The sequence below is a fragment of the Sabethes cyaneus genome, chromosome 1 (assembly GCF_943734655.1).
Source record: "Sabethes cyaneus chromosome 1, idSabCyanKW18_F2, whole genome shotgun sequence".
Taxonomy (NCBI): domain Eukaryota; kingdom Metazoa; phylum Arthropoda; class Insecta; order Diptera; family Culicidae; genus Sabethes; species Sabethes cyaneus.
The window spans coordinates 29,197,790-29,258,457 of record NC_071353.1 but is presented as its reverse complement, the minus strand read 5'-3'; the positions used below and the strand labels follow the sequence as shown (position 1 = coordinate 29,258,457).

The 60,668-nt window shown below is 40.5% G+C and overlaps 2 protein-coding genes across 2 annotated transcripts; both read right to left on the bottom strand.

Moving 5' to 3' along the window:
* Nucleotides 1–7,511: 7,511 nt before the first annotated feature.
* Nucleotides 7,512–47,333, bottom strand: LOC128745508 (sodium-coupled monocarboxylate transporter 1-like). Its single transcript, XM_053842583.1, has 5 exons — nucleotides 47,058–47,333; nucleotides 44,638–45,435; nucleotides 9,067–9,431; nucleotides 8,698–9,008; nucleotides 7,512–8,638 (listed from the first exon to the last, which is right to left on the bottom strand). Exons 1-5 carry the CDS (start codon nucleotides 47,331–47,333, stop codon nucleotides 7,512–7,514), a joined length of 2,877 nt encoding a protein of 958 aa, XP_053698558.1.
* A 6,446-nt stretch (nucleotides 47,334–53,779) lies between these two features.
* Nucleotides 53,780–56,491, bottom strand: LOC128732952 (serine/threonine-protein kinase greatwall). Its single transcript, XM_053826433.1, has 6 exons — nucleotides 56,220–56,491; nucleotides 56,054–56,164; nucleotides 55,164–55,994; nucleotides 54,940–55,103; nucleotides 54,775–54,876; nucleotides 53,780–54,710 (listed from the first exon to the last, which is right to left on the bottom strand). Exons 1-6 carry the CDS (start codon nucleotides 56,322–56,324, stop codon nucleotides 53,780–53,782), a joined length of 2,244 nt encoding a protein of 747 aa, XP_053682408.1. The 5' UTR covers nucleotides 56,325–56,491.
* Between the last annotated feature and the right edge of the window lie 4,177 nt (nucleotides 56,492–60,668).

The window sequence follows — 60,668 nt, the reverse complement described above, 5'->3', positions numbered from 1 at the left end:
CGCCGCCCACTGGGGGGCTTGCAAAACTCGAGATTGTGACAAAGATCATCCGAGATTCATGATTTATGTACAACACAGGTTAATTTGTGGCAATACGAAGTTTGTCGGGTCAGCTAGTATAAAATAAAAAAGTAATGGTTTGTTCAGTGATTATTCACAAGCTAAAAAAAAATTGAGGACCATTCACCGTCAAGCTTGAGCTATATCGCATCAAGTAGATCAAGTCTCAGCAGCTACAGAAAAGAGCGATTGGGCACAATAGAAAGATTTTGACTGCCGTCCAAATAATAGTTAGATGAAAGTTTGCATCCTTCGGGTCGCAACACGTCGCCATGTAAAGTGCAGTTCCTAATCAGCGATTTTCATCGCTCAGATCTTGAAGAATAAAAGTCTGCAATCCGCGAGTGACCTGTGAACAAACGTCATCACCATAGCTAGTAACAGTTTCGTGCGTAAAAGAAGCAACCGGCCGGTTCGCGGGTTCCAGAAATGTGCTAAATTAAAGGAGCAAGTGTCACAGAAACTTAAATTAAATTAAATCGCACGTGCAGGGCCGTAGACTAGTGATTCTGCTAAATTGTGGTGTAAATGAGGTGTTGATTTTGTTAAGGTTAGTTTGTGAAATTTTTCCTGAACGAAAGCCTTGAATAAACCCGGTCGTTTCGAATCAACAACAGCCGGCGAGCAAGCTGGGGATCCTCTTAGAGGATTCGAAATTTGACAATCCGTAAGGATTTCTGTTCCTCATGTTACTCCAGAATTGCTGCCATCTTGCGTGTTTGTTTAGTCCGCAAAATTTTGACATTTTCACTCCCTTGTTTTTTACGTTCCACGGCTACCGTATTTTAGTTTACAAACACTTAACCGAATCACATTGTAGACAAAACACCAATATTAATACTACTGTTTTTCTGGCCTAGTTAAATATCTGGGATGAATTTATGACAAAAAATCACCTTTCAATGTAGTTATAGCATATTACCGTGTACCCCCGCTGGTACGACCTTTTTTAATCTGAACCCCGGTGATATGAATGCGTTCACATTGAAAACTGATCAAGCGTCATCTCATCCCTGGTTAAAAACAAAAAACTTAATACGTTTCATCTTGCTTAACAGCTTTGACAATAGCTCACACGCAACTTACCTCTGTCCAGTACCCAAAATAGACCCAAATTGTTTTAGTCGGAACTGCTGAACCAATTTCCTTTTCAACAATCCGGACGAAGCAAAATTCGCGCAAATTTGATATTTTTAAAACGTTTGTTTTCGTCAAATCAAAACAACAAGTTCATATGGTGCGCGCCTTGTACGTATGTGAAAATGAACAGAGTAACCAAGTATTGAGATTAAAAATGAACTCACCTGTCTGGACGAGATATTCTTCATATTAGTGGGGGTGGATGACTTGACTGAAACTTGTAGTTGCCGGTAGCGTGTAACCGGCACAGAGGGAAAGTGTCGGAGTCGGATGAGCAGTCAGTTGTGTGAAATAGCGAACGGCAAGATATCACATTGGCGATCTATTTGCCAAATCAAACCTTCGGGATGAATTTAGTCAGAGTGGTGCTATCCTTATCTTAACGAATGGTGTTTGACAGTCGACTTGACGAAGTGTGCTATTCCAGAAAAGGCGACCGCCTGACAGATAAATTTACTGCTAACATTGTCGAGTGAAACGTATGCGGTGACTTGCTGTTTCTTTTGACGTAGGACTACGTCTTACGGCAAGTTTTGAGATAGGGTGTCATTCCAAAAAATCGAAAAATGCGAGCGTCACGAAAAATGATAGGTTTTGAGCGCTAATAGCTCAGCGGTTTTCCGATCGATTTTCAATATTCTTACACCAATCGATTGAAAAATCTTCTAAGAATTGGCCCAAATGAAGAAAAGTATGGATTCTTGATGTTGAACTATTGAAAAATTGAAAAAAGTGAACCTATGTTTTACCAAAACTCTCGCTTCGTGATTGGTTGGAAGATTCTTTACGATGATCTAAACCTATTGACAAATTTGAGTAAAAACTGCCGGCGTGTCGCTACCTGCTGCGATGGTTAGAAAAACGAAAACAAATGTCATGCGGTACAGTACTTAAAAAAAAATTTTCAGTAAATTAACTGGTTTTCGATTGAAAATTTTACTAAATTTTTATCAGGTTTTATAAGAAATTTGCTGTTTTACAAGTTATTTTAAAGACACTTTTAACATAGTGAATTGAAAGAGCATAAATTTGAAGAATACTGTAAAAGTTAGTGTGGCACCTTAACTAATCGAACACAGCAGTGATCCTAAAGCGGTTTTTGTATATTATTGGAATGTTTTTCTACTTTGCAAGATCCTTATGCTTGTTTTGTATCGGTTCAAGTCAAAGTTCTGGAGATTCGAATATCTTTTAGTCTTATCGAACCATGCCCAAGGAACAATTTTTGCTTATTAAACGTTTCACCGACAGCTTTTATTCAGCACATGTTGTATAGCTGCTTTTAAAGTATATCTAAACACCTCTGTTCAATGCTTATACAGTTGGTTTTGGAGAATTTAAACAGCACAGTGCTGAATATGGACGTGGAAGATGCGTTTGTATGACTGTTAATCAACGTATAGTAAAACGTTTATTCAGTACGCATAGAGATGTTTATTGAACTGCTGCTAATGACACTGAAGCTACGTTTATTCCACAGCAGTTCAATATTTAGATAAGCAAAAAGAATAAAATATGCAGGAAGTAGCTACTGTTATTTTATTTTGTGGGTTTCGTTATTTTCATGTTCACTTTTATATTCGTATTTTTATAATTTAATGAGAGACTTAGTAGGAAATCGTTGGTTGACTCAAAATTTATCAAGCCTGCCATTATACTTTTTTCATTCATCCGGATTCGAACTTACATCTTGACGATCGGAAGCCATCGACGAACACATCTGAGATAATCTGACAGATGACAGGCGCCGAGTTTTTAGCCGATGTGGATTTACCAGTTTAAGTTTGTCAAGCGTGGAACAAAAATGGGCTAAAATACATTTAAGCGCTGAAGAGTAGTTTCTTAAATCATGTTTGGCATCTGCTGTACAAGATTGCTTTAGAAGTATTTATCCTGCACGTGTTAAACATTTAATAAACTATTTGTGCTAAAGTATTTCGCTTGTACCACCAGCAATACAAGCAACATAACACACTCACAACGCAAAGTTTTTTTCTCTTGAAGATTGACGACGGTGAGCGGTGCTACTGAGTGAAATTCACTGAAAACTGGAAATCCAGAACTTTCGGCTAGCTGCGAACATTGTGTGCGATTCTTCAGTTAGTTAGCAGTGATGTTATTAGTTAGCAGCAGCAGTGATTAGTTAACAGCAGAAGTGGTTCGTGCCAGTACCGCAGAGGAATAGTACTTTGTACTTTGAATTGTCACCCCGTCATTAGTTTAAGCAGATAGTACTGCTTCCTGAGCTAAACGCTACGTATATTTGTCATCGGATCGGATTTAGTTTTTTTCATCTAAAAAACAAAAAGCAGCAGTTGATGGCACGAGCAGAAGTGGGGTTTTTGCGCACTGGCAGCGGGAGCTGGTCACGCGATTACGGTACGGCGCTACCAGCAGTGGTGGTATCGCCACTATGCCACCCGACCATAACAATTCTGGCGGCTTTAGCCCGACGCAATTCATCTCGCTGAGCAAATCTATTGTGAGTAACTCGCAAAGCGTCAAGCAGAGCTGGTTGCCTTGGACGAGGGATAACGACACGCCGAGGGAGAAGATACATACCGTCCAGAAACAAATAAAAGGATTGCCACGACCAGCAAAGACTTGTCTCTGCTAAAAGTGGTAATGCAATTTTTTTCTATTCTTAATCTGTAAAAAAAAATAAAGTGTACCTAATATAAATTTATTTACATAAATTATAAAGTGTAAAGTATAAAGTGTCATTCAAGTTATTGGTGTTATTGGCTGCCATCAAGCACTATTTATTCCACACCTGCTCTTGGTGGTGCTACTGATACGTTTGTACGACGATTAATCGACACATATTTCACACTTGCTCTCAACAATCCAGCAGATACGTTTGCGCAACTTTCATTCGACCCTTATTCCATCACTATTCCACAGTTGCTCTCAGCAATGCTGCTGATTCGTTTGCGCAACATTTATTCCACTTTTATTCTGCACGTGCTGTCAGCAATGCTGCTGCTACGTTTGCGCCACGTTTATTCCATCCTTATTCCACTACTATTCCACACGTGCTTTCTGTAATACTGCTGAAACGTTTGCACAATGCTTATTCCACTCTTATTCTACTTTTTCTCCACAATTGCTCTTAGCTGATACGGAAGCTTTTAAGCGACCGGTATTCCACACCTGCTCTTAGGTGTGCTGCTGATACGTTTGCACAATGCCTATTCGATTCTCGTTCCACACTTAAATAACAACATGTAGATGTTGATTAGAAGCTAGCAAAAATGTGGGATATAACGTTTAAACAACACGTACTTCAGCAAATTCGCTTATTCAGCACCGGATGCTACCACGCAACTCTTATTCCACACCTGCTCTTTTAACTGCTGCCGTTTTGCTCCTTGGGTGTTGCTCCGGCACTTCATGAAAATATGAATGTTCTCTTTAGTTATCCTGTATCTTGCTTGCAATAGCCTGGTTTATATTAATTTCACAAAAAACAAGTTTTTTACCATTCAAGCACGTGGATTTTTATACTTTAGCGTGATATGTAACCTGTTTGTTATCGCATAAATATACAAAAACATTATTTTCTCGTATATACTGTAAACAAACCACTGACAAAGTATATACCAAAAATAAAGTACTCAATTTTCTTACATTTTGCAATAATAATTTTACTTGTACATTGTTTTACTACATTAAGAAAATTAAAAAAGTGAACTTTTTTCCGATTCTTGAAGCAAACTGTCATTTTTCTCACCGTTCGGCTAGTTCCAAAGACCACCACCGTCAGCGCATAAGTTTCTGTCGAACAGGTCAATACCAATTTGATATCTGTGCTTGGGAAGTAAGTCAAAACAAGTGACCAAGCTCCCTCATTTCAACAAGATTTCTTTACACCGCACTGCGATTAAACCTAGACCATTTTGATGTCCTTGCTTGGGAAGTACGCCAGAAAGAGTGACCGAGTCCCCTCGTGCCAACAGATTTCTTACGAACGCGAATAAACCTAGTCCAATTTGATGTTTGTGTTAGGGAAGTGTGCCAGAAAAAATGACACAACTTCATTGTCCCAACAGATCGCAAATTCTTTACTGCGAGACGACTAAACCTAGACGAATTTGATATCTGTGTTGGAAAAATGTGCTACAGCTGTAGTGTTCGGTTATAATATGACTGTGTATGAATAAGCATGCTTGCCGTTTCATTAGAAGTGTAGTGAAAAGATGCGCTGTTGATAAAATAGGATTGCATTCGTAAAATCCCTTCAACGTGGGGAACCATGGGTAATAAAAACAATCTTTAATTTCTGTAAGGTAGCAGGAAAGCAATAGTTTGTGTTCTTGATTTTGTTAAATTGTTTCCAAATGCATATAGAAATAATGTTACTACTTTGATAAATGTTACATTGGTGACAAAAACATTGCGCCCATCGCATTGCACTGGTTTAATGATAAAATATGCGGTAAGAAAAATGGAAAATATATGTTGTAGCGCTAATATATTGGCAATTCGGGTGAAATTTTGAATGGATTTACTACGGTTGACGTTTATTTTACGAAGTTGTTTACACTAATATTCTTTTAGGCTAGGCTTGTTTTACGCATTTGTAATGAGTATAGAATCATTACATAAGTAGCGTTAGTAAATATGAACATTAGCCTTTAAGTATACAACCAGTGCTCTAACCAATAGAAATAACTATCAACTGCCGATTGATGGTTATGGGTGGAAATTCTTTCGGGTAGGGGATTATAGTCATACATGGATAGGACAGAAAATTAGGAATTAGAATCGGTGTTTCAAGAAACCGGAAACACCATCTAGGGAAAGAGAAAAGAAACTTGGACTAAGAAAACTTTTAGGCTACATGAGTCTGAGAAATTTTAAAGCAGGTCTTTCCTACTTAGATCGTCGAGAAGTGAAATTCGAAGTGATTTGTAGCGAAACGCGAGCCGGTAAATTAAATTAAAAGTATGAAATGTGATATAAGTTTTTCTTCGAATTAAAATTATTAAATTTTCTAGAATTCGCTGTGAATAATTTATTTAAAAAAGTCGTGAGTCGTGTGTGATAAAATTAAGCAGTCGCGAGTAAGTTGATTAGAGTTTATTTTTAGAAAAAGAATTAACAATTAAATTAGTCTTACCGACAGAAGTTAAGCCGTGAGTCGTGATAATTGTGGGCCAGGAAAAAGGTAAAGGTTAGGATCGATTGAATTTTATTGGTGTGTGCTAATGAAATTCTTAGTTTGCATCGACCACGTTGGCGGTCCCTTTGATTGGGAAGCCACCATTTTGAACGCGTCATTCTTCGATGGACGAATAAGGTCAGATCGGTGAACTAGGCGGATCCCCTGGGTGCATCGATCGTCTCGAGGTTGCGTACCTCTATCGGTGCATTTAGAATGCATTTGTCGTCGATTTGGTATCTCGATCTCGTAAGCACCACTCACCATTAAGGTGGTTGCCGGATTTACGAGTTGGTCTCCGTAAGGAAAGAATCCAAACGCCAGTGCGATCCGCTCGGTTCACGCAGATTGCAGTCCAGATCCTAGACCGGCGGGAAGAGAAAATTGCTATCTTCACGTCACGCGGCTGCCATCGCCGCTTGCGTTGATTTGTTGGCCACCGCCGCATACTTTGCATGCCATTGCTGCTAGCGTCGTCGTCTATTCGCGGAGATACCGTTAGGGCCATCCCAATAGCAGTCTATCCCAATAGCAACAGAATTCATAAGGTAGCTTTATGGCGGCCCGCGTGCCTCAAGGAACATTTTTTGTTGTATAGCAGCTTATCAAGCACTTGTTTAATTGGTTTTAGCTATACAACAGTTTAATAGGCTACTAGTAAACAAAAATGTTTGTTGGTGCGCTACTATGGATCAGATATTCACATTCTGATAAATCCTTCCGAAATGTTAAGAATACATCATGCCCACACATCATGTTTTCGAAGATTTCGAGGCAACTTACGATAAAGTTGAAGGAGAACAGTTATGGCAGATTGTGCAGTAATAATTTCTGTTGAACTGACGTGGCTGATTAAAGCTTCGTTGTACTGAGTGCACGTTTCTGATATACTTTCGTACTCCTTTAGATGCTGCATGATATTTATTTTGGCTTTTCAGTGTTCGATCCTGCGAACGGGCATCAAAAAGAGACACGCTTTTCAACAAGGGTAACCAAGATAGCCTAGGGTAAATACGAAAGAATTGTGCAATTATAATCATATACTAGTTTTATTTCGGTTTACTGTTTCTTTACAAGTCAGTCTAAAAGTAAGTAGCTATATTTACAAAATTTCGTTGTATAATTACTAATACTAAACAGAATAAAATCAACTTTTAGCGGTGATCCTCTCCGCTGTAACACTGTTTATCGTTTCAGGGTGATGTTCAATCTTCTTATTCAGATCAAATGACCCAAAGCGTTTACTACCGAATGGAGATCGGGAGTGGAGCCACCGCACAGCCGGATGTAGCATCTTCGTATTGTAAGCATCAAGTTTACTCCACGTTGCTAAGCTAAATACTATCCCTACGGAGACTGTTAAAATAGTACCAAACACACTGTAGTACATATAGGATACGGAATATATTCGGTATAGTAAGGATTCCTCGAAGGATGCAGACGCTGGCCCAAGCTCAGCATTAAACAAATAAGATGAAATATTGTATTCGAGCCGAAATTGTGTACCACAACCGTCTATGGAGGTTGGAAGCAACGAATCATTGACTTCCACGTATAATAAGCGACCCGTAAAAATCCAGATTGTTATGGCATGTGAAAGAACCATTCCTAGTGCAGCGCCTTTCCAATTGGCGAATGGCACAAACATTGCGAGTATAAACACTCCTAATAGGGGTCCGGACGTAGCGGAAAGTACTAAAATCGATGATTCTATAACTCCTGATAATAGACCGACGAGGAATCCAATTCCCATTATAATTATTGCGTAAACTGAACCAACTACTTTAATCACAGTCAATTGAAAGCTATCACTTTTCCCTTTTAGCGCTGGAACGATTGAGAGGAAATCCTCCCACGTTACAATGGCAAGCGAGTTGAGGCTAGATATGTTAAAAGTAAGTGCTCCATTGAATAGGGTTCCCACGAATAAGCCCCATACTCCTGGCACATTTGCAAAATAGTCCACTATGAAGTATGGCAAGATTTGATCCATCTTTTCGGTATAACCTGCTTTCCACGGATCGCAGGTATAGTATAGAGCATATATTCCTATTCCCACTAGCCATGGTAAGGAGAACAGAATCGCTACTAGCGGGATGTTCACCAGCATGGTTCTCCTGATCTTGCAGAGCGTTGGCATGCTTAAGTAACGTTGTACGAAGTTTTGCTGACAACCCAGCAAACTAAGCGATGTGAATAATTCGCTCAGCCAGGCTGACGTTGTTGTCACTCTTAAGTGTAAATCTGCTGCAAAATTAAACAGGTTGATGCGACCTAAAATTACAAAAAAGGTTATCAATATTTTAGTGATTGAAAATTATGATTGATCGAACCATTTTCGGCGGCAATTTCAAACATTCGTCCAAAGCTTCCAGTTGCTACAGTACAGTAAATAACGATTCCCACCAACATGGCTGTCATGCTTAGACTCTGAATCACGTCTGCGGCAACTGCGGCTTTCATGCCACCGAGGGCATTGAAGAAAATACTGATAACAGTAATGCACACCAGCGAAACCCAGTAGGGAACTCCAATGATGGTGTTTAATGCCACCGTCGGTGTATAAATGGTAATTCCTAGACTGAAGAGCGAGCGCATGATGTACGTTCCCGAAGCTAAACACCGAACCAGCCGGCTATTAAACCTTGAATTTTCCAATGTTAATTGGTTTTAGTAAATACCTACTTACTTAGAATTCTTACCTCAACTCCAAATACTGATACACGGAAGTGATACCCAGATCGAAGTATACCGGAATAAAGACCAGACACACAATAGGATATGCCGTAATCATTCCATACAATGTCTCCCACATTGCGGTGCCATGGTAGAAGAACTCACTCGGATAGCCCAAAACCGAGATGACACCAAGCGTACCGCGGGTGATGGACAGCATCATAGCTAGCATGGAAATACGTCCCGCCCCAAATGCGTAGTCCTCTTTCGTTTTCACCTTGCGGCTGCATAGTCGCTTGCGAATTGGGATCAGTGCCGAGATCACTACGAAGGCGACGAACACCAGATAATTCCACAGGTTGTCAACGGTCGGTTCATCTAGCTGGCGTTGCTGGAATGAAAGAAATTTGGAATATACAAATCGATTGGTATGACTGTACAGATACATGAATGTCGACTTAGAAATGCGATAAAAAAAACGATATATAGTGCAAAATATGTCTACAGTCTGACAGTCGGACGTCAGTATGGTATTCTTGCGTAAGAGTTATGATTGATGAGTTGCTTAAAGTATTTCTGGTTCGATCCACTTTGTGTAGTTGGTTTGGTTGAACCAAAAACTCGTACATAAACCCCTGTGCAGGACTACAATAGGTCATTTATACATTATTGATTGCCCGATCCCACTTGGGGCTCCTTTGTCACTCTCCCATAAAAACAGCTTCCATAATGTAAGAAACAAAATCCTTTTTTTTTCATTTGAGCATGTTTACTCCCTTTGTCAGTTCCTCTCACGTTGTCCACAAACCACTTGTAAATCTGTCTTCTTCTCGGTAATCCCTATGAATCGACACAAAGCCTTTTTTACGTTTTTGAACCTCCTCCTTTTTAATGGCCACCCTATTCCCCCTTTCAGAAATAAAACTACTTGTACAATTGCTATCGTTCCAAACGTAAGAGAAACGCACCGCTTTACCCATTTAAACCTTTCGCTCCCCTTGTAAGAGACCGTCTCCCTCTTTTTTGTCAACCCCCCGGTGCTGATTCTCTTTAGCCAAAAAACATGTGTTTGACAAACGACGTTTGATGAAAAACAGTACAGAAGTTCCGGGGTTATGGCGGAACATACATTCATACTCACGTTCCTCGTCTCCCAACATGTCAGTTCCCCCTTCTGTCACATAGCTAATTATGCATCGGTTTGCTCAATGAAAATTACTATAATGGAAACGAAACAAAATTTTATTTACCATATATTCCTCCTCGGTGGAACCCCATCTTTTCTCAAAGTCAGTTGCACAACTGTTATGTTATGGTTTAACTGCAAGGGAAACACAACCCCTTTTACTTTTTTAGATCTATCAACCCCTTGCAAGGGATTCCCCCCTATTGTCAACTTCCCGGTGCTGATTCCCTAATGTCAAGGAACATGTGTACCAAATTTGATTAAGAACTTTCCAGATGTTTCAGAGTTATGACCTCCCAGTAAACCACAAATCGAATCGTATATAAATGTATAAAAAATTATGCTAAATATCGAAATCGTACACAAAACTTATTAAAACGCACCCTAGTTTATATTCAATCGTACAAAATGATGACAACTGATTTACATACGATTTTCATCACAGAATTGTTTAGCATTATGGACCTAATCATGTAGAGTCGGATCTCGTCGTTTACATATACTTATGAATGCGAAATGTTCACAAATAATCTGCAAATAATCGCCTCCAAAATAGCATGCATATGCTGGTTTCGTGCATCGAATACGATGTTGTAAAAATCCAAACGTGATCGAAAAGGCACTTTAATTGAAGGAAGTATGGCTAAAAATGGCTAAGCAAGTCGGTTCTCATATTACCCAAAACTTGATGAAAGGGGAGAAGGCCTCGCCTAGGAGCTCTTGTGTTAGGAGAAGAGGTTTAATAAAGCAGTGATGTCAAAGCGTAATAACGCTGTACCTAGTAGCACTTCATTTCCAGAAAGTTTGAATAGAATCAGACTTAAGAAGAAGAAAAATACAACCTGTTTGGTTTGTCCATTGTTTTCGAATACAATTTTTAAAGCGAATATGAATCAATATTTCTGGCTTTGGAACAGAAACTAGCCAGACCCTATCTCTACGAAGTAGTAGCTCTACGAATAACCCCAGTAGAATATTGGTCATACACGCAAAAAAATCTTCACGTCAAGTTTGCGTGAAAACATAAGTAATTCTCATCTGCCGCACTTTTCATGTGACGTTCACGTGAATTATTGGTAACTTGCACTCATACAAATCGGTTAATGTGCGATTCCAATGAATTTTATCTACTTTCCCATTAACTAGCATCTGAAATTCATGTAAGTTGCTGGAAGTTTACATTATTTTTCACGTGGATGCAACGTGTTGATTTTTTAGAGTGTATGCTAATACAGTGGACCCCCGTTCATTTGAACGATTCCTTATGCAAACTAACGAGGTTAGTTTTTATTTTGAACAACTGGCAACCCTAAATATGTTGAAACTTATATAAACTGGTCGCCCTGCTGTTTATTATTGTTTTGGTGGTTTGTTTTAGTTCACAGTTGCAAGCAGCGAATATTTCATTCTCCGACCGGATTTCTATCATAATCGTTGGGAAAACAGAATGTAAAACAGATTAAACACGCTAGGTCAGTACCAAAAAATCGTGTTTATGTGCATTGTTGCATAAGCAAATGTTGTCATATTGAGAATGACATTTGAACAACTTTTAATTTGCACGTCGTGCAAACCAGCGGGGTTCAAATTAAAAAGTGTTCAGATTAAAAACGGTCAAACGAACGGGGGTCCACGGTAGTGACGTGGGCTCTTTCGAGCTTCCGAGCGTCTGTTCTCCATGTTGGGAGCGGCAACTGATCAAAACGGCATCTGATCTCCATGATAGAGACAGCTAATCAGCAGCCTCGTGCCAGTGTGGGACTCTAAATACTGCTGTGCATGATAGGGGGCCGTAGCCCTTTCAAGCAGTCATCATAAAAAAAATAATATAGGTCGAACTCTTCCGAGTTTCAAATGTCAGAGACCAACAAAACCAGCAGTGTACGACGCCTACAGTTCGTCGAATAAATCGCGTGAACTCGGAGGCGCCATCGCTGGATGAAATTGTAGCAGCCATCAAGAGTATGAAATCCAATAGAGCGCCAGGGATAGATCGTATTTCAGCCAAAATGCTCAAAGCTGACCCATCTTTGTCAGCCCAGATGATGCATCAGCTTTTCAGCAATATTTGGGAAACCGCAACTTTTCCGGTGGACTGGATGCAGGGCATATTGGTCAAAGACCCTAAGAAAGGAGACCTAACGGAATGCGGTAACTGGCGTGGCATCACGTTGCTCTGTATTACTCTCAAAGTACTCTGTAGGGTAATCCTCAACCGGATCCAGGAGAAGATCGACGTTAATCTCCGGCGGCAGCAAGCTGAATTCCGTGCTGGTCGATCATGTGTAGACCATATCACAACGCTCCGCATTATATTGGAGCAGATCAACGAATTCCAGGACTCTCTTCTGCTGGTGTTCGTTGACTTCGAAAAGGCGTTCGACCGACTCAATCACGAAAACATCTGGGGCGCACTTAGGCGTAGAGGAGTTCCAGATAAGCTAGTCCATCTCATCGAGGCTCAGTACGAGGCGTTCTCGTGCAAGTTTTTGCACGACAGCGTCTTGTCCGACCCCATAAGGGTTACTGCTGGCGTGAGACAGTGCTGCATTTTATCACCGCTTCTGTTTCTCATCGTTATGGATGAGATATTAGTTGGAGCAATTGACAGTAGACCAAATCGAGGATTACCTTGGAATCCTCTAACGATGGAGCAGCTAAATGACCTCGACCTAGCCGACGACATTGTCTTGCTCGCACAACGCCGAAACGACATGCAGAGCAAGTTAGATGACCTCTCCGAGAGCTCCCAAGCAGCAGGTCTCACAGTCAATGTATTCATGCGAACGTATTCAATGTATTGTATTCATTGTATTCAACGTCAATGTATTCATGCGAAAACTAAGTCTATGGTAGTGAACACTGACAATGCCACCAACTTCACAGTAGCGGGACAACAAGTTGAGCAGGTAGACGCCTTTCAATATCTTGGTAGCCAAACAACGCCTGATGGTGGTACCAAGACTGATATAGCCACACGGATCAGGAAGGCCAGGGGTGCCTTTGCGGGTGTCTGCGAAACATTTGGCGCTCAAACCAGATCACTCTACGTGCCTGCGAAACGTGGTGCGTCGCAGTGGAAACAACGTAAAAAGTGCTGGTATTCAATAACCGATGCCTGCGATATATCATTCGTGCCTGGTGGCCTAACAACTGGATATCCAACGAGGAAATCCATCGTCGATGTCATCAACGGCCGATAGCAATAGAAATTCGTGAACGTAGGTGGAAGTGGATCGGACACACCTTGAGGAAAGGAGCGAACGAGGTTTGCAGAGAAGCACTCGACTGGAATCCACAAGGACAGCGTAGAAGAGGCAGACCCAGAGGCTCATGGCGACGGAGCTTAGCCAACGGCATCCGGGCTGTAGACGAGAACCTGTCCTGGCGACAGGTAAAAGCCATGGCGGGTAACCGTCAGCAGTGGAGATCTCTGATTTCATCCCTTTGTTCTGCCGGACCGGCGGACATGGACACATTAATAGGTAAGTAAATGTATATTTATTCTTGACAGATACGTATTTCACCTACGACTGCAGGATTCCTCAGTTTCTGTTTTCAAACTAACTGTTTTCGGAGTTAGTTCGAAAACAGACACTGAGGAAGCCTGACGGCGAAATACTTAATAAATATACATAGAAAAATTAAATTCGGCAAGTTTTCTTTTTATTTAATTCCACGTTAAAAGACTACCAGCTGGACCGTGTGAACTATCGTACGATAACCGTACTCAATGCCATCTATCAACTGCCAGTGATTCATCAACCCATCGACTGATCATCGACTTCAAAGCTGTATAAGATGCCATCGACCGCAAACAGCTATGGAAAATCCATGGCTTTGGCTTTCCAGAGCAACTGATTACGTTGTACAGTATGCAGTGCTGTGTGCGAATTTCGGATAGATTGTTAAGCTCATTAGAATCCAACAGGTAACTTCGTCAAGGTAATGGTATAATGTCTAAGATGATGAGCACGATCTTTGACAGATCTAGTCAAATCGTTTTCAGTACAGTACAAATTAATTGCAAAGCTAAGTTTTTCATGTTTCTATTAATAAGCACATTTTTGCATCCCTTGCCGAGACTACGATAGCCTGATAAAATAGCCAGAAATCTAAACTACTAAAACTAAATCCCATACCATCCCATGTGGATATGTACCTTGAAGTTTTTTTTCGTAAAGATTGAGCTTATAATTCAATTTATGCAGAAGTTATGCATGAACATGCATTTATATTGAAAGTTAAAATACTTAAGAAAAACGGCGTCCAGCACGCACCCGTCGCGATGCGGCGGCACTACGTGCAAAGATAAAACAGATGCACGTGATTTTTGAAACATGAATGCATGGTTGATGTTAATGATGCACCCCTTTAGCAAGAAGACTGCCACCTCTGTTATTTTGCTATATAAACATCAAGCGTCACCATCGGCGGCACTTCTTTTAATGAAGGTGGTAATCTTTTCATCATTCATTAGTGTTGGTAATTTTTGTTTGTTTGATTAGGTTGGTGTGATGATATGAATAGTAGTGCACTCACTCACACCATCAGTGTCTTCGGAACATTGGCACTTGGCAGAGCTATCAGTCTTCTTGTTAATGGAGTCTTTGGTGTTATTCAGCAATATGCCAATTCAGCTTTTAATTGTAGCGGCTAATAGTTGAGGCTACTGATAGTTGAGGAAATTAAAACAGCGGGTGTACAGCTATCGGCTGATAATTTATTGTTGGCATTTGCTCAACTTTATGCGAAAAAATTCAATCATTACAAAAGTTCAATTATTACAGAAGAAACAGAATAAGAATTTGTAATCTTTCGCTTCAAGTTTTCCTTTTAATGTTGCTGCACACTAAGGTAAAATATAATGAAAAATAAAAATATTTCCTCTTCTCCATGTTGTAAGAAATGCTGCAACTTGTAGCATTAGTATTACTTTTTTTTTTTGTTCTACCGTATTTTGTGATCGCGGTGCAACTGATTCTGGTTGACATGCATAACTTCCCCATTAAACGAAGGCTGTAATCTTACTCAAACAATGAACAAATGTTTACTAATTTTTTTATGGCAGGTCGGCGTACAGTTATCACATTTTAATATTTTTCATATCTTAAAATTAATCGTCATCTGCAAAAATGGTGCTTGGATACCTGTTACAAACTTACTAATATCGAAATTTAATTTACCCAAGTTTTTTCAAATAGAGAGATATTTTAATAATTAATTACCTATTCAAATCAATGTAAAGTTTCAAGCTTTTTATATCGAAAATTAATGTTTAAAAATGCTTCCTCAAGCAAATTCCTTGTGTTGGAACATACTTTGGCAGAGCTGATTAATTGTTATTGCTTGGAGCAATCTTTGGAAGACTTACAAAATTTACTTGAAAAATAAACAACATAGCCTCAATCGATTTGCTGATAGGAAATTGAATGAATGTCATTGTCTGTTGGATGTTATCCGGTTCAGACCGTTTACCATCAAACCCGGAGGAAACAGAGCTCAAACTGTCTTGATAAAACAAAATCAGCTCCCAGCTTAGCTTGAATGGTGCCGAGAAAAACAGAAACTAGAAACATATACAAAACGTTCACTGATTCCGATGAAAGTTTATGTCACGTTACAAACATTCTGTTTTCTGTTGTAACTAACCGCTCACTAACCCAGTTTTTGAATGCATCATGTCGACTTCGAGCTAATGGGGAAATGTTACTTTAGTTGCACTTATCACTCACGTCTTTTGATATTGTTTAGCTCTTCTAAGAAGAGAATCTATCGTGTTTTCTGCCAAATTTTGTTTTGATCCATTGCAAAACTGACATCATTAGAAGAATATGGTCATATGTTGATATGCGCAATACCCTGGAAAAAACTTCGACAAGGCCTCTTTTAGTGTCAATTGTCACCGATAAAAGTGATTTAGCGATCGGCAGGAACATGCGAGCCATCCGGTACATTGATAAGTAAATACCATCATTCCGGGTGGGCTGACCACGCGACGGTAAGCCGAATGAACATTATTATTGGACAAAGGTGGACATCACAGGCAATCTGGTGCACGAACTCATTTAACTCATTCTCCCATCGGGCGGCGGTGTCATGTTCAACCACGGGCACATCCAAATGATAAGCTACACGTGCTCAAACGACACCATAGCGTCATAATAGCGTCGTCGGTGCCTGAGGTCTTGCCGAGCCGCGCAATTCCGCTATCAAACGGGCGAAACTGCCAACCTTTGCTAAACAGATCAACGACACAGCGCCAATGCCTCCGAAGTTGCCGACGTCAAAAAACATGCTGTGACTAATGTTCCAAATGTACCAACAATCCCCAACCGAATTCAGTAGCTTCAAAATTACCAGCATTTTTCACCCAAAGCCGGCAACGTTTCTTCCTCTCCTGGATTTTGTTTTCTTCCTCTTCAATCAAATGTATCAACACAGAATCACAGCTCATTAAAATCACAGTTTTTCTCAAACTACAAACTGCCAGCCCGCCCGTAGCAGAGGAATGCACGTCTGTCGATCGGCCCACTGCAACCCCGGCAATGACCGCGCGCGCGTTCTGATGATAACTGATAACGCTCAAACATATGTCGGATAGGGGTAAGACCCCATGGAAAACACTTCCTCAAACAATGCCCCCAATGTAACCGATACCGACTTCGGTGATAACACACGAACCGACGACGCGACAGCAGAAGCAATTGGGCCCGCAGACAGAAGCCGCCAGTTGTGAGCGCACAGCACTACAGTCCCTAGTCTAGCCGACTACCGTGCGGTCTTGCGCGGCCGAATTCTACAAAGAACTGAAACAATTAAATCCACCACTCGGTGCTATATAGGTTTCGTGGGTAGTCGCGGCGAAGACACGCGCCGACACCGCACCGACTCGATGATCGACGTCCAGCTATAGGGATGTCAAACGGAACGGTCGGGAGTGAATTGTTTCCAGATGGAAAATAGACGACGTGACCGTTCAGGGGTATTCGATGCAGGATTTAGTATCAGAAGCTGGATGTAAAATGTGTATGAAAAATTTGTATGTGTAGGTTTTTCGCAAAGAAGTACGCAACTCGTATAATGAAACTTAGAAGCTTAGTTAGAAACTTAGAAGCTAGAAGGTAGAAATTGAGGTTAGAAAATTGCCTTATGTTTTTGTTAAATCTTTCAAAAATAGGGTTTATGGGAGAGAATCTTATCTGTTTAAAATTATGAAAATTATAGTGAAAAGTAAAAGCAAATACCAAATATCATTACACCTGTTGACATGTTTTTAGAAGATAGCTACAGTAGTTTAGTTCTAGTCTGTCTATCAGTCTGTCCAATACCTGTCATTCTGTTCAATAAATGGTCCGTCCAACATCGAACTGTCTGTCAAATGTTATTTGTTATTATGTTATTTATTTATTCAAGATACAATCTTATAGTTTACTACAATCGGATAAGCTTAAAGCTCAAATTCAATTGGCGTATTTTACTTTGTACTACGAATACAGCAAAAAATGCATCTGATTCCAGCTGATTACCCAGTTTCTACATGCAGTCTTAAATGTATTTGAATTTTGTATTCGTTATACATTATCAGAAAGCTGATACCTAGCAACAACAAATTTGCAAGGGAAAAATAATTTCCATAATCCGCGATATTATGAAGGGATAAGATGAAATTTCTACAGCGGTCATTGCGGAATGCGGATTGTAGTTTATTGAAAATAATCATCCTTATTCTGCGAGGCGAGTGACGTGACTATTTTGGAGTCAACGCGAATGAGGTGACAATTGTTACTTAGGTGACTCGCTTTGTCACAAACGATGGTGACTAGGAGACTCGGGTGACACGGTTATCACCTAAGTCACTTAAGCTAAGTGACATCACCCCATTCGACTCGCCGAGTGACAATTCTCGCGTAACTTTTCAAAAGGATCCCAGTAACAATGAGAGATTCTCTTTGTGCCCCTTCTCTTTCGCTTGCCACGGCGATGCAAATTAACTTTAAGACATCAGCTTTGTATAAATCGGTTGCTAACGTCACTGTTTATCTAAACGTTAAGAAATTATTCGTTAAAATGCATTTATGTGGCCGTAACAATCAAAAGAGAAGGACGCCAAAGAGAGTCTCTCAATATTATTTAGGTCCTTATGAAAAGTTACGCGAGAATTGTCGAATTGAGTCACGTGACTCGTAGAAAAAGGGTGAATGTCTACTCTAGTTAGTACCTACTAGTGTTAGTACCTAAAGCTTGCTTCATTTAGAATTGGAACAAACTTTGATTTTTTGTATTTTTGATATTCTGCAAAACGATTGTATTTTGTAAACAAACAACATGCAAGCCAAAAGAAGGGAAAAAATTATGCACAGTTATTTGGAAAATCCATTGTGGTCTGCATCTAGGCCAGCTAAACAGCTGAAATTGCCCAGAAATGCCGTATGGCGCCTTATCAAACTATGGCCAAAATCCGTGCTCGAAATCTATACGACCGGATATTAACCAAGTTCGACGGGTGTCTTCTGATGAAGGATGAAACCTATGTAAAGGCTGACTTCGGGCAAATGCCAGGTCAAAAATTTCACTTGGCAACGGCTCTGGGGGATGTTCTAAGCAAATTTAAATTTGTTTTTGCCGACCAAATTGCACGAAAATTTATGATTTGGCAGGGCATTTGTAGCTGTGGCAGAAAAACGAAAGTTTTCGATACAAATAAGCAGTGATGTTAAAAACTCGAAATCTCTCAACTCATCAAAAATCAAAATCAACTGTGAATCATGTCAACTTGATCCTATGCAGAAAAAACTCACGCGTTAGTTTTTCTGCTTTTATAGCAAGAAGCATAAAACTCACACATTTTTCTTCCCGCTTGATCATATTCTGCTTTGCTTCAACTGCTACCCGGAGCTGTACACCTATCCAGCTTTTTACGCGCTATAATGGCGGACGCTATAAATTGTGTTCGTAATATGCGTACAATCTTTTTGTCAACTCTGCATACATCAAACCTGGCACTCTTCTCTTGCAACACTACCGTCCTCTTTCTTTCATTTACGCTAAAGAAGGAGAGCAAAACTGTGCGAAATGTAAACAAAACTATTGCCCTCCTTCTTTTACGTAAACGAAAGAAAGAGCAACACTGCCTTACAGGAGAAGAGTGCCCAGTTTTGATGGATGCAGAGTTGTCAAAAAGATTGTCCGCATATTACGAACACAATTTATAGCGTCCGCCATTATAGCGCGTAAAAAGCTGGATACGTACAAATTCCTTGTTGAACAGCATAAGGTTTTGCACGGACGAGCATTGAGATTGCTGACAGCTTTCGTACGCACACTATGCCGCGTATACGTACACGCGATTTGTTGCTGTTGCTGTTGGTTTTTCCATGACATTTTACAAACTGGGGGAAAACAAACCACCAACACAACCGCAAATTAGCAAGCTCTATAACCTCGCTTTTTTGACGTCTATCAGTGGTTTGTTTACATCGACTTACAATGCGGGTTAAAATGATTAAAGTGAATATTGTTAAAGGCAGGTCAGAGAAGCACAAAAACTGCCATTCCGAGTAGTTTAGAGGGCGACACTGCTGAACAATACGCTTTTAAAACTTTTAACTTTAGTTTATGCATATTGTGTTTGCCTAACAAATAGTAAACAAACCACGAGTGGATGTCAAATGGATGAATTGCGTTCATTCGTGACGTCACCTTGCAAAACCTTATAGGCATTCTCTCGTGCGATACGTAACTGTGACTGAGCGTAAGAGAATGAATCTCTAAATAAATCGTAAAGTTAACTAAAACACACATTTAAACTACATGTTTATCTAATTCTTATTCGGCTTTTTACTTTCTAGTAAAGAAAATGTTGATGCTCCCGAAGGAAATATGTAAATTCTGCCAATTCGTTTGCCATCTTCATTCATGAATGTGTGCTAGCTTTTTTCGCAGCTGGTGTTTTCTCTTTCGCTCTCTGGTTCGTTGTATGAAATGCCTGCTGCGGAAGAAGTAAGCAAAATGCTCACAGCTGAGTTTGATTCACATCGCATAGCAACAGAGACATCGCATATAATAGCGAGAGAAATTCATATGTGAGTTCGGCGTTTCTGATCAAAGATGAAATTTCTTGTGCTTGAAATGTCATTGAGTTTTTTGCTGGTATGAATTTTTCAACACTTCAAATAAGACAATGACGTGGGAACTGTACCAATCGGAGTGCCTCCAAAAACGAATTTTGCCGGTCATTCGATCCCACCATCATCCCGTAATGTTTTGGCCAGATTTGGCAAGCTGTCATTATAGCAAAGTCTTTCAAGAATGGTATGCAGAGAAAGGGATCCAGTTTGTTCCGAAAGACCTTAGCCCACCCAATTGCCCCCAGTTCCGTCCTATTGAGAAATACTAGGCAATCATGAAGAGGAGACTCATGGCAAATGGAAAAGTTGTCAAAGACATCAATCAGATAAAGGCCTGGTGGAATAGGATTGCCAAAACGATGGACGAAAAAAGTTTGCGCCGCCTAATGAGCCATATTACAGGAAAAGATCGAGAATTCCTTCGAAACCGTGACGAATAATTTTATCCGTATTTTTCTTAAAAGTATGAAGAAAATGCTACATTTGTGTTAGAAAAGATAATGAATTCCATAATAAATAATAAACGCAATGTTCCAATACTATCTGAAGCAAGCTTTACTAGCTAGTATCTACTTCAGTTAATACTTTTCTAGTTACTGCAGCACCTCTGGTTGTCGTGCCGAGAAACTAATAATTGCATGTTGATCTCCTTCAAGATCCAGATTGTTTACTTGATAAAAATTTCATCAGGATTTTTTTTGGAAAGGGAGAAAGATGTGAAGAATGATTAATGATTGATGAACTGGTAAATATTGATATAGACCAAAAATATGTGGTTGTGCAATGGCAAGTGGGGCCCACATCCACGCTTTTTCGGTTGATTCCCGAATGTTTTACTCATTAAACTACTGCCGCCCGTTATATTAGGTAGTCTAAGGGGACCGCCAGAGTGCAAGCGACATGCGACGCGACGCGATATTTCTTGCTGTAGTTATCCAGCTTTCCACGAGCGATAATGGCCGATATTGAGCACAAGTGAGCACAATCTTTTGACATTCATTGGAGGAGCGTCGAGTTCGCCCTGACGGAGTTACTATGGATACATTCATGATTGTTTGTTGTTCGAATGTAAACATGTAAACATTGTTCAATTTGACTGTGGACTGTGCATTTAGCAACATGAGAGCGAAGTCGTGTCGCGTCACTGTCGCGTTTACTCTGTACGGGGCCTAATACCTAGTCTTGTTCTATGCTCCAATTCTATCGTTCTCGTATACGCACCACACACTCCTATGCGACGATATTATTATTGTTTGATTGCTCTTACCCGTGTTGAAAAGTTTTCGACGATGGAACGCGAGAGACGTAAAAAAAATGTGTACACTCACGTTGAAAACCTAACGTGGTCAGGAGAAAAGGCTCTCAAATTTAAAAAAAATCGGCTGTAGATACTGTATCCAAACTTTACAGGAAGACATTGACGTTGGATCGTGCAAATCAACTAAACTACTACGAAACATATGACCGCAAACTACAAGCGGAGATTAACAGGGTAGTCCGAAATTATCTGGAAGTAATTTTACGTAAAGGTTTTTTGCGGCGCACTGTACAGTTCGGCGAACCAGAAACTGGTTGTCAAAAAACGTGAAAACTGTGTGACTAAGTATAACGGATATTTTTAATGGACGATAAACCAACAAATTTCGGGTCAAAAATATTGCCTTCCTAAACGTTCCCAAAGTGCAACTCTCGAGGTAAGTTCCTATTTGCCTTCGCAGATAAATTTGCTCACAAATTGATGATTCGGCAAGGCATCTGTAGTTGTGGAAATAAAGCAAAGGTCGTCATCGTAGGCAGATGGTTGGCAGGTAAATGGTTGGATAATGCATAGTGCTCCTTAGCCTCTTACCCAGTAGCTTCTATTTCTACCCCCACATGATACCAGCCGGAATATGACCCCAACCTTAGTGGAGATCGCGTAACCAACTCCGGTGGAAACTAAGGTCGTATACCAACAGGGAAGGAGGCACAGTGTAGTCTCGCCACTGTAAGATGGCAGGCCCATCACGACTCTCGATAGAGTAGGCCCTAGTGCGGCTATCTATCTAAATACAAAACACTAAAAAGAGTCAGGAAATTTCTACTGGGAACATTCGATATGGACTAAGGTTAAAAAACAAGGACATGAGATGGAAACTTGGTACCTGAAACTGCAGATCGCTAAATGCTCGATCAGTTAGAACCCCGAAAGTGGCACTGTAGGAGATCTGTCGCACAGACGAGAAGGTATGTAGGATCCGTAGCGGCAAAGCCCAATTTTATCAGAGCGGTGGAGCGACCAACGAGCTAGGAACGGGTTTCGTAGTGTTGGGCAAAATGCAGGATCGCGTAATGGACTGGAAAGCGATCAACGAGAGGATGTGCATGTTGAGGATAAAAAGCCGTTTCTTCAACTACACCATCATAAAAGTACATTGTCCCCACGAAGGCAGACTCGACGACGAGAAGGAGGCGTTCTTTGCGCAGCTGGAGGCAATGTAAGACGGCTGCTCATGACGGGACATCAAAATCGTTATCGGGGATATCAACGCCCAAGTCGGCAGGGAAGCAATGTATAGACCGGTGATCGGGTCACATAGCCTGCACACCGACACGAAAATAACGGCCAGCGATGCATCAACTTTGCAGCTTCCCAAGGCTCGCTGATAACAAGCACTTTCATTCCCCACAAAGATATTCACAAAGCTACCTGGAGATCACCTGACCAACGAACTTCGAATCAAATCGACCGAGAATATGGTCGAGGGACGGTATTTCTTGAACATCACCAACGTATGCTCCCTACGGGGAGCGGGTATTGACTAGGACCAGTAGCTAGTAGCAGTACTTGTGTGCTCAAAACTATCGACGGTTTATACCTGACTATAAAGCCGCCCTCTTCAGCTAAACATTCGGCAATTAGAAAACCCGCGAGTTGCCGAAAACTACGCGCACGTACTGGATGAAGCGCTGCCTTCCTCTGTGAAGCTAGATGCTTCGACCCTCGAAAACGGATGGAGTATGATACGGTCGGTCGTCAACGAGGCCGCAACGGCAGGGCTAGGTGAGAAAACCTCGAGCGCCCGAAATGACTGGTTTGACGGAAAAAACCAACAAGCGATAGAAAGGAAAAAAGAGCTTCTAAAAACTATCTAAGCATATCAACGAGAGAGAATTTGGCCAAGTATAAACGAGCGCGGAATGAGTTGACCACAATCATGAGGAGGAAAAAGCGCTAGAAGGAGGACAGAGATCGTGAGAAGCTGAAACAACTATTCCGAGCTAATGACACACGTAAGTTTTACAAGATGATGAACCAACTCGTAAGGGCTATACACCTAAAACTGACAGAGACAAAAGAAGATACATAATAACAATCGAGCGCGTGGTGGTCGACAGATGGAAGTAGTTCTTCGATGAGCACCTCAACGGCGATATAGCAGAAGAAGACGCAACGGATGTTAACCTAAGAGTGCCTACAAACGACAACAGCGTGACGGCTTCTCATCTCGAAGAGATTCGGCGAGAAATCGGTCAGCTGAAAAAATAGAGCCACCAGAAACCGATTCCCGGCAGAACTCTACAAAAATGACCAAGAACCGGTAGCAACGGCACTTCACTGGATAATTTCAAAGATTTAGGAGGAGGAGAAACTACTGGAGGAGTGGATGGAAGGTGTAGTCTGTCCCATCTACAAAAAGGGCGACCGGCTAGATTACTGTAATTACCGCGGCATCACGTTGGTCAACGCCGCCTATCCAGTAAACCATTTGGTTTGTATATCTCGATTGCAACTGAGATATACGAAATCATATCTGAACGAAAAAGTTGTATTTCACACCATATAAGAACATATATGTACCAAAGTGGAGGCAATATACGTGCGAAAATTTTGACAATTATGTGTAATTCTATCTTGCATTTTATTCAATGGTTTTTATAACACGCAACTTAATACTCCTGAATATATGATTAAGATAGAATCTAATATTGCAACCATTTATACTGCTTTATAATTCACAGTCATGAGTTGTATATGAGGAGTGAGGACACGCACGACTGCAAAACAACTTATTGTTCACTTTGTTTTGACATACTCTAATCATTATACAATTGCAATGTAAAATTGACATGAAAACGATTTAATGTGAACTTTCTATTACGATCTTGTGTTATCTGGGTACAAGGTGCTCTCCCAGATTTTGTTGCATCGTCTATCCCCAACAACAAGAGAATTCGTAGGGCAGTATCAGGTGGGCTTCATGGGGGCCCGTGCTACTACGTATCAAATTTGTACTCTTTGATAAATCCTCCAGAAATATCGTGATTACAACTAGCCCACGCATCATATTTTTTGTGCATTTCAGAGCAGCATACGATACAGTTGAACGCAAACAGCAATGCCTATGGCAGATAATGCACGAATACGGGTTTCCAGACAAACTGGCGCAGCTTACCAAAGTTACCCTGGAGTGAGTGATGTGCTACGTGCGCGTTTCGGGGACACTCTCGAATCCTTTCGAATCGCCCAGAGGGTTGCGGCAACGAGATAGATTGTCCTGTATGTTTATCACTATCGCTATTGAAGACGTGATCCGACGAGCGGGCGATTCAAAAATGGCTCAAATGTTATAATCAACATGACATCATTTGCCTATGAAGACAATGCAGATAAACCTGATTTGTTTGTACTGATCTAGTGTGTTTAATTTGTTTCATATTCAGTTTTTCCAACGATCCCGATAGAAATTCGCGAATTAAATATTCACAGCTTGTTATTGTGCTTCCCGAGAAAATATTTCGTTTTTCAGCTTTATATAGTTGTGCGCAAAGGTAAATCATGTATTATTGACAGTGTAAGCACGTGTAAGTTTTCAATGTTTATGCTCTTATTCTTTGCTTAGATAACATTTGTTTTGATCTATTACGTACAGACTTACAAACAACACAGTTACAATGTCTTACGTTAACCGAAAATGATAAAATTTAAATGCTGATTGCGTTTGTAAATAATTTATCCATGTTTGAACGGGCAAAGCTACCCTAGCATTCAGCTGATGAGCGAGAGAGAAATATTGTTGCTTTTCTCGTCACTCTTGCGTTGACAGTTTCTTGCGAGATTTCGTGTGAGTGTAAAAGAGATACTTTGACTGCGAGCAACCAGATCAGAGCTGCGCGCAACTGTTAGGCGCACAACTAAACCAACGAAAGAAAAATTTTAGATAATAATCGCAATACTGCCAACTAAATCAAGCCACCGAAACAATGACAAAGAGCAGGGTGGGCAATTCATACAAGTTTCAGCATAATAAGGGTTGTCAGTTGTTCAGCCTCCCAGTTGGCTTCGAGGTATGACGCTGGCCTAATAAGCCAGTCGTCGTATGTTCGCATCTCGGCTGGGAGAGGCTGTTAGAGTCAATAGGATCGTAGCAAGTGACCCTGCAATTGTCCTGTACTCAAACAGCTGGTTGCGAAATCTGTCGTATAAAAACAGAAGGTTAAGTTTCAATTACGGAATGTAGCACCTAGGCTTTGCTTTTTTTTCAGTTGTTCAAATTGAACACTAACTCCGTTAGTTTAGATGAGTCCAAATTACCGGGGGTCCACGGTAGAACTCGTTTACTGGTTTTTAAACTAAAATCAAGACTAAAATAATATAAACTTAACTGAAAATTATGTAAACGAGATAAATAAATTAGTTACACCTCTTTGTTAAAGTCAATATAATCATGGTTAATTTCATAAGTGTTATTTTCAAAGTTTTTGCGACAGTAAGCGATAGCAAAGCCGGTTTGTTTAGTATTGTACTGACAACTGAGGCACTCTTGGTATGTGTATAAATAAACATAATTTTCGACAGAACCGGTTGACCCTTGTTCGTTAAATAGGCTAATTACACTTGCTACCTTATATTGTAATAACCAGCTGAACATCCCTACCTAATTACGGCACACTGACCCGTTGAGGTATGATGAACTAGGAATATGAGTTGTACACTCATAGCTGTGTTTTGCAGATTCAGTCGGAAGCTCACCCACAAACTTATTAGGGCTTGCGGTCTGTTTATTACGGACTCTACCTCCCAGTTGGCCACGAGGTACAATGCTGGCCTAACAACCCATTCATCGTATGTTCGAATCTCGACTGGGAAAGGCTGTTAAAGTCAATAGGATCGTAGTACTCGCAATTGTCCTGTACCCTAACAGCTGGCTGCGAATCATATCGAATAAAAACAGAAGGTCAAGTTTCGCCAACCGAATGTAGCACTACCTAGGCTTTACTTTTTTGGTCCATTTATTTATTCTCATCATTTCCCCGTATAGGCAATCAATGTGACAAACGCAAATGAAGTGTTTCGACGTCATTCGAGGAACATAAATCACTAATAAACACCCATTCTACCTTACGTTTCCGAGAGTTTATGATGCAAAACCTATAAAATTTAAGATTTCTGCGATTTTCATTGTTTTCCGAACCAGCTCTAATTCGGTTGTATAATCGGCCGGCCTGTTGCCGTCTGCCTGTCTCAAACAGACGGTCGATGAGGCACTAAGCACACACAGGTTGGCGTAAATATGTTTGCAGCATTATTCACACCCATCAGAGTGGTGGTTACTGATTAGACTTGCTACGAGCCAGAAAAATCCTGTCACCCTCCCCTGCTGATTACGGCCACCAGGGGCGTTGGGAATAATATCTCAAGTATTTACTGTCAAAACAATAGAACACTCAATGGAGACGAACCAGGGAATTCCGCGCTGTGATTGCTACTCTTCAATCCCAGCCACATCACTCACCGCATTAGATAATGTCGGCATCCAAAGTGATACATTTAGCATTAAACTAATATTTTTGTCCAGGAAAACAATGTTGGTCTAAAGCGTCATGTGATTGATGTATTCATTGATAAGTTATTTGCAAAAAAGCCACTGATTGTAATGATAATGGTATCGCTACTAATTTTCAGTTTGTTGTTTTGCATAAAGCCTGCTGACTTCCTGACTGTCGTCATAATGCGGCATAATATTGCAGGATTTATTTTATAATCGTAGGATTTATATCAGATTAAATCTAGTAAGTAATTCTACGCAGAATCGGCCATTCGGCCATCAGGTGGCACTTTTAATATAATCGAGAAAAACTTGGAAAAATTCTTTTTAATTCTACCATACGTATGGTATGCGACCTTAAGGTTCAAACACGAATCGCCGATTTCCGGAATTTCAAATGCGATTTTTATGCTCAAAACAACAGATATGCTCACGAAAATTTATCATTGTGTTCTGACAGACGCGAAGAACACAATAAAAAAAATTCGTGAACATATCTTTTGTTTTGAGCATAAAAACTGTTTTTGAAATTCCAGAAATCAGCGATTCATGTTTGAACCATAAGAGCTACGTATATTTCGGCCGCACACTGAAGAAGGCTACAATTTGTAGGTCATAGCCGAAATACACGTATCTGTGAAGGTTGCAGAAAATATAGTAGAATTAAAAGTAGAAAGAAATATTTTTCCGATTTTTTCTCATTTATTTGTGAATTATATATAATATGCTGTTCCTCTTACGAGGCAGTAGGGTTGGTCGCGAGACTTCCAAGCTGGCACCATTAAAATTTAACAACGAACGACGTAAGAAATAATTCGGGTTGGAACAATAGGCAAAGATCTTGGCTGGGTGCTATACAACAAAAATGTTCCTTGAGTAGTAAGTAAATTCAGCGGTGCATTCGAGCGGGAAATCAGACCTATTTTGCCTTTCGCAAAACGCTACGATCAACAAGAATTCGCGCTGTACGAAGCTGACAATGTACAAAACCCTTTTTAGACCGGTAGTTCTGCATGTACTTGAAGCTGTGATGCTGCTTACGGAGAACACCAGTGGCTCTTGCCGTGTTCGAGCGAAAGGTGCTACGGATGATATTGGGCGGAGTACAAACTGAAAGCCAAGAGTTGCGGAAACGTATGAATCACGAGCTATAGACACTGTTTAAAAAGATTTCCACAATACATATGGCGAAAGTCGGTATGCTACGGTGGGCCGGACATCCCCACCCCACCAAACAGAGAGACCCAATGTATAAGATGGCTCGACCAGGTCGAAAACGACTTGCAACTTCTGAGACGCCTGGGAAATTGGCGACTAGATCGATTTTAATGGGTACGACTGCTTGAAACAGCACGAGGCACCCCGGCTCTATGCTGACGACGACGGCCGATTCTTCAACATCAGTATTGTCAACGTGCACTCCTCCACCTTGAAAGAGCACTCAGTTAAAGCTCGGCAACGACCACTGCCTATGCTGCCAATGCTCAGGTCGGTCAGGAGGAGGGTTCTAACCGGTGATTGGGCACTTGAGCGCTCGAGGCTTGAGGTCTGTTGGAGTACCGTTGATAGCAAAGGCTTCAGGATGTGGAACGACTTTAACAGAGGCAGCTAGCTTTTCTCTGGCTGAGAACACGAACTAACAAGAAACGATAATCTTGTAGCGAAACTTCACAAGTCATTTTCCGTCGGCTGTCACCACTAGCCAATAGAGTCGTGGGAAGCTATCAAGTCGGATTTTCGCAAATTCAGTCTACAACGGATTAAATCTCTCCGCAAGATCCTTTAGCAGTAACCTATTCATGGACTTTAAAGTCACGTATGATTCAGTAAATTTGCAAAAGCTGTGAATAGTTTTGAACGAAAACGGTTTTTTCAGAAAGCTAATCTAGCAATCATGTCTAAAATGCAGGGTTGATGCGGTGTGAGAGTTTTGGCTAGTTTGGCGTATCCCTTCGTGTCTCGCAGAGGACTTGCAGTAGGTAGTTAGCGTTCAACCCGGTCTTCAACATCGCACTAGAAGGTGTTATAAGGCGATCAATTGCGAGTCATGATTTTCAATAAATTCGTTGATAACTCAATTTACGTGTTTGGCCGTAGACGTGGATGTTGTTGGCAGAACGTTTGAGATGGTAAAACTTCAGTACATCAGACTAGCACTTAAATCAGGGGAGATTTAATTGAAGATAAATACATTCAAAGCGACGGACGAACCGAAGGCGACGGATCTTGCTAAGATCTAAGATGTGACAATCGACGGAGATTACTTTGAGGCAGTCAACGAGTACGGCGAACCGGCAACCAAAGACAACAGCACCAGCCGAGAGATTAGAAGACGTACTATCAGCGGAAGTCGTACATACTATAGATTCGACTAGCATTTATGACCGAATAAACTGACTCTTGGTACAAAGTGCACCTTGTCTGGCCATGAAACATGTACTTTGCCCGAAGAGAATCTGCGAACACAAGTTCGCTCGTCCTAACAGGTCGAAGCTTCTTTACGACGTTCAGACTTGTACTAATTTGATCTCTGTGCTTGGGAAGTACGCTAAAAAAATATTTAAGTCTTCTGGTCCTAACAAAATTTTCTGGGACCGCGATAAACCTAGTCTAATTTGTTGTTCTGAAAGTGAACAGTTATAAAATAGTAAGCGACCAACTCTTACTTTCGCTCGATTCTATCATCATACTGCAAGAATTTATTCAAAGACTGATGTCTTTATAAAAAAGGGCTTGATGGAATATTTATGCATGCGACGCGATGCAGCGATTTTCAAAGTGAGGAAGAATTAGCGACTGTCTGATTCAAAAATAGGTCTTGGTCATGTTACTTCACAATTAGTTGCATGTAATTGTTTACTTACTTTCGATTGTATTGCTGTCAAGTGTGCAATAACCGATAAACAGAGTGTCAAAAAGAACTATTAATGTGCAGAGGACATTAGCTAATTGATGATATTTTAACTGTAATAATTTTAACTCATTATTCGTATGTTAGTTGAAAGACAATTATATTTCAAATCAACTTGTCAAAGACAATAGTACTAGAGTACGGGAGGGTATTTTCAGCAGGTTTCTAAATTCAGCCTATTTGCCTTTTCTTTCGCCAATAAATATCCTTTGCCGACATACAATTTTAATATGTTATAACTATTTTCTCAAGACTGTAAGTAATCTACTATTTTTTATTCAAAGAACGTCAAAACCACCTGTCCTTCCACTAGAACTAGGCCATAGGCCTAGAAATAATAGATGCCATCGCTTAATGGTCTGTAAATACCCTCCCGTACCCTATGTATCACCTTTTTACAAGGAAATTGGCGGATGTGAACCAGTGGTAAAGTATAACCCAGATTATTTATTTATTTTTCCCGATAAAGCCTAAGTTGTGCGTCCAATGACTAATATTTTATATTTTGAGCTAGATCTTTGAATCAGTTAACATTCAAGCCAGTCACCTAAAGTTGACTAGTGCTCAAGTTAAACAAAAATTTTCACAATGCGATTTCGACGCCAATCACCAGAAAGAAGTGGGATTTATTACAATATATTAAATTAAAAATTTGAGTGACAAACATTAGCAAAACGTCAAGCTTTTTCGAATTGAACATATATATTATATTTAATCCATTATGACCTAGACTAGAGTATGAAATATCTTACCCCGTTTTCAAAACCTGTTTACTGATGAATTTCAATAGATAGCATTATTAATGTATCACTATAAGAGAGTTAAGACATCAATCTGATGTGGTGAGATAATCTGTCAGTTTTTGTCATTTCATCTGTATTTTCAACAGTGCAAAGATGTTAGAAATTGCGGAAAAAAGTTAAAAAAAATGGCGAAAAAAATTTTGTCTCCAAAACATGAAAATGTCTGCATTTTGTAACGAAAAATTACCTGAAGTGTAAAATGGCATAAATTTGTTAAGTCTATCACAAAATTCGACAAGAAATGTGTTACAACTTTGTAATTTGTTTTTGATTACGGCGATTCGTGTTGACGGCACTAACCCTCTAACGGGTAAGACCGTCTAGAGACGGCCTTCGCTTTTGGAGCTCCAGAGCCGCATACGAAATTTGTTTTTAATTGGCAATATGCAAAATGTGTTCAGAACAGATTTCTTGACATTTTGATACTAATATCATAACATAATCTGACCATGCATTCAAAAGTTATCATTTTTCAAAAACAAAAATTCCGAAAAATTCCGAAAATAATTTATGCGCAAATATTCCCTTTTTTACTTTTGAAGGAAAAGGACATCTAGAACAAAATGACCTAAACAATTTTTCTATGAGTAAATCTCATGCATTATTTTAATTTTGCAATATATCTGAATTGAAAAAATATCTGGGCAGACTGTTAGACATGAAAAAAGAAAAGGAGAAATTGGACTTTTTCTTACCTGGCGCTCCTCCAGATAATTATTTTTGCATGAAAATCAGAACGTAAAGTTTTTTTGTGTGTACTTTCATGATAAAATAGTCATTAGTTTGATCACATCGTTTTTACGGTGTTGCCCGTTAGAGGGTTAAACGATCTCTTGCACACTCATAGAAATGCCCGTATGTAAGTGTGGGTGAAAGTCTGCCAAAATGTTTCGATCTCTTGCGCTCTTTAAGAAATTCCCATTCCCCTTCACCCGTACAGTAAACTTTTGGAGGTGGCAGCAGTTTACGTTCGTCAACGCGAATACTAACGCATTTTAACACATCAGTTTTGCTTGAACCGGTTTCCGGATAGGGTTGCCAAGTCTCCAAATTACAAAAACCGGCCGGTCGGACTGCCTTCAAAAAAAGCGGGGGGGGGGGGGGGTCATATCACGGCATATTATTAGATTTGCCTGGAATGTGTAATGTGCGTTATTGACATTTTATTTGGGTAGTCGCCGGAATCGAAACCACAACGAACATTAAATGGATTATTGAAGATAGCATAGCTAGCTTCAGAGTGACAACTAGTTGCTTCTGGTGCTGGTGAACAATTTAATTACCGTCAGAAGCAAAGTATTGTCACTGCAAAACTGGCTATCTTCAATGATCCACTACTCAGAATTGCTAACAAATTTATCAGACAATTTAACAAATCCGGCAAAAAGTACCAATCCGGCTTCATGTGTCAGAAAACCGGCCTTTTTGCAGGTTTGACCGGCCACCGGCTTTGCAGGTGAAAAACCGGTCGGGCCGGCCAAAAACCGGCCACTTGGCAACCCTATTTCCGGAGTCACTAGGAAAGTCACTAGCAGGAGCAAAGTTTTAGAGCAAATTGAAAACAAAATTTGATATCTTGATGTAACAGATTTTGAATACTCGTTGTGATTTTATTTTGGTCGACTTAGCGGTTAAAATATCAAAGTTGATTGCAAAATTTCCACGCCGTGAAATTAAATTGAATACTACTTTTGCTATCAAAAATATCAAACGGAATAAATCTTGCTGTTGCACAATATTAATAGGAAAGCAGAATTAGTTGTCATTATATTGCAGATTGCATCAATAACGCGAAATGCAAGGAACTTGCAGACAGAATGCAAGTAAAATCCCAGCAGCGAGCTGTCATTTATTCATGTCAAATGTTTGCAAGCCGTCAAATTGGTGATTACCAAACAGGAGATTCAGAAAAAAGTGAGATAATAGCCCGGAAAAAAATAACCATAGCACAAAGATAAAAATTATGGTAACAGTAGGATACAAAATACAGTAAAAACAATAAAACTTATCGTCAGAAAAGATAACAAAACCATCAAACTTATTGTAGTTCACCATAACTTTCATGGTTTTGAGAGATGAAAATGACGGGTTGTTAGGTATCTTAACAATAAAAAAAATCTATTTTTTCGCGAACAAAAATGTTCGTCTACAGTGAAGGTTATCGTCCTTTTATGGTAATTTTTAAGCGAAAAAATAAAATATAATTGAAAAAAGCAGTAAATTTGTGATGAAATAAAATGAAAAATCAGTTGTTACAAACCTCTGTGAATTCAGTTCTACAGTTACAGATCACATTTCAAAAGGATTTCAAGTGGATTGCATATATCTATACCACAGAGAACAGACATCCAAGCGAAAGGTCCCCACTTGGATAAAACTTATGTCAAATTAGTTGGGAAACTATAGTGATGGTGTCGCTAAAGGCGCATGAAATTCTACGCTAAACTCACAACAGCTAGCTTCTGGCGCTAGCATAACGCTTATAGTCCATATATACTAGTGCCAGAGGAGCCAAAGGTTGTCAGTGTGCAAATCAAAAGAATCATTTAGTTGGGAAACTACAGTGGTGGTGACGCTAGCATATTAGGTGATTTTAATTTGAAATTTTGTCCAAGAATTTCCGAAAAATTTGTTCCTGAATGGATGTCTGTTCTCTGTGTCTATACCTATAAAGAAGGATTTCTGTCTGTCTGTCTGTCTGTCTGTCTGTCCGTATGTTCCTTATAGAATCGAAAACTACTTAACCAATCGGCATGAAAATATGCATGTAGAGGTTTTTTGGGGCCAGGAAAGGTTTTAGTGATGGTTAGAAACCCCTCCCCCTACTAAGAGGGGGGGCTCCCATACAAATGAAACACACATTTCTGCATAACTCGACAACTAATCAAGCAAATAGAACAAAATTTGGCATGTGGGTGTTTTCGGTGACAAGAATTTATTCTACGGTAAATTGAAACCCCTCCCCTCTTTATAAGAGGAATTATAACTCCGCTCCTCTTTAAAAGGGGGGGCTTCCATACAAATTTCCTCATAACTCGAGAACTAATCAAGCAAAATCCGATTTTCTATAGTAAATTAGGACCCTTCCTCACTTTAAGAGGGGGGGCTCCTGTACCAAAGAAACACAATTTTCCTCATAACTCGAGAACTAATCAAGCAAATAGAACCAAATTTGGCATGTGGAGGCTTCTGGAGGCAAAAATATTTTCTATGGTGAATTAGGATCCCTTCCAACTTTAAGAGGGGGTGCTTCTACACAAATGAAATACAAATTTCCTCATAATTCGAGAACTAATCAAGCAAATGGAACCAAATTTATCACGTGGGTGTTTTTGTAGTCAATAATATTTTCTATGGTATATTTTCTATGGATTTCCTCACTTTAAGAGGGGGGGGGGCTCCTATACAAATGAAAAACAAATTTCCTCATAACTCGAGAACTAATCAAGCAAATGGAACCAAATTTGACATGTAAGTGGTTTTGGACGCAAGAATTTTTTCTATGGTGAATTGAGACCCCTCTCTTCGTTAGAAAGCGAGTTATGGCCCATCTCCCCTTTAAGAGGGTGGGCTTCCATACAAATGAAATGCAAATTTCCTCTTATCTCGAGAACTAATCAATCAAATGGAACCAAATTTGGCATGTGGGAGTTTTAGATGGCAGAAATTTTTTCTATGGTGAATTACGACCCCTTCCCCTTTTAAGAGGGGAGCTCCCATACAAATGAAATTCCAATTTCCTTATAACTTGAGAACTAATCAATCAAATGGAACCAAATTTGGCATGTGGGAGTTTTAGATGGCAGAAATTTTTTCTATGGTGAATTACGACCCCTTCCCCTTTTAAGAGGGGAGCTCCCATACAAATGAAATTCAAATTTCCTTATAACTTGAGAACTAATCAAGCAAATGGAACCAAATTTGGCATGTGGGAGATTTTGGAGTCTTGAATTTATTTTACGATAGTTAGAGACCTCTCACCCCTGTGGTAGGGGGATATGGACTCTCATATAAATAAAACAGAAATTTTTGCGAAACTCAAAAACTAATAGAACTCGAGAAATTCGAGACTCTTCCATAAAACATTAGTCAATATTGCGCTCTTCACACTCAATTGGACTGCACAGTTATTAAGTGCAACCTTCAAAACTGTGATGAAAAGTGTGCTACTGATAATATCGCTAGTAATCTTATATCGATAATACCATCAAACTTTATCGTCATGGAAGAATATCGAAAATTGGAGGGTTTAAAGTGAAATCTTCTTCTTGATTTGTTATTATTTTAACATTTTTGTTCTATTTCTTACGTATTTTTGCTTATATTGCCATATTATCGTTATTAATTATTAACGATAACAAAACTTTATCAATAATCGTTATAGATTTTGACCGACATTTCCCATCATTAAACTCTCCCATCTGAGCTGACATTGGATTTAGCAGTGGCGCCAGTACCAGTTGTAGGAAAAGCAAATAGTATTTAATTTTTCATTTATTTCATATATGCTGCATATTTATTATTAGTTATGAATTATGCGTGGAATTATGTATTTAGAAACTATTTTTATATTATTCTTTGCGTCGGTAACAACTCTACGTAAGCATTAGAATTTAAATAGAAATCAACCAAGATTCATGGTTTTTTCCCACGAAATTTTGGCAACTTTTCTCACCTACAAAATGTGTGACTGGACAAGTGTGTTCAAAATCCAACTTTCAATGCAAAGAGCAATACAAGACCACAAAAACTATCTATAGTAACACTAGATCATTCAGGACGAGACGGTCGCGAGTGTTGCCGCTGACCCGCCGTCGGAAGCGCCGTCCACTGGGGGGCTTGCAAAACTCGAGATTGTGACAAAGATCATCCGAGATTCATGATTATGTACAACACAGGTTAATTTGTGGCAATACGAAGTTTGTCGGGTCAGCTAGTACAGATATAAGCAAAGCATTTGATGCAGTCGACATTAATAGTGTCTTCGAGGCTGTTAAAGATTTCGGCATTTGTGGCTCGTTGTACAACTGGTTAAAATCTTATCTCAAGTATAGAGTACGATTTGTAAAAATTCGTGGCTACAAATCTCGTTCGTTTACTGTGCACTCAGGAGTACGACAAGGTAGTCACTTAGGGCCATTGCTATTCGTACTTCTGATGAACAAATTGCCAGATGTTATCTCCCATGGGACTATGCCGATTTATGCAGATGATGTGAAAATCTTGTTTCCGATCAAATCTATTGATGATTGCATTAAATTGCAGCTCGACTTAGGTCAGGTAGGAACGTACTGCGAAAACCGTGGATTGAAAGTAAACACGAATAGTAAGCACAGTTTCACTTCATCTGGTCCAAATTTTATAATACCCAAAATTAAAAAGAAAAAGTTAAAAAGAATCCAGAATAGAAATTATGATCAAAATATAGAATCGAGTTGAATAAGAAAAATGGCTATAAAACCATTATGACTGGACACGGACAGTTATGAATGTCAGGTTACAAGCGTTCAAAATTAAGTAATTTAGCGTGGCGATTTAATTTCCTGCTTTCTCAACGTGCTATTTTACTAAAGTAACACGTAGTCCTGCGTCAAAAATGTGCGAAAAATCGCTAAGTTTAAACAGCTGCCGAAAACGATTATTTGCCATGTATCGGGCGAACATTCGGCTGATGTGCTAACTGTTTTTTGGTGGCAGGCGGTTTGAACCGCAGCTACCTTCCACGATACCTTCCAATTCAGCAACAGGTACCAGTTGACCTTCTCGTACTCACGGTTTGCTGCATACAGTAATTAATTGCTTAGAATAAGTGCTAAGTCAAAGCTTAGGTCAATTTATGCCTTTGACCAGCGGCAGAAGGTTCAACTTTAATGAAAGGAGACCACCTTTTGATTGAGTTGATCCTGGATAATACAATACAAAATAATAATGAAAGGTATTGGGGACGTTACAAAAATTGCATGATTTGCTAGATTGAACCGTGAATCGTGACTGAGTTATTATAAAACTCTATCAGAAAAATTTTAGTCTTTCCGCAAAACAAAACCTGTTGCTCGGGAAAATTTTCATTCAGGGTAAATGCACCAGGTATGGCTATAGTTAACATGAAGTAGTAGTGAAGTAGTATATTCAATTTTCTAACGACGAGCGTCGTCATGGTATTTGCAGAAATGTGTGCAATTTTCATTCGAGCAATTTCCGAATGAAAACGCTAGTCATGATGACTAAGCAAATTTCTTATACCAATAAATTTGCGAGTATGTAAAAGCAAAGCTAAGTTTAAGCTAGTTTAAGTTTAAGACTTAGGCGCCCCTCAGTAATTTTATCCTTTTTTCGATAGATTACACAACTGTCTTGTGCCGTGTCATAGAACATGAGGCAAGTAAAACGAACTAGTTGGCTCTAACAGTGGCGTAGTTTCAAACATATATGTTGGCATATTATCATTGAAACTTATTTTATTTGTATTAAATTTAAACTATCTGGCAAATCCAAAAGTAACTATAAACTTTTTTATGAACATAAAATCAATAAAAACACATTAACTCATTTTGCTTAATTTTCCATACTTATAATAAATGTACGTTTTGGGTAAGCCTTTCTAATATAGATATTGGTTGAAAACTGCGAATAATTTTGCAATGAAAAAAAAAAGGATTTCATTAATTCTATTAATTTAAAATCATTACAACAGGTTCTTCAATTCATATGTTTGTGGAGCAAACTAGTCTGGTTTCGTTTCTGTGAAAAATTGTGTTTGAATCTACACAATTCATAAAAACTTACCAAAAAAAACTATTACTATTACTGTACTATTTATTGATTTGAATAATAGTAGATTACTTTGGAAAGTAAACCAGACACCAACTGACAGTTAAAAATGCACTCCTAAATGCCAAATTTAAGATTACACCAGCACTTTAATTTTGAATGCAACAAATATCAATTGGAGAATATGCTGATTTCAATGCATAAACAAAATATAATTCCCGACAACAATGTTGCGCCATGACATCTGTTGGAAATGGAAATGAAGAACTACATCCGCGATTTTTGATTTCGCTTTTACCGGCGATAATTTATCCAGCTGCTAGCAGCAGATCACTCCAGAAGCAAACCGATAACCTGTTTTATGGTTCCTGGTTGTCTGAAAAGTCATAGTTGATTCCGTCTCTGGGTCTGGATGCAAGGCGATGTCGTCAACCCGTACCATGCCATACTAAACTAGTAAAAAATCATGAATTACTTACCAAAAACACATTACAAAACTGAAACACTGAATATCTACCGTCCAGCATATTGTATTTTTTTAAACCGTAACGTTACATAAATCGTTTACTTTCGGCAAATACTACAATACTCAACACATTACGAGATCTCCGCCCGCCGACACACGGAATTCATCATTTCAGCCGCTGAAATAGGAATGTGCTAACAAGTCTTCTTCGCACCGCACGATTCCACGAAAGCTGAATCGAACCCACCGGTAAGAGTATATTTTCATAACTGGAAACATTCGCCAAAGTTCGCTAAATCTGAGCTCTACTTGGCAGCGAGACAAACTGACCGGGAGCATCACAACGACAGTCCGTTGGAAATGATCTCTATGGAAATGATAAACTACTAATTGATAGCGTTCGGCATACTAATGATGGTAGTTACCGGAACAGCGCGGCGGCGGCGGCGGCGTGCATTGTGCAAACCACGTTGCCAGCGAAGTATTGTGATTCTTTACAATGGCCCAAAACTTCCAATTTCGCCGGTACAACTATAGCGTTGTACGTTAGGCGGACCCTAGTAGACGTTAATAGTACTATAACACGTGAAATAGTGCAGAGAAATGCATATTAGCAGGTACTGTAATCTTACGCTAGTCTGAATTCTTTAGTGTTAAAACTATAAACCGCGCTTATATAGACATCTTTCTTCTCTGTAAAAAGAAAACAAGTTTATTTACGCAAACTTGATTCATAGCAGTTTGACATCATTAATTCCATCCGGTTAGTAAAAATCCGTTATACCTCTCATCCAGTATACGGTGACTGGCTACCTATCGAAGCTAGCATATGATTCGAATTAGGTGGACACAAATATGACACGTGAAACAGTAGGTATGATTTTCATGTGCCGTTTTGATTGGATGTTTGACGTTAGTAAGCACCGATCTGCTTTCATCCATTCCGTTACATTACATTGATGATGGTTACACTTACGACGATGATGACACGTGCTTGCACTTGAATCGCGTGTGCATTTGTCAATGCATACATTAATTTGTAAGTTTATATTCTAATAATTATAGAACAAATGAAAAATAATCGTGCATAAGGTGGATCAATTGATGTATGGCACAAAGTATTATCGTCATCATGGAACACATGTTAAAAGTTTCATTCAAGTCGGAAAGGGTCAAGATGAGCCGTCTACTCGTTTGGCAGAGAAATGCTTCTATTGGGCAAACACATACCGAACAGATTTTTTTTAAGTTTCGGGAATAAATCATTGGCATATTTGCTTATGACGCATTTCATGTAAGCTTAACCAATGGTTGGTAGCCACTCTCTCGGAATCCAGCAAAACTCTTTAGGTCGCTGCACCGTTGGTGACGTCGTTGAAGATAACAACAAAAATTAAAAACTAAAAAAAGCACTTAAAAATGTTTCTCTTAAAAATGTTTTCTTATACTTTGCGGATTTTTTAAAAAATTACAAAATGGGTCTACATAACATAAGCTGCAGTGTGTGATATCGACCATAAATTACAAGAGTGTGTTCTGGAGAAAAATTGAAATGTGGTGAAGAAACCATTGGCGTAGCGACTCAATTCGATCTTCAGTTACTCGTCGTCCATTCCCCAGGCTTCTCTGAAGTTTCACTTTCTTCAATTAAGAAATAAAAAATGTCGCTTTAAACCTAAACGAGCCATCACGCACGGTGTCTCCTTCTACTCTGGGTGCCGGTGAGGTTATTGTATAAAACAGGGGCGGACTGGCCCACCGGGCAACCGGGCAAATGCCCGGTGGGCCCCAGTCAAAATTTCGTCGTTACACAAAACGAGATGTTCCAAAATTTTTATTTCGGTTAAACTCTTTCTACGACTCACGTATGTTCAATTGCTGGGCCCCCATGATTTATGAAATCAACCGATTTGATGATTGAAAATTCAGCTTCAAATGGGACTGTTGGGGCCCCGAACTTTAAACCAAAATTTCTCTTTCAATTAAACTTTTTCTACGACTCACAAATGTTCGATTGCTGGGGCCCCATGATTCATGAATTGATGATTTAAAATTCAGCTTCAAATGGGACTGTTGGGGCTCCGAACTTTAAACCAAAATTTCTCTTTCAATCAAACTTTTTCTACGACTCACGAATGTTCGATCGCTGGGGCCCCATGATTTATGAAATCAACCGATTTGATGATTTAAAATTCAGCTTCAAATGGGACTGTTGGGGCCCCGAACTTTAATCCAAAATTTCTCTTTCAATCAAACTTTTTCTACGACTCACGAATGTTCGATCGCTGGGGCCCCATGATTTATGAAATCAACCGATTTGATGATTTAAAATTCAGCTTCAAATGGGACTGTTGGGGCCCCGAACTTTAAACCAAAATTTCTCTTTCAATTAAACTTTTTCTATGACTCACGAATGTTCGATTGCTGGGCCCCATAATTCATGAATTCAACCGATTTGATGATTTAAAATTCAGCTTCAAATGGGACTGTTGGGGCCACGAACTTTAAACCAAAATTTCTCTTTCAACTGAACTTTTTCTACGACTCACGAATATTCAATTGCTGGGGCCCCGTGATTCATGAAATCATATAAGTTGAGCTGTTGGGGTCCAAGCTCCGAAAATATTACCAGCTTCAATTCTGAGTATTTAAAAGTAGAATTAGTATTTCATCCGCAGTTATTTGACTACTTATAAATATCGAACTGTCGGCTTAAGCTCCATACTTAGTTTACTTCAGTGGCGACGGTCCGTTAGCGATCCTGCGCCGAATGAACTATGGTCCTCCAGCACTCAATCCTGGGCTACCTGCCTTCAAACCCCTCGAACACCAGCTAAACGTGCATCATCCTCGATAGCGCACATCTATCAGTGCGATGTCTACTCCGAAGTCTACGGCCTCTTCTTGATTCTATGCTTAAAATAATGTTGGTTACTCTTTCGTCGGGCATTCTAGACACGTGACCAACCCAGCGCAGACTGTCCCCAAGCATTCGTCGATCAGCTTCTTTTAGCGTCTATGATTCATGTCCGTAAACAGCCACCGAGAGGATTAGTGTTCTCTAGAGCGTCAGTTTATGCGAATTTGCATGCTACGGGACTTCAGCTACAAAATGTAATGCCTGCGTAAAGGCCAATTCGCAGCTGCAATTAGTCGTTTTATTTTGCGACTTACATCGTTGTCACATGTCACGAGCATACCAAAATATATTCAGTTCCTCTTCGACACCAACACCATTTGGATTTCCGCGCCATATACTTCGTTTGGCAGTGTTAATGGTAAGTCCCAATTTCTCAATAAATAATCTAAAGGCTTCGTTCGCTACTCTACTTTTGATTTCGGTGATATCGACGTCATCCACAAAATCAAGAAGCACGTGAGGTCTCATCTGCTATTCTGACTCATTATTTTTACTCATCCAGCGTCACACGAATCAACGTAACTAGTTCTGTGGGAAAACCATGTCCTAGCGTTAACTGTCACAGCTCATTTCGTTTTACTGAATCGTATGTCGCCTTGAAATCCATAAAAATATGATGAATCTGCAAATTGTACTCCCGGAACTCGGCAGTTACTAGACGCAGGGTAAATACCTGATCCATCGTGAAGCGACCCTCATGAAAACCAGCTTGAAACTCGCCGACGAAGAACTCAGCTAACGGACTCAGCCACACACGATAGGGAGAGCACCTTATAGGCAAAATTGTGCAACGTAATGTCTCGATAGTTTGTACTCTCAAGTCGATGTCCGTTTTTAAAATTATGGGAAATGAGACCAATCAACCACTCCTCCGATATTTATTTTCCTCTCATATTCGGTTCCCGACAATGAGGTGGCGAATTGTTTCGTACAGCTGCTCGCTCCTCGCTATTAGAAGTTCAGCCAGGATACCATCCTTTACTCCTTTATTCCTTTTTCAGCTCACTGATTGCTCTTTTGACCTCCTCCTGTGTTGATGGCTCCACAGTTTGGCCGTCGCTCAAAATTCTCATCCTGTACCTGCTAATCTTTGTGTTTACTTCTCTATTCAACAGCGTCTGGAAATACTCTTCCACCTGGCTGCTGCCGTCAGGTTGCAGGTTGCCAGCACTATCATTGCACATCACAGGCATGGCAAAATTCTTGCACCTGACCGTTTTGTGGAAACTCCGTGTGTCGTTGCTGGCGAACCTCTCCTCTGGACTGGCGAGCATGTGCTCTTCGTACTGACATTTTTAGACGGTTCTTTCTTCCGCAGCTCTACCAGGACGAACCAAAAAGATTCGCGCAGAGTCTCGAGCATTCCTCACATTGGAATCGTATGAAGAAATTCTGCACAGGATTCGCACAGAATACCTTGCTTGTAGAAGCAGAATTCTTATAGGAGAATCCAAGAGTTTAATCCCAGGGATAGCTATAACTCGGCACGGGAATCGCCTGCACTATGAACTGTTTTGTTCTGATGTGAAGACGCAGTAAGCTACTCATATATATTGAACTGTTGACATCCTATCATTTATAAAATCAGCTTATTTGATACTTGCAATTTTGCATGTCATTAGCCCTATAACTTAAAATCTGCAGAAATATAAATGCAGATGCAGAATGCAGAAATATAGATGCACAGTGGCACTTATCAGAATGTGGAAAGTTCTCTTCCGGGTTCGCTGAAGCACGGTCAGTAAAGAATCAAATATTCACGCTGCGGCAGATCCTCCAAAAAGTTCATGAATACAGAATTCTACGCACAATTATTTCATTGATTTCAAAGTTGCGTATGATACCATCGACCGTAAAATCATGGCCATTCTAACCTCGCAGGGGACTTTATCAACGTGATGCTCCCTCATGTGGGCTGTTCAACATGCCGTTACAGGATGTTATGAAAGGAGCAACACACAGGCACAATCTTCAGCAAATCTAGTTAGTTCGTCTGCTTTGCCAATGAAATGGATATTGTCGATAGAACAACATCTGTGGTGGTGGCTGAAAAAACTAAAACTCAAAGTAGCGAAGATTGGGTTGAAGAAAAATGCGTGCAAACTAAAGTACCGTGAACCGCTAATATGACGCACACACTAAAAGCTGGTAACTCGGTCCTAATAACGACTGAGTGTGTTTTGTTTCGAGCATCGAGCCGCTATGCTGCCCGTTCTCCCGATACTCGACACTCGACAGTGCCTGAGTCGAGCCAAGTTGCACGGGGCCCCTAATCTCAAAGGCCCGGTGGGCCCTTTGGCTCCCAGTCCGCCCCTGAAACCATTTTCCTTACAACGTATCCGTTTCACCTTTGCTTAAAGGCTTTCGGCAATGTAGGGCACGGGAGGGTATTTTCGGCACATTAAGCGATGGCATCTATTTCTAGTTCTAGTGAAAGAACAGGTGGTTCTGACGTTCTTTGAATAAAAAATAGTGGATTACTTATAGTCTTGAGAAAATAGTTATAACATATTAAAATTATATGCCGTCTCCCTGAGCAGTATCAGTTGTTCTCGATTCAATCACTTCTACTACTTTTCGTTTTCTGCTTGTCCTCCGCCAAACAGGGTTGTCGAGGTTCATATAAAGAAAGCATGTTCTGCAGTTTTCTCAACATCCACGCATTCGGGACACACGAGGGACTCCGCATGCCCATGCCCCGAACAGAATCTTTGTCAGGTGGAAGTTGACTTCGCCGTGGCGCCTGTCGACCCACCCGGATACTTCCGGAATAAGTCGGTGTGTCCACCGGCCCTTTGTGGAATCAGACCATGCCCGCTGCCATGTGGTTATCGAGGCCGATCTTGTGGTACTCCGTATGCCTCTAGTTCCACGTTGGTTGAAGCACTCTACGTCCTCACTGATGATGATGCCAATAAGCATCATACCCGCTAAGACGCAGATTGCGTCATATGAAACTGTGTGATACGCACTAGCCATTCTCAAGCACATGAGACAATAGGAACTTTCCAGCTTACCTAGGTAGCTTTTGGTTCCTAACGCCGATGACCACACCGGTCCGCCATACCTAAATATGGACTGAACCACGTTGGCTAATAGCCTTCGCTTGCTGCCATATACCGCAGAGCTATTAGACTTCATACGAGACAATACCGAAATAGCTGTGGAAGCCCTCTTGCAGGCATAGTCCATGTAGCTCCCGAACTTGAGCTTATCGTCGACCATAAATCCCAGGGGTTTTAAGGACCGCGTTGACGAAATAGTGCAGTCACCGACGCTGATTTGCTTGCTGCACCGACTTGCGATTGTTCACCATGATAACCTCCGTTTTGTGGTGCGCTAGCTCCAGTTTTCTGGAGCGCATCCAATATTCTACAATGCCTATAGAGCGGGCAGCTGTCAACTCAACTTCTCTGATAGATTCACCGTAGACTTCCAAGGTGATGTCGTCCGCAAAGCCAACATTCACCACCCCTACCGGAAACTTAAGCTTCAACACCTCGTCATACATGACGTTTCACAACACCGGGCCCAGTATGGAACCTTGCGGAACCCCTGCGGTGACTGGAACGCATTTCTTCCGTGTTGTAGCATAGCACACGATTCTGGAAATAATTTTCCGAGAACGGAACAAGTCGGCAATGTCAGCGGCGGAGTCGGCTTCGAGCAGACCATTGGACATCGTAGAGGGTAATCCCGATTCTTTACGTTGCTCATTCACGTAGCGCCAACAACTTTTTGGATTTGCCTTGAGACAGCGTTGCAGATTGTTCTGCTGGGCGTTATACAGGTGATCATTGAGTTGTTTATAGGTAGTATTTATTTCTACGTATCTTATTCTCGTGGCATCAGTGCGATACTTGCTGTGTCGTCTAAGGGCTGCACGTTTAATCGTTTTAAGGCGCTTGAGATCAGCGTTCGCCCAGGCTGGTTTAGGCGGTACGCGCTTTGACTTGACGGGCACGAACTGGTCGATAGCATATGCCAGTATGCTAGAAATGGTTGATGCAGCGAGACTAGCGTCATGATCGCGGAGAACCTCCTCCCAATCAACGTGGCCCAGAAAGTCGTTCATACCGTTGAAATTGGTTTTACTAAACTCATATGAAAGGCTTTCGGAAGTATCCCGGAAGCGTTGCTGTGGCCTGATCTTTAATTGCGTTAGTAAAGGAGGATGATGCCTGCAGGTCTTTACGAGTGGTACCGGAGCTTCTGTAACCGTACAGTCTACGCACAGCTCGTCACTAACGAAGCACAGATCAAGGGTCCGATGATTCTCGTTTTCAATCCCATTCATCTGTTTAAGTCCAGCGGTGCTATATGTATCAAGCAGTTTTCGCGGGGCTGTGCCTATGGACGATCGAGAGGCGATCGGGAATAGAGAACCGTGGGAATTACGCTGCCAAGAGATCGCGCTTAAGTTAAAATCACCCAAAATAACAATTTTATCTCTAGGCTTTAATTGCGACACAATCCAATTGATAGCTTCAAGATGGTTGCCCATCAAGTTTTCGTCGTTGACTCGATCGGGAGGGATGTAAACTACGCAGAGATAGAGTATTCCGTCAACAGTGGTAATCGCGACCCATAATTGTTCAACTGCCGAACTGTTGGGAGGATTAACTGCGCAGGACTTGAATCCTGAGCGAACAGCTAACAAAACGCCACCTCCAGTACTTTTACAACTATTTGAACGCGACCGATCCTGTCGGTAAACGGAGTAGGAATCGTTAAACAGCTGGCTTGTCGTCGTATTTTGATTCAACCAGATTTCGGTGAGGGCGTATACGTTATAACAGCAATCACTGAAAGCTAACTGGTACTCAGCGAGAGAGCTGTTCATTCCTCCAACGTTTTGATAGTCACTCGTGGTGGACATTCGTGGTGGCAGATGCAGCAATACTTGTTACGGTTGATGTCCTGGGAATTGAGGATGCTTCAGAGCGATGGATACCGTTACTGATAGGATACTTGCCATGGAAGGCGGCTTGGAAAACCCCTTCACCAGCACTGGACTCAGGGCCGGGACGACTTGGGTGGCAGGAACGAGTCGATTGCGATTGTAATTCGGTGTCTACGGCGGGCTCGACTGAGCTAGGCGGATCAGGGGTTTCCATATCGCGTTGTGGTAGGCGTCCCGGACCGGGTGATAAGCTGAAGTCATGGTCGTTTCGATGGAATATCCGAAGTCCAGCAGTCGGAGTGTCGTCAGCAAAGTTTCTTTCAGTAAGTACCGCTAACGGATCATGCAAGTGTGTAGTACTGGAAACACGGTACGGGTCAGTGGATGCAAGGGTATTTACAAATGTGTACTTGCCGTGAAGAGAGTTTTGGAAGCCCCTTTCCCCACGCTCACACGTAGGACCGGGACGACTGATGAGCGCTGGCGGCAGTAGCGCGACTACGGTGGGGGGGTCGGGGGCATCCATGATACCAACAACAGAGCGTCCCAGTGTCATGCTATTTGATGAAATAAGCGGTCGTCTGAAGCGCCGATCCTGGATGGCAGTAGCGTCGGATTGACAAAAGTCGGCTGGGAACTTGGTGCAGTTTAATATCGTCGGTGTGACGGAAACTATGGTCCGTCTACTGCAGGAGTCTGTGGTAGATCTGCAGTCGGAGGGAGTCCTAAAGGGACTGGAGTTAGCGCCATTGGAGTGACAGATGATGAACCAGCACCGGAGTCATCGTAGGGTCCAACTAGTGGAGTAGCGAAAGGAGCGGGGGCGATAGGGGGCAGCCATACCGCTGAATTCGCTCGAGCATCATCAAATTCCCTGAATACAATTCCCTGTGGCCAAGTATAAGGGTTCAAGGCCGTATTTTTGTACGCCAGAGGAATGCCTTGAAGGAAATGAAGTTGAGCGATTGAAGGTCGGCCCCTTTTTTCACCAGTGAAACAACACGAATTGGATCCTGGTTTTGTAGGCCATCTCGAACAAGTCGCTCAACGACCTCGGAGGTTAAGGTGGGGTGGAAACGTGAGAGATACACCCAGAATAACTTGGGTGGGGAGCTGACCACAAGCTTTTCGGGGTTCTCAACGAGTCTGGTACCGGTAGTCGGTTTATTCGGGGTTTCCACGTCACCGCGATGACGTTTAGCGGGACGATCGCGAGCTGGTATTCGCATCGGGGTTGCCGCATTGACCTTATCGGCGAGTTTGGCTACCTCGTTGTTGTTCCGCACGATTTCGTCTTTCAGCTCCGAGATTCCGTTCATTTGCCCTTCTACGACGGACGATATCACGTTTCCCAAGGACGAAACGGTGCTTTTAAAACGTACGAATTTCATCATCCTGACGCACTCGTCACACATCCAGAACAAATTGTTATTTGACCGGACGAATTTCATAAAATTAGCATTCAAACCAGCGCACTTAATGTGACAAACTTGGTCACAAAAACCCATGCATTTTAAGAGGTCCTCCTCCTTTTTTATCATTTTTGCACATCGATCGCAAGCGGTACAGTCGGTCATTTTAAAGGTAAAATTAAATCGCGTTAAGTGAACACCGATAAGTATGCTCTTAGTAACTCTGGCCGTGCGCGAGTATCGATATAGCGAATCAAAGTAAATTGATATATACCAGGTATATGACAATGCGAGCTGTCATATACACTTTGCACTAACACATCTACACTAGTTCTGAGAATTCGAGCATTTTGTATGGAAAATTAGTTAATTTTTTAAAAAGATCGTTGGATACGCAAGATTTGTCTTTTTTTTCTTACAGATTTTATGTTTATGCTTAGAACATTATTTCTAGTATGTATTTTCATGAATACAATGAAGTGCAACATTCCAAATCGCAAGCGGAAATTTTTTCGTCAAAGCGGTATCAAGATGTCTCAAAGAAATGTCCTTATACCGCTTTCCTACAAGTAGTAAAACAAAAAAGAAATTCTTTAAAATGCTCGGACATGATTGTTCAATAAGCAGCATGAGCAACATTGTAATCCGCCCGCAATATTTTTCGTCTGATTTCTGGTAAGCTTTTAAAGTGTTAATTATCATCTAAGACTGTTTTGTAGCAATCTAAGATTACTTTTTAAGGTTTTCTACGTAGTGTTGAGACAAGAGCATATATATCAAACAATGTGAGCGGGCAAATTTATGATAAAAAGTATAAGGGTCCATGCCTAGTGGCACGGGCGCAGGCTTGAAGTAGGACTACGAATGTAGCGCAATTCGTCTCCCAATGCTAAAGCCGGTGATTTTTGTATGAATTTCATATATAGATGCTCAAGTTGCGCATTAAAGAATTGTGTTCTTACATGTGAGAAATTCATAATTTCAGCTCTTCAGCTAATTTATATGGTGGACCTGAAAAGGTCCGTTCATTAATCTCTAATTCTCAAATTTCTGACTCGTAGTGTCCATTGTCAACTTTCGTCCTTCAGATGGGCTTAGTGATGTCCGTTAATCGTTCGATTAATTCAACTAATCGAATAACACAAGGAATATTCGAATAATTTTTAATCGAATAATGCCAGCACGAGTAGTTGAATTAATCGAATAGTTCAATCAGTACGTATAATCCCCGAATAATGCTCGGTAATCGTTCATAATCGTTCGATTAATCGAATTATGCAAAGAAATATGCGAATATTTCTAATTGAAGACCACTAGACCTTTCCAGTTATGTGTGTAAATGAGGCAAACAAAGTTATGTGTGAAAATGAGGCAAACAACTACAGTAAACAAAAAAAATGCATTCCTTTGTCACCAAGGTACAGAATGAGTTTCGTCTTCCGCTGGCTTAAATACCAGCAAATTTTCAAAATATGTGCTTGAATTTGGAACAGGATGAAAAATTTGACCGAAATATGTGCTCTGCAGTGTGGCAAACGGAGAAACACAACTAGTAATCGCTATTTTTCGGTTTGTTCCTCCAGCATCAGCTGTTCCCCAAAATAAGGTAAACATCATGTATATACACGCGGATTTCGTGTTCGCTAGTGTGGGTGCTTGAGCTGTCAGAAAGCTCTCTAGCACGAATAGTTGAATTAATCGATTAGTGCAGACAAGGCTCACCGATTAATCGGTAATCGAATAATTGAAAATTTCGGACATCACTATTCCCACCAATTTAAACCCTTTGCTTCCGCGACCAAACTTTGGGTTTTCTAGCATATTTAATATTCTATTATAGCAGCTTATTGTCAATTGCAAGTAAAATTGTACCATCCAAAGTGCGATATCGCTCATAAAGTGCTATTTTGCATTAAATCGTTTCGATCTTCGGCGCACTTTTTCGTTATCTTCCAAGCAATAAGTGCGCCGAAGAGACCGAAACGATTTAAGCTAAAATAGTACTTTTATGAGCGATTGCGCACTTATTGATTGGACAATTTTCCTTGCAATTGACAATAATAGATCGATGTTTCGGATCCAACACGGTCGGCGCAATTTCCACTCCACACCAAACAATAATCGGCTGCTGCCGAGTTTTACCACCTTTGCCGCGTCCGGATCCGGACAGGGAGATAAAGTCGTAACTCTCATTATTATTTGTAACCCAAACAACGCGAAAATGATGCCGTTCGCAAAATCAATTCAACTGCTTCACATACTTATTCAGTAGTTCTTAAAAGAACTGATTGTTTTCTACCAGCTGTTAATAATACAAATCGAAGAAATTTACTGCTTGGCAGCAGCTTTTTTCGAACAGCATTCTCCGTTAGAACTTCTTTTGGCTTTGGAGTTTTCGAAGCCTTTGCTATGGTCTTTATTGACTTAGTAATCTTGCTTCTCGCTAGCAAGTTTGGTAGGCGAACGAACCGGAAGCGCCAGTTCTTTGTTTGGACCAGCTTTCTCTTGTTGAAAATTAACTTCAAAGCCTTTTTCACAAATGTGTCCACAATTGTAGCTGGCGGCGATATACTTCTAGACGGCTTGCAACGAGGATCCGTTGACTCTTCGGTTTACTGGCGTCTCGCTTAGTGAATTTTGATGTCTTCGTTGCCTTATTCCGGGGAAGAACAGCTGAAGCTCAACGATTTTCGAGCGGATTCTATAGAGCGTAAATTAAATACAATCAAACTTTGATTCCTTTGATTCAAAGGGAATTTAATCCATAGCTCTTCTCCTATATATTTCTGTCATCCGTGTTAGGGAAGCGTTGGCGTGGGAAGGCAAAAATTTTTAGCAAAAATAAAATTAAAGCAACGTGCAACGTCATGAGCTAGAAGACCGCATGGTGAGTCACCACATATTTAACGCTTTATAGATCAAATCAGAAGAAATTCTTCATGATTTAAAGAATCAGCGACATTTGGAAATTTAGTATAGAAAATTTTCATAAACTCTTCATAAACAAATTCGTTCGTCCTAAAAAGGACGGGTTGTGGTAAATTATGTGGTTGAAAATCCGGCCAGCAGAATGGCTTGAATGTTTGACACAACACCTCCCAGGGCAATGGTGACAATGGTTACCGAACATCCCTCCCGCAACCAAATATTCTAATACAGCTGATAATAGATCGATGCTCCGGTACCAACGCGTTCGGCGCACTCTACACCAAACAATGATCCGCTGCTGCTGCTGCCGCTGTGCTGCGTTTTACCAGTTTGCCGAGTCCAGTGAGGGAGATATAACCGCAACTCTCTGCTGTCTGCTCTGTACCGTACCGTACCGATGTCAATGCGAAAATGATGCCGTTCGCCGGCTTACTTCTGATTATATACCAGAGCAAACGGCAGCAAGTTGTAACAAAGGCGGATCAACGTAGGGCAGAGAATCATAGACACGAAAGAAAGGCGGTACAACGAAACCGTACTCCGTACATTGTTTGAACAAACCGGTGTCCGGTGCTTCCTTAATGAAGAGCTACCAGTTTCTGCAGAGCAACCTAACATGAAGCATCGTCTTCATGCCCAGAGATGCCAGAAGTGAAGACATGTCTTCATTTTGAAGACATCTTTGTTACAAAAAAGTGAAATGTCTTCACTTGAAGACATGTGAAGACATGTCTTCACCATGCAGTTTAAATGGGCGGAAAGCCGAAGGAAGACAAATGAAGACATTTTTCCTTGATTCGTGAAGACTTTTCAAAAAATCACCTGGCATCCCTGTTCATGCCACCGAAAACCAGTGGAAAGGCCGCAAAGCGCGATAGGAAAAAGAAGAAGAAGCCACGCCACTAGGAGAGCAACGCTATATTCTTTCATTTGATGCCGATGCCGACAGGGATGGCACGGCAACGGGCATGGCAGACGTGCACTCACAGTTGTGTGTGGTTGTGCCGGGTGAGTTTGCCAAGCGCGCCGTCTCGGAAGGTACCAAAGTATACCGGCCTATAGTAAAATCTGGTCAGGCTTCTGTAACTATACAACAATTAGCCCTTTTTAGGGCCTAATATATAAATGAAGATGCAATTCGATTTTCTCACTAAACGCTTAGTCTCGAATTACGAAGTGGCGCAGTTTTCTTTTGCCAGATAATGTGGCTTATTCGTTTCATGCTTTTAGAAAGAATCTTAAATTCGTATTATTTTGCATGTGTAGGTATATGAACAATTTTGTTCAGAAATATTCTTCGGAAGGTTTGTCTTAATACAGTTTAAACATGTAATTTCTGACGGGCTCGTACTTCGAACGCTCATACTAAACTGCCAACATCACTTTAAAATGTGAGAAAAATCAATTTTACTGCTTCGTATACTTTTATTCAGTAGTTCTTAAAAGAACTGATTGTTTTCTACCAGATATTAGTAATGCAAATCAACGAAATTTACATCTAGGCAGCAGTTTTTTTCGGGCACCTTCTCCGCTGGAACGACTTCCTTTGACTCTGGGGCTTTCGGTGCCTTTGCTACGGTTTTCGTTGGCTTAGTAGATTTTTGTTCGGGGGTACCATCGCATATTTACTAGTACAGCTTTAATCGGAGCCGCCTTTGCAGCAGTTAGCAAAGATAAATTGTTTTCGTCCGTTTTATCAACCTTGAACGAATCGGAATCGCCTGTTCTTTTTGTTTGGACCAGCTTTTCGACAGCTAATTTCAAAACCTTTTTCACAAATGTGTCCAACCTTGGAACGTCACAATTGTGGCTAGCGGCGATTTACTTCTAACGGCTTGCAGCGAGGATCCATTGATTTTACTGGGTATTAATAGCAGCAAAAACCATATCGTTCGCTGGCGGGCGAGTCGGTGGCTTCTTCGGTTTGTTGGCGTCTTGCTTGGTGAATTTGAATGTCTTCGATGCCTTATTCCGAGCAAGCAGCACCAACTGAAGCTCAACAATTTTCGAGCGGATTCTATAGAGCGTAAATTAAATACAATCAAAACCCATAGCTCATTTCGTATATATTTCTGTCATCTGTGCTAGGGAAGCATTGGCGTGGGAAGGCAAAAACATGAAATTAATGAAATAATGAATATAGTCTAATATTTTCTCAATTATTAAACGTCTGTTTGGGAAACATGGAATCTATTGTATTGTTATGGATTTTTTGAAAAATTTCCAATCGATTGATACCAATATCTCTAGAATCTGTTGACGGATGACTGAGTTATAAGCGTGCAAACCATAACCACTTTTCGTTACATGTTCCCTTTTCGTTTTTCTAAAGTGCACCCCAATATAGAAATCAAAGAAGTAGTCCTACTTCAAAAGAGAAATTGTTATAAACAATTTGAGAACTGGTCGATTTTTATCAAGGAACTGACCCCGCCAATTGGCGGGGTTGGGCATTAACGTCAACTTTTTTTTGGTAATTTGATAACGTGATGATTCCGTTTCATTTATTGATTGTTTTCGAGTTTAAGCTGAAAGTTATTATTATAGGACTTGTTAGCTTCTTTTATATGCCATGAAAAATACACAAAAATGCAGTGGCAATAATAAATTAATAATAATTTGGTTTACCAAAGTTTTAACGCTTAGCAGGCATTTTAACACACCAAAACAATTTTCTCTTTAATCCCATGGTTATGACTTTTCCATCATTCCCTCGTAAAAGTCGTGTGCACAACTGCAAACATTGCTCTCTCTCTGATATGTTGGATTTTTATCAAGATTAACCCACTTTTGATTTGCTTCTCCTAGCATTCTGAACGCGATAAAGATCTGTGATCCATTCACTACGCAAAACGGAATTTTTGTTCATCGGAATGAAAAGCTTTTCATTTAACGATGTACCTATCATATTCCATCAACGACTGGAGGGCAGTGTCAATGCAGGGGAAACATAGATTACATTTAGAGTGAGCGTGATTCTAACGACCATGAAATAAACATATATTTTCCGTCAATTGTTGACCTCATATTATTATTCAAAATTGTTCCAACGTACACTTCCCGTTCTGTTTAATATGTAGTAGCTGGAACAAAATGTTTTTTTTTTGCTTAAAAGGCAAAATTACTCGCTAAATCCCGAGCGCAAACCATCTCGCTTTCAGGGAATTTACGTTCGGAGTACATCGACTACAAAGAATTAAAGTAAAGACTAAAAGACATCCTTCTTTGTTAGTCTCCATGGGTACTAGTTCAGCTATTCAAAAGTGGACATTTTCGTTGAGCTATCATCGGAAATGATAATTGTCAGATATCAAATAGTTGTTTATCACAAAATTATTTTTACAATAACAACAGCTTAAAGAGGTGTCTAAACAGAACACTACACGTAACTACAGCAATTTAGTATTTTTTCCGCAACATAGTTTGAATACGCCCGGCTAAAAACGAAACTACCAAAAGATTCCACGCGACCCCCAGTGTCCGCCTGTTCTCATGTGATTCTAGTACGATTCCATATCGAAATTGGACAGCTTCAAATGCTGCATCACATTGCGAGCCTCGAAGTAGCCCGTATCCTGTGGGTCATCCGGATTCGGAATAAACGGCGGACTGGTCGCTTCCAGGTTGTCCCACTCAATCGTTTCGAAAAAGGGCATTACCATCATGTGGTCAGCTTGTGGTCTTTTCAGTGGATCCATCTCTAGCAGTTGCTCGATAGTTTCAACAGCCTCGTTCGAGAGTGATTCCTCGTCTTGAGGCCACTCGATATTTCGACTAAGAATGTTCTCGAACACTTTCTGTGGTGTCTCGTCGTTGAAGGGTGGTACACCGGTCATAAACTCGTACAAACATACTCCCAGTGACCACCAATCTACTGCCGGACCATGACCTTGTTGGAGAAGAAGCTCCGGTGCGAGATAATCCGGTGTTCCTAGGATCCGTTCGTCCGAACCGAGTGGTGCTCGTCTTACCGATTTCGGCGTTCGGTATGGTGTCTTTACGGTTTTAGGTGTGTCTTCTACATTGGTCGAGAGGGAGATTCCAGTGCAAATTGGAGACATGACGGATTCATCAGTGATTTTTAGGAATGCCTGCGCCTTATGAGACTTATCAACCGACGACGGCAGCGCAAACCGGGTACTTTTCAGTTTTTCCAGCGGGCCGGCTTCCCGGCGTATCTTTTGGGAAGAAACCGGCGTCGAGAACATAACATTCCCTAAATTCACATTTACTGGCATTTCGTCGTCCGATAGAGATCGCACCTTCAGGACACCTTTAATCGGTGATGTGGCTTTTCGCTTCTTAGGCGTGCTGCTCCCGATGTCCATTACGTCAATTTCCTGCGTCAGACCAGTGCTGGTCGTGCTGCCATCAGGGTCAGATGTTAGTGAATCAACCCGGCTGACCAGATGCCGCTTTCGTTTAATTCCTCTGAAATAGAACACGTTACTGTCACGCGGCAATGGGCACAGTGAAAAATGAGACCTTTACTAACCTGAAATATTCTGGTCTTTTGAAACAGCGCATACCGTTTTTGATAGGCGAATGGCCATCGTGTCTTGAATTGCTGAATTCATTAATGTTGCTCATGCTGTAACTGAGAATAGAAAACAATCATACCTAGTACTTGGCTAATGTCTGGTAGTAGCTAAGAACACACCTACGTGAAAAATCGGAACTCGAATAGTCATCTTTGTTACTATTGTTGGAACATTCTACCTTCTCAATTGACGATAATTCAGCAGGAATATTTGATATATCGCTCTTGCGACTTGAAACGCCCGAATCGTTACTAATAGCAGTTTTAAATCTTTGACCAGGAGCCTACGAAAGTGAAAACAGAATTAAAATTTGCTATTTTTAGTTACCATATTTGTACCTTACCGCTAAAAACTCAAACGAATCCTTCATTTCCTTACCAATCTTTTTTGGATTTGCCCGTTTATTGTTGGTTTCGAAATTCTCTTTGTTGCTAATGGATTTGTCCTCTTTCCTGCTACCATTACTCTCAATACTAGAGCTGCATGTGTAGTACGATGAAGTCACGTCCGACGCTCGGTCACTAAATGATTCGTGGGTACCCCTCACACTCTCAATCATGCTGGCGTTCTGCTCCGCTGAAAAGAAAGGACTTACACCGGACATTTTGCTGTCGTTCTGTCGTGAGTTTGAAAACGAACATTCCGATTCATTCTCGGATGATCGCTGCAATTGTTCCTTATCGACTTGCTCCCGCTGACGCTTTTCGTGCGATCCGAACGACAGATGCGATGTAAGTGAGAGCAATTGCCCTGGTGTTCTAGCGTTTAAATTCGGCGAACAATTTATCAGATCCGAAATTTCCAAATCGCGACTCATCTCGATACGACTGAGACCAAAGTCCGTCAATTTTACATGCCCGTTAGCCGAGATGAGCATATTGTCCGGTTTGATGTCACGATGCACGATGCCGTGTTTGTGCAAGTACTGGAGTGCTAAGCAAATCTCGGCCGCATAAAAACGGGCTGCAGATTCCTCGAAAAATCCGTACATAGCCAGCAGAGATTTTAAATCGCCGCCCACCATATATTCCATGACGAGGAACACAGACGATATCGACTGTAGCGAGTAAAACAATGTTACACAAAATGGGCTACGGGAAAGTGCCAAAGCATTGCGTTCCGTTATGACTTGAGAAATCATGTTTTTGTTGATCATCTCTGATTTTCGCATAACCTGAAGGCAAAATGAGTCAATTAATAGAGACAAATGAGGTTTCAGTATAAACTAATTACCTTAATGGCAAACAGCTTGTTTTGGTCATTATTTTTGTAGCCCAGAAATACCTTTCCGAATGCACCACGGCTTATAGGTTTTAGGATACAGAAATCTTTAATGCTAGGTACCTAAATGAAATTTTTATTTTTATTTTTTAAGCTATGCAATCATTTTAACGTTTACCTTTGGACTGTTGCTCGCTGGTGCAGTGAGTTTCTCTAAAGTTTTGAAGATGGGATCGTTTTCCATGGTGTGAGACTTTTTCTTAGGAGTATGATGTTCCTCCATGACCGTTGAACAAGGAAATTATTTGTAGCGGTGTTTTCCAAAAAAGAAAGCTTAGAAGTTTTGCTTGCCCTTCAAGAGCTGGACTTTTACCCTACTTCATATGTCACAAACGAATCACGTTTATTAGTGCACAAATTACAATTACGTTCAGAAAAGCCGTTTTTTATTTATCACAGTATTGACACACGTTCCAAAAAGCAGTTAGCTAGTCGTTTTCGTATTCTTCTTTGCGTTTCTGCCTTCCATTTTTAAAAGGATTTAACAACAAAACAGTTCGATTGACGTTTGGTAACGCCGGTAACGTCTGAAACAGAGTTGCCAAACACTTGTAAATTTGTTCAATATTCAATGTCGAAAACTAAAGAGATATTTGAGAGATATTCGTTTGGATGAGACATACTCGGTCCAAATCGTGAGGATATCTACGCAAATCACAAAAAAATTGAACACGAATTTGCATATAATCAACTAAAACTACAAAATATATGTACATCTGTAATCATTGGTAATAGAGCTTGCTAATTTGCAGTTGTGTTGGTGGTTTGTTTTCTCCCAGTTTGAAAAACGTCATGGAAAAACCAACAGCAGCAGCAACAAATCGCGTGTACGTATACGGTGCATAGTGTGCGTACGGTAGCTGTCAGCAATCTCAATTTTAAGAATTTTAAAATCAAAACCATTGTCCATATCCATATATCTTGAAGCACTGCGCGCCACTGGCAGTACGCAGCCAAAGGTGTTACATGACTTTCTAGCTGTACACGTGCATGCATAAATTTGGTACCAGCGTAACATTCATGTCGAAGCTATAAAGCATTGCACGCAGATGTCAGTGCGTTTTTTCCACCCAGGTTTGACAGTGTTGTGGGGTTTGTTTTGATTACTTATTCGCAAGACCCAGAAGCAAAAAACTGCAAAAATGGCAAAAATATATGTTGTGCAGAACTGCTATCGTTTTTCTACTTCGGAAAAGTCGGACATTTCCGGTTTCCGCAAACAAGTGGTATGAATTACAAATAATAAACCCACTAGCAATAAAATTAGGTTATAAAGGGAATCAAAACAAAACACACAAAAACGTCAAACCAGAGTTGAGGTTAGGCACCGTGCAAAGGTTTATCAGCGAATTCATAAATTAACCTGCCTCAGGTCGATTAACACTCAGTTTCAATCGAAGTGCTGTGAAAGTATGGACACAGTCAAGTAAGGATCTGAGAGGAAGAACAAATGCCGGAGGAGTGGTTGGATGGCCTCATTTGCCCAATTTTCAAAAAGGGACATGAACTGGAGTGTAAACACCTAGGACAGGACGTGCCATCTGGCTTCTTACTCTTCTTCTTATCATTACCACCATCCCGATTGAATATTCTTTGTTACACTCTGCACCACTGTTGCCTGCACATATTATTTTAAGAATAATTTCGTTTGCCGAACAACTACTCCCGAATACGCCACAGTTTATGCGACCAAAATCATATTTTGCATTTCATTTTGAAAATTAAAATTCGTGTACAAACAAAACTAATGGTGAACCAAGCATAGAACTACAGAATACAAAAGAAATCAAAATTCGGAAATAATAACTTATTGTCGTATTCCCACTAATGAGTTTCAGCAACACTGAAAGCGACACCGCGTTATATTTTCCAGTCAACGGTCAAAGTAAATTGATATATACCAGGTATGTGACCATCGAGGGTTGCATTAGTGTGTGTAGAAAGAAGAAGAAATAGTTCTGAAATATGGTGGCACTTGCATGAAAATTAAAACTAAATTAATTGTAATTAATTAATGCAGCTATATTATTCCAGAGAAATATTTGAACATTTACAATGAAATGTATAAGGAATATATTTTTAAGTCATTTGCACTTCTTTATTATGCGTAAAAAATTTGAGAACATGGGTGACTAACTATTTCGATGTGCAATTGAAAAATGAATTAATGTTTCTAATACTTCACGATCAATACGGTATACGGTTGCTTAAATTAAAACACGTTCCATCCAACATTTTGCTTGCATGATGCTCTTGAATATCTGCCTTTGATGTCTTCTTTTAAAAAATAGTTTTATTCGAATAGATGCTTGTGCTACTGCTTGAAAATCTTAAGTTGAAGTCACTGTTCCAAGATGATACCTTTTTATCATAAATTTACCCGTCTCAACACTACGTAGAAAACCATAAAAAGTAATCTTAGATTGCTACAAAACGGTCTTAGAAGATAATTAACACTTTAAAAGCTTACCAGAAATCAGACGAAAAATATCGCGGGCGGATAACAATGTTGCTCATGCTGCTTATTGAACAGTCATGTCCGAGCATTTTAAAAAAATCTTTTTTGTTTTACTACTTGTAGGAAAGCGATATAACGACATTTCTTTGAGACATCTTGATTCCGTTTTGACGAAAAAATTTCCGCTTGCAATTTGGAATGTTGCACTTCATTGTATTCATGAAAATACATACTAGAAATAATGTTTTAAGCATAAACATAAAAACTGTGAGAAAAAAATAGACAAATCTTGCGTATCCAACGATTTTTTAAAAAAACTAACTAATTTTCCATACAAAATGCTCGAAATCTCAGAACTAGTGTAGATGTGTTAGTGCAAAGTGTATATGACAGCTCGCATTGTCATATACCTGGTATATATCAATTTACTTTGGTCAACGGTTGCTCGTCGCTTTCAGCCAATCAGAAATTGAGTCAATTTTGGGTCAACGCCGCGGTTGACACTTGGCACATCCTGTCCTAGGTAAAAACTATCGAGGAATTACATTACTCAATTCTGCCTATAAGATGTGTAGTGAATAGCATTGGTAAGGTAGAACATGAGCAGATCAATAACTTTCATAGAATATATGAATTGTGAAACGTGCTTGTTATTGCGATTATTATCTAAAATTTTTCTTCCGTCGGTTTAGTTGTGCGCCTAACAGTTGCGCGCAGCTCTGTTCTGGTTGCTCGCAGTCAAAGTATCTCTTTTACACTCACACGAAATCTCGTTAGAAACTGTCAACGCTAGAGTGATGAGAAAAGCAACAATATTTCTCTCTCGCTCATCAGCTGAATGCTAGGGTAGCTTGATTCGTGTTTGCCCGTTCAAACATGGACACACTTTTCACAAACGCAATCAGCATTTAAATTTTATCATTTTCGGTTAACGTAATACATTGTAATTGTGTTGTTTGTAAGTCTGTACGTAATAGAACAAAACAAATGTTATCTAAGCAAAGAATAAGAGCATAAACATTAGAAAACTTACACGTGCTTACACTGTCAATAATACAATGTCAATAATGATTTACCTTTGCGCACAACTATATTGGCCTTGCCAGCGTTGAAAGAGATTTCGTAGGCTGCTCGCACTTACAGGAATTCTCGTGCCGAACTGTCAACGCGTGAGTGTTGACAAAAGCAAAAATACTTCCCTTTCTTTTTTTCTTACGCAAAACCCTGAACAATATCAGCAACGCTGGCAAGGCCAATAAAGCTGAAAAACGAAATATTTTCTCGGGAAGCACAATATAAACTTGAACATAAGACAAAAAGGACGCTTTTAAATGTTAGCATTGTTGAGGCGCTAATGAAGTCCGACATATTTGGCAACCAAGTATATAATTCTTTAGCGTGTGCACCAAATATCCCGTAAGGTCGAGTAACGTTAGAAAAGTCACATACGTTATTCTGTGTGCTACTTTCTTGAACGAAAGATGTGTTTTGTTTTCGGATACGACAAGGTGCTTTCCCGTATCCTGTTTTGCAGACTGAAACCGTATGCGGAGTCCTTCGTCGGCGAGTACCAAGCTGGTTTTCGTGAGGGTCGCTCCACGATGGATCAGATGTTTACCCTGCGTCCGTTGCTAGGAGTACAACTTGCAGACACACCACCTGTTTGTGGACTTTAAAGCGGCGTACGATTCAGTTAAACGAAATGAACTGTGGCAGAACATGGTTTTCCGGCGAAACTAGTTATGCTGATTCGTGCGACGCTGGACGGATCATGCATTAAAATAGCGGGTGAGACCTCAGCTGCTTTCGTGACGTTGGATGGACTGAAGCAAGGGGATGCACTCTCTAACCTGCTATTCAACATTGCCTTGGAAGGTGCATTACGAAGGGCAAACGTGGAAAGGAATGGAACGATCTTCACGAAATCTCACATGCTTCTTGGTTTTGCGGTTGACGTCGATATCATCGGAATCAACCGTAGAGCAGTGGAAGAGGCCTTCAGGCCCTTTAAAAGGGAAGCTGCGAGATTGGGACTTACCATTAATACCACCAAAACGAAGTACATGGTTGCTGGTAGGGAACGTGGGAGCCCAAGTGGTGTTGGTGCCG

Excerpts from the sequence above, each read along its gene's own strand:
- LOC128745508 (XM_053842583.1), bottom strand. The coding sequence starts at position 47,333 with ATGATGAAATTCGTACGTTTTAAAAGCACCGTTTCGTCCTTGGGAAAC. Across the intron at positions 45,436-47,057 it reads AGAACCCCGAAAAGCTTGTG|CGTAATTCCCACGGTTCTCT; the intron begins GTCAGCTCCCCA and ends ATCTCTTGGCAG. Across the intron at positions 9,432-44,637 it reads GGAAAATTATTTCCAGAATC|CAACGCCAGCTAGATGAACC; the intron begins GTGTGCTATGCT and ends CTTTCATTCCAG.
- LOC128732952 (XM_053826433.1), bottom strand. The coding sequence starts at position 56,324 with ATGGAGGAACATCATACTCCTAAGAAAAAGTCTCACACCATGGAAAAC. Across the intron at positions 56,165-56,219 it reads CAGCGAGCAACAGTCCAAAG|GTACCTAGCATTAAAGATTT; the intron begins GTAAACGTTAAA and ends AATTTCATTTAG. Across the intron at positions 54,877-54,939 it reads AGTTCCGATTTTTCACGTAG|TTACAGCATGAGCAACATTA; the intron begins GTGTGTTCTTAG and ends TTCTATTCTCAG.